Source organism: Apus apus, chromosome 6 (genome assembly GCF_020740795.1).
Source record: "Apus apus isolate bApuApu2 chromosome 6, bApuApu2.pri.cur, whole genome shotgun sequence".
Lineage (NCBI taxonomy): Eukaryota > Metazoa > Chordata > Aves > Apodiformes > Apodidae > Apus > Apus apus.
Window position 1 is genome coordinate 23195221 of NC_067287.1, and position 71699 is coordinate 23266919.

The window sequence follows — 71699 nt, forward strand, 5'->3', positions numbered from 1 at the left end:
ATTCTGCAAACAGAACACTCAAATAAAGCAGCAGCCCTCCTCTGGAGCCAGTGCTTTTTGCTTCACTGTGGACAGTTTTTACAGCAGGGGAGACTGAAGAGCACAGATGCTTTCCTGCATGGACAATGTTTCTCTGCTAAAGAGAAAGCCTGGTGTTCCCAGGTTTCTGTTTTGTCAGAAAACAACGTTCTCCAAACTGCTCTCATGCCATGGGTGTGCCGAGAAAGTTCAACCCCTCTCTCAAAATGTAGGTTTCCTAACAAGGTGAGTTTGATTTAAGATGTTCTTCTAGTTTATACCTGCATCCTCTGCAAATAGAAATCCAGGTGATACTCCATTATTAGTGCAGCAGGGTAGCACAGCCCACAGCCGTGAACAAGCTTGTGTCTGGAGAACACAGAACTCCAGGTCTCTGGGCTTACAGTGCCTGCTCTGCCTGTAGACTCTGAGTCCCAAGCACAATAAAGCAGTCATCTGTAAAGCCTTTGCTCTGTAATAGTTGCTTTACAGCAGATGAGCTGGATGAGCTGGGAGGGAAAGTGGGGCTGACAGAACAATGGTCAGAGCCTATATGCAGGGAAGCAATTCCATGTCCTTATGGGCTTGTGCTGCCTGTCCCAAGGCTGTGTCCTCTCAGGCCCTCTGCAGGAAAGAAAACCAGGTCTGCTCTGAACCAGCAGCTTGGTGTAACAGTGAGGCAGCTGGGGCTGAGCTGTAGAGCACAAGTTTTCAAGGGAAATTGTTGCAGCTTAATCCTTCAAATGCTCTGATTGTGTCTTCCCAAAGTGCCCCTTCTCTTGACATTAGCCCAGCTCTCTGAACTCTGCAAAAGACCCACTGGGAGTTTTCCTTCTCTGGGGATCCCGATTGTCCTTGGATGGTTGGCACCATGTCTGGTTCTTGTGAAATTTGTGGCCACTTCCTGACAGGCAGTATTTTTGGCCAAAAGCTTGTAGAACTCTTTGAGCTGTCGAATGGAAGGCACTGCTTGATGGATGAAGGCATTTCAATGTCATGCTTTTATTTAGGTTGTTTTTTTGTTTTTTTTTTTTACAAGGCATTACCCTAACTTTTCCCAGTTGAGTCCCCATCCACCTAAGACATAGAAGGTTACATATCTAATGCAAGGCAGCATGCTGTAGCCTGGCATCATGCTCCTTGTTTGTCCAGTCCCAAGTCAACAAAACCCAAGCATGCACGGGCAATTTTGCTGTTCTGAACCACACTGACACGTGGTTGATGAGCTGGATTAAACCCATCATTATCCAAATCAGGTGTATATGTAGCTCAGACTGGATGGTCAAGCATCACTTGGGAGCAATTTAAGGAAAGACAATCTCTTTTGGAATCCAGGCTTCACATCCTCCATGCTTGTTTCCATTCCCTGCCATTCCAGGGGATGAAAAGCAAGAGGGAGAGCTGGAGGATTTGGCAGGGCAGTACAACTTGCTGCACTTTGCCAGCTGCAAGTGCTCAGTAAACGATGCTGAATAGCCAAGGGAGAAATGAAAGCCCATTAAGGGGTGAGCCCGGGGATTCACTTTTGAGAGGCTGCAGAGCACTTATCTGATGGAGGGGGAGACCATTAAGGGCCGCGAGGTGCAGCAACCCCCGCCCCCACCGTGTGCGGACAGCCTCAGGGTACCTGCGCAGCCCCGCCGCTCCCTGCTGCTCCCCCGGGCTGCCTGGACTCCCGCGGGAACCTGTGGGGGCCTGGCCGGCAGCGGGACAAGGGGAGGGGACAGAGCTGCCCAGGGATGGGAGCCCGGGTAGCGGGAGAGCGCTGGCTCACCCTCTCTTCAAACTCCCGGCAAGCGGCCCCAAAATGCTCCGGCGAGTCCAGAGGGAGTGGCCGGTCCCGGGGGCGCTCGAGGGGGCTGCCCATCCTCAGCGCCGCGCAGGCCCTGGGCAGCCGGGCGTGGGGAGGGGAGCTTGGGGCTCCCGGGACCCTCGGTGCGCACTCCCCTCGCCGGGCTCCCATTGGCCGCGGGGCGGGACGTGCTGCTCTGCTCCCGGCCCTATATTAGGGCAATATTGCCCCAGCGGGGAGCGGGTCAGGGGCGGGTAGCGGCGCTGGCCCGTGGGTCATGGACCTGGGCTACTTTCCCCTCGCCTTCCCGTCGGGGCTGTGCAGCGGGCCCCCGCTGCTTCCCCATCCCCGGCGGGGGGACGGCGCCTTCTTGGAGCTGGGGACCGCGGCCACCGCCGCCACCCCCACGCCACCTGCCTGCGCGGGGGCGGCGGGGTACACGGCCGTCCTCCCCGCGGCGCCGGGCCCCGGCTACCGGCCGTCCCACGAAGCCGGGCCGCCGGACTTCTCCACGTCCATCTTGCCCGGGAGTGACCGCCCGCCGTCGGAGCCCGGCCGCCCCTGCCCCTGTCCGAGCGGCGGGTTGCGGGGCCTCTCGCCCTGCCCCGGGGCCGCCCCCGCTCCCGGCTCCCTGGACCCCACGGCGGCCCCGGAGGCGCCCCCCACCTTCGAGTGGATGCGAGCGAAGCGGAGCTCGCCCGGGAGAAGTGAGTGGGGCGGCGGGGCGTGGGCGGGGGTTGCTCCCTTCCCAGCTCCTCTCTGCCCCCCTCCTGCCCCGACCCCCGCCCCACTCCCTTCCCCTGCCCCCGCTGAAGCGCAGTGTTTTTCGGCGTTGCAGGCGGCGCGGCATCGTGCGGGGTGGAACTTCCCGCCTACCCCGCACGCACCAGCTTCAGCACCCGGCAGCTCACGGAGCTGGAGAAGGAGTTTCACTTCAGCCGGTACCTGTCGCGGGCCCGCCGGCTCGAGGTGGCCCGCTCGCTGCGCCTCCGCGACGCCCAGGTGAAGGTCTGGTTCCAGAATCGCCGCATGAAGCAGAAGAAGCGGGAGCGGGAGGTGCTGGCCGCCCCCGCCGCCGCACCCACCGGTGCCCCGGGCGGCCCCGCCTGAGGCCCTGCCGCCCCCCACGGAGGGGTCTGCCGGGGGCGTCGGGGCTGGGCGGGAAGCTGCGGCCGGCGGGGCTCCAGAGGCGTCCTCTCACCCGGCATCGCGGCGATGTGTTTTCAACTTTAACTTATTTACAGTGTTATCTATGAGGACCCAGAGAAAGGTGCCGGTCCAAAACGCTGCGTTGGCTGCTCTGCCAGCTCCTCTGGATCCCCGGGGTGCTGGGTGCAAGAAGAGGCTGCCCCGAGCTTCTGAGCCCTTCTGCCTTTTGCATTTAAAAAGAGAGATCCGGAGACTCAGGTACAGTTCATACAGAAGAGGGGGAGAAACTCTAAGAAGGCAGAGAGGGCAGGGAAAACTTCCAGACACAGGAAGGGGCAGGGATGGTCACTGCTACCAGTATGAGTCCAAAATACCCTTTCAGAATAAGTTCCCTTATCTTCTGCCCTTTGCTTCTGAAAATTGCTCCTGCCAAAAAGAAGCTGTTTATGCTTGTATTTATTCCTCATTCATTCCCATACTTTTTCCTGATGTGGCTGATTTAGGCCTAAATCTGTTTAATAACTGTGAGGGAAGGCTTAGGAGGACCACCTCTTCTCATTCAAACTGTGGAGGTGCTGGGATTTTCCTTACAGCTCTGGGCTGCCCAGGACTCATCAGAAGTTGCTCAGTTGGCTCCCAGCACCTCTCACATGACCCTGTGGAAGGACATGACAACACAAAGCCTCTTTCAGCATGTAGGGCCAGACTTTCAGATCATCCATCTCTCCCAGGCTTGATTCTATCTTACAGTTTAAGAAATGCAGCATATTAAATGAGTTTGCAACAAATCTTTCCACATACAAAACCTCAAGAGCTGTTAAAGCGCAGAAGGATGCCTGGGTTTGACCACAGACCTCTACCAGAAAAAGAGGATTCCTGCATTTTTACTTGGGGTACTTGTTCTCAGAGTGACAATGACAAGTGCAAAATTCACCAGTGATCCTCACTTCTCCTGATGTCATCTTTCTGAAAGATAAAATAGTGGACAAGTGGAGAATAGTATCAAACAGGACACAGGAGCTGAGTTTAGACTCTTTTCCTGCCTGTGACTGGGAAAGCATAAAAGCAATGCAGAAAGGAATGGCATCTGGATTTACAGGAAGGTGATTATATTTATTTGTGGGGCGAAATTATTTTTGACAACTCTCTCTTTGCTCTGGATTTCTACCTGGTGTTGGACTATGGGGTGAAGAACACATTGTAGAATGAGAGAAGGTGGATCTCAGGGGACCTGTGAGCTCTTGGTCCTTGTCTGGAAGCCAGCCCCAGACACAAACAGCTGCTGGTCTTCATTGGATGCTTGCTGGGCAGAAGAAACATAGAGAGCAGGTGAAGATGTATGTCTCAGGTGAAAAATTCTGCAATGTAGGGGATACTTATTCTCCGTAATACTTCCCAATCCCCCAGGTGCCCCTTTGGTTGCAGACTTTCTCATGAAGACTTCTGTTTTGCTAAGGGACTTCTGTTTTGCCACTGCCAGTGGCAGCTTCAGCAGAGGTTGATGTGAGCCCTGGCAAACAGTGTGTTCCCCAAATACAGGGCATGTTGGGATGGTGCTGCGGCATCAGGCGCACGGCTGAGGCGGGCAGGAGGCTTCCTTGGCAAGGAGATGGGTGGCCCTGCAGTGAACACCTGAGGGAGGGGACCTCCCAAGTGTCTGGTTACACATCATAACCCAGCTGTATTTGGAAAGTACAATAAAGCCAGAGGCTCGTGGCTGTGCATGCACACAGGGATGTTTTTGTTCTGTACGTGGTGTTAGGGTCCATGTCCCACTGGCAGATTTCCTTCTTGGGTTATCACTGAAAAATTCTCAGGACTGAAGTACTCGCGTGAAACTAATTGCAACCAAAATGTGTGGATTGCAGTTCCTTCTTAAAGTAGTGATGCTGAACAAGTGTTTATCCTGCAGACTGATCATTCATTAAAAAATAGGATATTATATTTCTGCCACCTGTTTTTGAGAAGATGCTACTTAAAGCAGAATAAAGCAAAATCTTGTAAAGTTAATAAAAATTCTCAGGTAAATAAAATTTATTTAGCAAACTTAATATTAAAGGCAAGTCAACTACTAACCAACCCTTTCCAGCTGTTTTTAAGGTGCATTTTAACGAAGTTTCCTGTTAGTACTTGGTTTTTAAACAAGTAATCATAGACATATAGCCAGAACAACCCACCTTTCTAAGAGCGTATGGTTCACATGTGAACTTTAAAAAACAGCTGTGTTTTCAGTTACCTCCAAATTTGTCACATGTCTATGGGGTTGTCAGTTTCTCAGCCTTTTATTTTCCCAATGATTTTGACATTTGTACTAGGCACTTCAGGCCAGGGGAATGTTTTCCACACTGCTGGCATGCTCCTGCGCTACCAACATGGCAGGAAATATTCTCATTGATTTCAGTGGCACTGGATCAGGCCATTAGAGCACACTAAGTCTTTTATAATGAACGTTTTCATGCCATATATTTTCCTGAATAAATAAATAAATGTGCCTGCCTTGTAGCAGTGCACGGTTCTGTATCCATCAAAATGCCACAGCCTGAATATATAGAGATTTACTTGTAAATTAACATGAAACCTTACTGCTCTATTACGGCAGTCTGAATCAATTTGCTGGTATGAACACAACTATATTCTGTCTTAAGAACCAGTACTTAGTATTATGTGTAATTTCTGTTCACATGACAAGGCCAGTTGAATAGGATCTTTCTTCTTCACAAACAGTTTTAGCTGTATGAGGATTCGATATTGTTCCTTTGCAACGTTTTGTCAGCAAGATACCCAGAGGAAGGAGCTAATGCAAGTCACGTGCCAATTCCTGAATAATTAAATAAAAATGCCTGTGATATACATGAGGCAAACAAATGATAGATAAGGTCTAAGATTCACTCATTTAACATTAATCCCAAGAGCTGTGTCTCACACATGTTCAATTTGCAAACAGGGTTTAGATACAGGCAGATAGAGGTAAGAGCACAAGCTGCAGTTCTCACCACAATCAGAACAAAATATTCCAGACTGGCCTCAGTAGGTACTCTCCACCATATAATTTATCACAAATTAAGAAAAGACTATTTCCTGGCCTTCAAACATAATTCTCCTCAAACATCATTAGAAATCACAGAAAGATCATTCTGATTCAGTCATATATTATTTTTTGCCTACTGACTTGCTCAAAGGGCCACCAGCTACAAAGGGATATGAATGATTTTTTATGTATTTTTTTAAAATGTGTTCACATTTTGCCTGAAACAGAACAAAAATACTGATTTGGAAGGCTTCCAAGGAGATAAAAAAGTTGTAAAATTACTGTTTTGAAGCAGTGTATGTGAATGTAGGGATTTCATATCCTTTGGATAGGTAAGTCATAACAGAAAATCACACGTCTTTGAAAACCAGGTTTAGGCAAGAAACCAGGCTTGCTTGGGTATCTGGCTCCCCATGCAGCAATGAATGAGTATGTCACTGCTTGCAAAAAGAGCACAGGGAACACTTTGCTGGGGGTCAAACCAATGACTGGTTTATGGTATGAGCTGCATATGCAGGTCTATTTTGAGCATGAAAGAACACAGCAGTAAGCCAGAAAACAAAAATATGCAACCCAATCACTACATTTTAATCTCCTTTTAAAAGTGTGCCATTTCCTCTATTTATTGGTAAAGCCTGGAACAGTGGTTTACGTATAAAATGGTACAGATTATTAGTAGAGAACAGACTATTACCTCTTTCAAGAAAAAATCTTTGCAGGCAAAATTACAAAATGGAAAGACCTCCTTGTAGTTCCAAGCACTTGTCTCTAACAGCTAATAAATCACACAATTTGTCCTGCACCGCTCTGTTAGCCTAAGTTCCAAGGAAATCCTGAGAACACTTGCAAATCCCTGATGACTAAGGCGAAAGAGGTATGGAAGGAAACCCCAAATAAGACATGGTTGTTACCAGTTTATCATTCAGGTATGTCTGAAGTTTTGGGGAAATGCATTCTTTTCTATTGGTGATATATGGCTACATATAACTGTGTATAAGTAAAACAATCTCAACCATCATTTTTTATTACTTTTCCTAAGTCAGTGAACTAGAGGAACCTTTGGCCAGGGAAAGGCACCCTGTTAAAGAAAGAAGAGTGAACCAAATGACAAATAATTCTGCTTTCTATTGTAACAATATCTGTTAATCACTCCTCCCCAACCATGTCTCTAAAATGCCCCTCAAATAATTCTGTGCAACGTATAGGAAAAGATACTTCCCAGAGCCAGTGTCTTACTGTATTTTAGTTTTATCCAGAAATAATTTGCTGTTCTTGAGCATCAGCCAAGTGAACAAAGTAACCCTCAGCTGTGCAACATGCGAATCTTCCTTGGTTTAAATTTATGCCTTCAGAGAGTACTAAAATCTCAGAGAGAGACAGAATTCTGAGAGCTACTTATAAGCAGGACAAGGCTTCCTTTATACTAAAAAAAATTACATCACTGGCCTGCAAAAGAGCTTTTCATAAACAAATTTGTTTTTCTTGTGTTTTTGTTTTCTCAAAAGGCTGCAGCCCCTGGTAATTAGCAGATTGAAAACCAGCAGTTTAAGTAAACAACACATAAAAAGATAGAGTCAGTTCCTTCTCTACTAGCCTATCAGACTTCCCATCACCTGGGAAATAGATCTTCTTACTACACTTAATCAGAAAGCATAATGTTACAAATAATAAACCACAATAAATTTCAGTTTATTCTGGTAACCAAGGCTTTTTTAACCAGGATGGCATACAATGCCTCATTAAAGTGTTTAAGAGGTCTAACTTAAGCAGCCTGACCTATGGCTCTGGCCTTAGAGCCAGATCCCTACACCTGCCAGCTTGGTGGACATACCTAACCTAGCCATTACTCTTCATCTTAATGGTTGTGCTACACTAAACCTACGTTCCTAACATCCCTTTTTATGTTTCTTTAACAAGTAAGCTAGATTAAAAAAATAAAAAAAATAAAAAATTAAAAAAAGGAGTGGTATCTGAAAATAGATAAAAAATCTCACTAGATTTTTGGATGACTACTCAGATCAGATTTTGCCCAGTTACTGTTCTCATAATGGAAACAGTTTCTAATCCTGGAAATCTCTAGTATCAGTTCCTTATGTTAAGAATAGGTACTAGAATAATTATTTTTAAAGCCCACACATGTATGGATTTATAAATTATGTCATTTATGTGGGGTGACATTTTCTTCAACATCCAAGTGTGTCAAATTCCATGACAATTATGAAAACATTAAAAGCCTGTAAGTAAAAACCATCTATCTTTCCCTTTAGAAATTTAGAATTTTAGAAAGTGTGTTAGGTACCTGACACCAATGGGTTATCAAACCTATTTTCTCATGCTGGAAGGACTAGACCCCAAATCACAGTGAACACAACAGGGTGATAATTTATAACAAATTGAAGATTTTGTAAAATTTTGTAATTGTAGCGAGCACTGTGAGCACTCTGGCTTTCATTTTAATACGGCCAGGAAGACAGTTTAAAAAAAAATGGAACAGGACTGTTGTCACGTCTCACTTAAGAAATGGACCACCTGCTGCTTCTGGTTGCTTTTCAAACATGGTACCAAATAAAACAGATTTTGTAATCTGATTTGGGACTTCACAGGTGTGAATTGTTACAGCAAGAGCCACACAAGAAAAGGACCATCACAGCTCTGGGGCTGATAATAAATGTGAAAGAAAAAAATAACAACATTATATCCTGTCTGCATGTTGTCAGTGTCATCTATGATGCTGCCATGTCACCTGTGATCTAAGGCCTGTAACAGAGCTCACCCAGCCCTGAGGCAGCCAGCTGTGCTTTCAAAGGCGTGCACATAGCAAGAACTGGAAGAGCATGGCTCTGGCCTGTTCTTCTGAAGATTTTTTCCTAAATTTGAAATCCATTGTATTTAATAACAGAGCTATGGCATATCTGGATGCTGTTGGCAGCAGTCACGTCCAGACAGGGACTCTCAGATCCGTGGTTACTGCCAGCCTGCAGTTTGTTTCCTTTAGCCTTCACCAGCCACAGGCTAGCCTGAGCCTGACCAGGGGCTGCATGGCATACCCACTGTCACTAGTTGCTCACATCTGCTGGGTTTGCCATTCTCAGGGCTTGTTTTGCATTGGTCCTATCTGCATCCAACTATGCTGATAGTTCAGACCGACTGGCCATCTGACCCATGAGTCTTCTGTACCAGAGTTGAGATATATTGGAAAGTTCAGGCATTAATTTTACTAAACACATTTAATTCTGAACATCTGATTAAGTAGGCTTCAGCTCCTAACAACATTACTCTTGCAACTTTTGCCAGCCTTCAGGGAATTGACAGGAGGTAATGGATTGGGAATGTCACACTTACACATGGCTGCTGGCTGGACTAGGCTGGAATTTAGCTGGCTTGTGCTCTCTGCACACTCATGGAAACTTAATCTGGTTTATGTGGCTCAAAGTATTTCTTCTCAAGGCATTCCTTTTCCACATCCCAGTGTTCAAAATGCTTCACAGTACGTGTTCTTTGCTGCACTACTTTTTATTTCTGGTTGCTCGGTCTCAAAAAAGACACAGGAGACACCTGATGCTTTTCTCATATCCTTCTGCTGGTGCCAGGAAAAGGATCAATCTGATCTGCCACATCTTCTCACAAATCTCAGGAGGTACCCAGTCTCACCAACTCATACTCACTACTAAAAAGACCATATGTTTTTAATCTATATACATTCAAGTCATTCCAGTCAGCATTTTTTTTTTTTCCTTACCACAGTTGTACACAGGGGACAAACTGTATCAAGTATGAACTTCTACAGCTGTAATGATTCTGTGATTCTGTAATGAAGATACGGCAAAGCTTTTCTTGTTCCTTTCATGGAGTAAGACAATGATTTTAGATGGAGTTGATTCAACTTCTGAAGTTTCTGCTATGTCTTGTCTAGCAAATAAATTCTCAGCATCCCTTAAAAATATAGCAGGGCACTCCTGGTTGGTCAGGCTACATGTTTAAAATGGAAGTGTTGACAAAAAAAAAACAACCTAGAGAAAAGCTCCTTATTTATGACACATGTGGGGAGAAATAATTGAGAAGATAAAAGGTCACTTCCATGTAAGCTTTTTAAAAAAGGATGTTTCCCATCTGGAGGAAAAAAGTCTATAAAAGATCATCCAGCTCTGCAGCATTTAGCTATAAAAACAGAAAATGCAGTACAAACAAGAGATTGCTTCTCTGAAGACTAAGTAATCAGGCAGAACCAGTCATGATTCTTCAGCTGAAGTGAGATGAACAGCAGGAAAAGCCAAAAGCAGAGCCCCATCCTGGCTCAGCAGAGACAGCATTCACATGAGATCGACAAGGTTCGTGTCCCTGCTCCAGCATGTTGGTCTCCTCTCTAGGGCACTCCCCAGGGATGTGGAGGTTGAATAAGATGGCTTGGACTCCATGAATTCTCTACCAGACTTTCTTCAGTGCTGAAATTTTCATGTAGCAAGGAAGTCCTACACATATGACTCATTGGGGGTTTTTGTAGGTGAGTCTTGCTCTCTAGTTCCAAGATCTTTTAAAAGGGTTTTGGTTTTATCCAGTGTGGAATAGCAACACATTTTTAATCTCAAAAATGTTTTGGGACAAGGAAACCATTTCCTGCCCAGCTCTACAATTAATCACAGCACATCCCTCTTACAGTGTGCTACAGATAAATAATTCATTACAGCTGCCTCTTCCTTCCATGCAGGGTAGGCAGTTGTGATCATTTCTACAGGAAGAAGAAGAAAGTTAATTTTTTCTATGCTGGCCTCCAGAGGAGGATTTAAATCCTCTCACAAGGAGCTTTGATGAATTAATAAACCTCCTCAGTATTTACCACACTTGTCCAGAAACCAAGTTCAATCACAGCTCCTTAATTTCCCAGATAACATCTTTAGAGTTTGAGAAGGCTTGCCTAACCAGTGCCTACAGTCAAACTGTGAACAATTATTGTTACTTTCATTAACAAGATAGATCAGGATTTTGCTGCAGTATGAGCTACATAAATATCAGGATGAACCTTTACAGCCGTTGTAACTGCAAGTTGAAGTCATGATTGCTGCTTTGACATTTGTTCTGCTTTTACAATGCAGCCCTGATTCATGCTTTAAAGAAAGATCTGTTGGTGTCTGGTCAACTAAGGATTAAAAAAAAAAAAAAGGCAGCCAAGCATGGGAGCAGTCTGTTAACAAAAGTTGGACCCAAGGCAGCTAAAGGTAAAGTCAGTTTGGCAGGGAGGGTAGAGGATGGCAGTAAAGACCTGTCTGCATGTGCAGGGAAAGCAGGGCAAAGTTACATCAGAACTGGTATCTTCCTTCTGCAAGCTCCTGTTCACAGGCCCCTCTGATCTGAGATTTTGTTTAAAAGCCAAAGCATAAGCTATGTGGAACCTATTGCTCTAAATCTACCACTTGCATGGAGAAACATGCTCCATGTGCAGCTGAGACACTGCCAGGGTCCTGAGGGCATTGCTGGGCTACACCAGCCCCACCTGGGTCCCCCACCACACCCTGCTCATTTGCTCAGGGGATCTATTTAAAGCTCAGCCTAGAGTAATTCCCTCTTGGCTTAGCCGTGGTTCCTGCTTAGTTGGACTCTGAGCCATGAGTTGATATCTTTGCCTCCATGGAGGTGGCTGATGCCCTGGGCTGAGAGCAGTGAAATGGGCTGTGGCTGTAGAGGTTTCGCCCTGCCAACCTGTGGAGCCTCCACGTGACAGTTTAGGTAAAGCTGTGAAGATCAAGGTCTGACTTGAAGAGCTTACCTCTTCCAGAGTATGGTTAAAGCTTCCTCAGCAGCTGCTGTGAGTGACAGGGATATGCAAGAGCCTGGGGGCTGGTAATGCCTCCAGTGAGTAAAACTGAAGTTATGATTTCTGCACAAGTGCTTTGATGCCTGCTCAGTGCAGCTGCAAGGATGACAGATGTACTAAAATAGGCTTGGCACCCCTGGAAATCTGACCCTGCTGAATAAAGGCAAGAAAGGTAAGTGAGAAAGGGAGGGGAAAATGATTCATCTAATGGTTTTCATACACAGTTTGAGATCCCCAGTTTGCTTTCAGAAATGCTATTCCTGTGCCTCTTAAAACTCTAAAAATTGTTTCTGTCCCCACGTGGGTTGTTGGAAATGCATCAGCATTAATTGAGTTGTCAATTAAGTATGTGGTAACTTCCATAAGTGCAAAGTAGTTAGTGTTAATATTCTGACTATTGCATTTTTATAGAAGCATGTTCCTAGAAATAATACCTTATCTTGTTTACACAACTATTAAACTAAATTGTGTACCTGACTGAATAAGAAAATAAGATAAAGCTCTCAGCAATGTGCAGTTAATATTATCATAGTGTGAAAATTTTTATTGTAGGAAACACCTTCATTTCTTACTCAGTCATGGACATTACCACAAGATATGCATGCCAGCTTCCCAGGGAAGTGCAGAGGAGGTGAAAGTTTGGTCTCACTTTTCAGTTAACTTTCTCATATGAAATGATACCTCCTTAGTAAACTCACAAGACTGTGTCTGTGACTGAAAAACTTGCAACTGGGCTCATCGTACTCAGGCAATTTTGGCACCTTTCCTCATACTAAAGACCAGTGGATTGCATGAAATGGCTGATTGGCAAACATTTGCATCAAAAATATACCAAATGCCCTGTGAAATCCATTTGATCACATTAGTTCAATTCCATCTGTTTCTGTTGCTCTGTGTACATTGCCAGACTGTTTAGCATACAGAGAACCTCTGGCAAAAAGTCATGCTAAAAACTCCCTCCTGCTGCTGCCTGGCACTGGATGTGTTGGCAGGGAAGGACTTACCCCAGTCTTCCTTCATTGCAGAGATTCCCAGCAGCCATAATAGCTTTTTAAAGACACTGACAGGCAGCATAATGCAGAGCAGTCCCCAGGATGCCCTAAGTTACACCAGAGGGGCAGCCTGGCCTCAGGCCAGGCAAAAAGCCAGCATTTCAGTACTGGTTTGTTTGTTGTCTCTTGCTGCTGCTTGCCCTATTCTCAAACACCAGCCATAACACACAAGCTGTCTCACTCATCAATGAAATTTCCACATAACTCTTTTTCAGAGAGAACCCTTCATAACTGAATCTATGACTGCCAGCACTCCTGTGTCTTGAGAAGGCCTGACTTGTTAGACTTGCTCCATGGAAATGTAGAGCAGCAGTTTGAGCAGAACTCCCCAGTTGTGTGCTGCGAAAGTGCTCTCAGGTCTGCTGAGCAGCATGCGGCCCCAGCTGGTTGTCCTGGGATGGAGAAAGGTCATGCAGCAATGCAGAAGAACTCTGCAGCATCCTCTACCACCTCACAAGTGTTCTAAAGAGAAGTATTTGCTACCAGTGCTTGACACACAATACCAGTGTATCCATGTTAAATTGGACTTAGCCTACAATGTGCTTCATGAACTTGAACACCTAGCACTTGAACGTGAACATGACACTTAGCAGGACACAAATTTAGAGAAACATTTAAATACCTCTGCTTTCTAGTGATTTGTTCAATCTTATGTCCTGTTGTACACTTGGCCAGCTGGACTGTAATTTGAATGACCAGCAATAATGGGATGTTTGAAAGTAAACAGCTTACACAATACAGGAGGCCAGAAGTTTTTCACTGCAATTAATACTTTATCTGATAAAGGCAGCCCAAGTGGAGATGTGGTGTATGAAAAACTTCACTCCATCTTTTGGGCATGCCCACCTTAAGATGAGACCCTTATTAAGGGCTAATGGTTGTGCTAGATCTGTTTCAGTTGACTTTCTGAAATGCAAAGTCCAAGAGACAGCCCCATTCTGCCTTTTCATTTCCATCGAAATCCTATCTGAAAGTGCATCCTCCTCTCTGCACTGAAATCAGAGGGACTAGCTAGCACCTTGGGTTCTGCAGCTATGGCTTTAAAAATCTGTGAAAGGTGGGGAGCTTTCCATGGTGTGGTGCAAGAACTACCAGAAAGAAGTTTGAATGGTGTGGCCAGCTGAAGAAATGACTCTCCTGCAGGAAGCCAGGCTTGCAAGAGCTATGTCTTTCTTCAAAGAGCTGGGGGAGGAGGGAGGTGTATTGAATAAAGGTGAAGGTGGTGATGGAGTTGTTTTCATTGAATGTTTCACAGATTCATAGAACATCCTCCAGTCTGATTAAGATAATTTTATGCCTACCTTGACAATCATTTGTGTTTTAAAGGTAAAAAAAAAAAAAAAAAGGTTAAACAGGTACACTGTTCTGACCTAATCCAGGGGATCAATATGTTCTGAACCTTTATAGCCAGAACTAACATTATTGTTCATCTTTATATTGGAAGAAATCTGACTTGCAATTAGTGGGACACTTTCAGGCAGTTTTTGGCCTTTTCTTCTGCTTTCAGGCTCTAAACTGTATTTAGCCATTTCTGTTGCCTTCAGAGAACTAACGGGATTTAAACCCTCACATGTACTGGAGCTCCACATAGGTAAGAGGTGGAAGGACTGGAGATACCTTGAGTCTCACCTTTCTTGACAGAACCTAGAGCATGTTACAGCACTTCCAATAGCTCTTTTTACACTGAATTTAAAACTAAAACGAACCACACCCCCCCCCCTCCTCAAAACTTCAAAAACCACCTGTTGGGACTCTCTCATCAAAGCCTCAACTTGCATCTTTCAGCTCCCTAAGATCTTGCCCCTACGTGTCATGTGGAACATGTCAGGCTGACTTTCCATCAACGGCAGAAATTCCCCACGTCTGGGGACTCAGCCACAGCATTTTTAAAGGGTTTTCCAGTGTTTCTCGACAGCTCCAGCGCAGCTTTGCCCCCGACTCCCCTGTGGGCCCACAGCCCAGGCTGCGCACGCAGCCCAGCAGCAGCTGCCCTTGTCCTTCGCTACGACCAAGTCAGTTTTCCTGCTGGGATGAGGCTGAGGCGCCTGCAGCGCGGCCGCGCCCGCCCTGTTGACGCTGCTGCGGGGTCTGACAAGCCGCACCGCGGCCCGAGCAGGGCTCGCCGGTGAGGCCGAGCCCGACAGCCGCCCCAGGAGCCCGTCCCGACACTCCGCTACCAGCAACAGCCCCATGCCCCGCCAGACCGGCCCGGCCCGCCGCCCCCGGAGGCCGCCCCGGCACGCGCACGGCGGCCGCGCAGGCCCGGCGGGCCCCGCCCCGGGCGGCGGGGGCGGGACGGGCCCCGGATGCAGTTGCTGCGCCACAGGCGCCCGGGTCCTGCGCGTGCCCTCGGCCTGTCGCCGGCCGCTCGCGGCGACATGTCGCTGGTGGCGGAGGCCTTCGTGACTCAGCTGGCCGGTGAGGGGCGGGTGCGGGCAGGGGACGGCCCAGGGAGCCGCGGGCGGGCGGGACGCGGCGGGACGGGCCCGGCCCGGCCCGGCCCGGCCCCACTGGGTGTCAGGCGCTGCCCCCCCGGGTCGCGGCCTGAGGGTGGCGGCGGAGCAGGAGCTGCCCTGCTGGAGTGCGGAGCCAGCCCTGCCGCCTCGGGCCCCTGGGTGACCCCTCGGGACGGGACTGGGGCGCTGGGGGACCCAGCCGGGCAGACGCGCCTCGGGGAGGGGTGTGGAAGGCCGCGGCGGGCCGGGGGCCTGTGCGGAGCGCGGCCCTTCGCCTCGCGCCGCCCGCCTGGGGAGGGCGGGTCACCCTGTGCAGCTCCCGCTGCTCAGCGGGCAGGGTCACCAGGCCCCCTCCTTTGCTGTGCTAGGGACCATCTTTCTTTTGATTTAGTCACACCTCTATTTTTGCAACTACTTGTTTTTCTTCAGTGGTCCAAAAACTTTCATCGTATTTATGATTTCGGCAGCTAGAGTGGAGTCCCACTCTGTGGGAGAGCTCAGAGCAGTGCCGTCCTCTCCCTGCTCCCTGCCGGTGTGTGCTGTGTTCCTTGTGTTGCTCTTGTGAAGCTGAGAAATGTCACAGAACTTTTGCCACTTTTCAGGGCTCTTCTGATCTGCTGCACCTTGGGCCATGTAAACTGCACATCAGCCTTGTCAGAAAAATATGTATCACTGTGGGGTTATTTAGCAAATAAAAGGATGTTACTTTGCTTTCATGGAAAAAGAAAACATACATCTTGAATAATTCCTGGATAGGAAGTTCAAATACATTTAGTATGTTGCACACTGAAAATCACTACATTGTCTAGTTTCTCCTTAGTTGTTACTCGCTGTTCCCAGCTTCCTACTGCTACATAAGATCACAAGCAATAACTACTGCTAGGAAACAGCATTTTAGTGGCTGCTGACCTGTTGAGGAGGAAGCCAGGAGCTGCGTGTGTCTTCTGCTGCTCGCTAGAGGCTTCATTTTAAGTCTGGGTTGGGTTCTTTGCTATGAATGAACAGTTTCCAGAGCAGGCTTGCCCCTGACTGGTGTGTGAAGTGAAACTGGTGGATCTTGAATCTTTGTGTGTAGAGGTACCCATACACAAGCTTGGAAGCTGCGCTGGGCTCCTGGGTTGGCATTCGTGAATTCATTGATATTTGCACAAGCCATGCTTACATTCCAAGGGCCAGAGCACTAGATCCTTAGGATGCAGAGAATACGGTCACTGTCAGTGTTGCCTCATGCCATTTACTAGCCTTTATGATCTCTTTAGTATTTTTTATTTATATTGTGAAACATAAGGATAATGATATGTGAGTAGGTGTTGATTCTTCTGGGTTCCTCTGCTCTGTGGCCTTTATGAATTTTCTAGAGTGACAGCTTGCTGATACTTACTTTTTCTGAAATTACAAATACAAACTCAAAACTATACTGTATGTAGGCATCTCATTGCTTCCTTATTGAAAGTGCTGTTTTGTTGTTTTTTTTTTTTTCACAACAACTACCTGCAAAACAAACAAATTGGTGTCGAATACAGCAATGACAGATCCAAATGAAGTAGAGTGTAGGCAAAATGTGTATTTGAGAAACTAGAAGCAAGAATATAGAGTTATGCAAAAACTGGCACTTTCCCCCCTTGCTGAAACATTTTTCCTGCGTTCCTGCAGAGATTCTTGCCTCCCCTTTGAGGTAGTTGCATGCTGCTTATTCTAGTCTCGGACTTGTGTCTTAGCAACTGAACTATTAAGATGGTGCTTTGAGGACATCAGAGCTGCTCAAGTACTTCTAGACCCTCCTAGAATTTAATAAGCTTAGAACAGGAGCACCTCATCTTTTACTTACCTGTCAGTCATAGGTTAAGTGATGCTTATTTTCATTTTGGTACATAAAGTAATATTTAGACATCTAATAGAAAAATACTGTTAATGCTCTGCTATTTTGCAGAGCGGAAATGGTGCTTCTTTTGTACTTCTGCTGGTTACGCAGCTACTTACTGTGACTCAGGGTACAGTACAAATACTTATTGCAGACCTGTCCACTGAAGCATTCTTTAAAACAAAATTATGATATTGCCTTTGCTTTCCCAAAAGTTAATCAGTGTCAAAAGCAGTTACCTGCCTTGAAAATAAAGAATACCTTTGCCTGTGGGTCATGGTCTTCTGACTTACCTGTATTATGTACCAGTCCCAGACCAAAACAAAATAACGCCAAAATCACTCAATTTGTTTGTATGGAAGATTTTTCTAGGGGGGAAAAAAAAAAAGAAAATGAAAAAAAAAATTATCTAAGATCTTGGCCAATACCCACTACACTTCAAGGTTTCCTGAGACATTGCACAGACACAGAGAATGTTTCATTCTGGTACCAAGAAGATATAAATGTCATGCAAATGTAAGAATATTTTTGAGTAAGAGATGCAGTGTATCTGCAAGGAAAAAATACCACTTGACAATAACCCTTGTTGTAAAAGCATCTTATCCCCATATCTGCAGTTGTGAATACTGCTGTTCTCTTATGTGTGACTGGAAATGTGAGAGGGCTCGGTGCTGGGACCACTTCTGTGGTCTTTATCAGTGACCTCGATGAGGAGGTAAAGTGTACCCTCAGTAAGTTTGCAGACAGCACCAAGTTGGGAGGGAATGTGAATCTGAGGGTAGGGAAGCTCTACAGAGGGACTTAGACAGACTGAATTGATGAGCTGAGGTCAACTGTATGCGCTTCAACAAGGCCAAGTGCCAGGTCCTGCACTTGGGCCACAACAACTCCATGCAATGCTGCAGGCCTGGGGAAGAGTGGCTGGAAAGCTGCCCGATGGAAAGGGACCTCAGAGTGCTGATCAAGAAGTGGCTGAATGTGAGCCAGCAGTGTGCTCAGGTGGCCAAGAAAGACAAGGGCATCCTGGCCTGTAATAGAAATAGTGTTGGAAGCAGGTCTGGGGAAGTGATCCTCCCCCAGTACTCAGCATTGGTGAGGCCTCACCTCGAGTACTGTGTCCAGTTTTGGGCACCTCAATAAAAGAAGGACATTGAGGTGCTGGAGCAGGTGCAGAGAAGAGGAACCAGGCTGGTGAAAGGCCTAGAGGACAAGTCTTATGAGGAGTGGCTAAGGGAACTGGGGCTATTTAGTCTAAAGAAAAGGAAGTTGAGGGGAGACCTTATCAGGGGAGACCTGAAAGGACATTGTAGAGAGGCAGGTGCTGGTCTCTTCTCGCAAATAGTGATAGGACAAGAGGAAGTGGCCTAAAGCTACACCAGGGCAGGTTTAGGCTGGACATTAGTTAATTTTTTTTCTCTGAAAGGGTTGTCTGGCATTGGAACAGGCTGCCCAGGAGGTTGGTTGAGTCACCATCCCTGGATATGTTTGAAAGTCATATAGATGTAGTGTTTGGGGATACGGGTTAGGGGTTAACATGATAGAGTAGGGTTAAAGGTTGGACTTTATGATCTTGAAAGTCCTTTCCAACTTAAATGATTCTATGATTGAGTATTTTTTCCGTGTCCATAAATACAAAGTTCGATTGGCTGATCATCCAGGGTCCTGTTCATGAAGACAGTTATTTTGTCATGGCAGTTACAACAAACTGCCTCTGCTCTAACATGTAACAGCTATAAAGCATGAGTCTTAGCATGCTGTTGATTAAAGACAATCATCCCAGTATAGTTTGTTTTTTAGAAATATTTTAAAAGCTAAAGGGAGTTTTTTAGTGGAGAAGAGGATCATGACTTTCTTTTACATACTGACTTGTGTATGTGTCTGGTAGAAATCTTGACCTTTCTTGCACCTTATGCATTAACTTCTGACATACCTGTCCACTGTCTTGGCACAAACTGACACACAGAAGATACCATCTGAACATAAGAAAAACTTGTTTTACTGTGAGGGTGGTTTTAACACTGGAGCAGCTTGCTCAGGGCAGTGGTAGGGTCTCCATCCTTGGGGATGCTCAGCGTCCAACTGGAGATTGCCCTGAGCAACCTCCTGTAACTGACCCTGGACCTCCAGAAGTGCCTTCCAACCTCAGACATTCTGTGACCATTAGTTGCTCATCTTACTTGCACTGCTGCAGTAATTCAGCACCCTCTCTGTGCAACATGCTTTCATAGCCTGCTGCTGTAATACATTATTGATTAAATACAAAACAATGACTAAATCACTTATGTGGAGTAAGACACTTACTTTAGTACTGTTCAACTGTTCATTTTTTCAGAAATATAAAGTGCTCAGTGCTGTGTCTCAGGGAATAATAAGGATATTTCTGTAGCTTCATGAATTGCAAGCATGTTATGTTATAAATAATCTATTTCTGAACTGTAGAAAATATTAATTGGATAATATGGTAGAGAATTTGTTTAGAGGAGCCTAGCATCAATCACATAATAACAGGATAGGAAATGAGTGTTTATACTGTAAGAAGAATTAGAGTGCCAGCTTTCAAGTGGTCCAGAACAATACTCTTTCTAATAGTTTTGAGTATCTGACTGCTCAAATAATCTATAAAAGATCATTGAAAAGATGTTTAATTGATCACTAAATTACTCAATATGCTTTACTTTTTTTTTCACTGAAAACATTAGTTTTAGATCAGTGATCAAAAAGAGGAACTGATATCCTTGTTTGTCCTTTGATCTTTGGAAAATGACTTCTGTTTATTGCCACTGAATTATGTCTAGTTTTAATACCGAGGGAAATGAATGCAGTTTGAAAAACAGATGCCCTTCTGCCTTTAGATATTTAACATTCTTACTGAGTCTGCCTCTAATGTGACATGCCAGAGCAAAAATAAATCTCCTATGTGCATGTTTTATATATTGATACAAGTTGCACTTTGGCTGAGTACAAATAGATAGGGAATGAAACCAACCACCTAAATAGTACCTGTACATAAAGACAGAACATTTAAGCAGAACATGCATTTTGCGCATAAAAATGTGCATAGGTAAATGTTAATATTTCCTGCATGTGTAAGGTGAAAAAAATAGTTATTCCTGCTTAATAATAGATTGTCTGCAGCACAGATCGTTTAATCCTGCTGCAGAGGTGCTTGTAGTCAAAAAGAGGTAATTTGAAAATACCATTGTCAGGCTGTATGATTTTATCTTACAGTGTTCTTTTACATTACTTTTTTTTGTTTGTTTGTTTTTTTGCAATCAAACTACAATGAACCTTTTAACTCTTATGCAGTTTCAATAAACAAGTCTCTTACGCTGCTCTTGCCAATTTGTGCTTAGACACATATGTTTTATGACTTGATTTGAATCAATCCTTTAAGTGAATTGCCTATTTAATCTTTTTTTAGATCAGGGAAAAATTACTTTCTTTCACAATTACTACAGTACAGTATGTATTTCATTTTGGAGATATTGTTATTTCTTGTTTTTAAGAAGCAATATAATTACAGTTTATAATAGAGTATGCTTCTATATTTGTTTCTAGCTCCATTGGGACTAAGCAGTCTTTCTCTAATCAGCATTTTATTACATGTTTTCTGCTAAAGTAGTATCTTTTTTTCTCATGCCAGAAATAAAATTGCTGTAGAAATAATGGTAACAAAATTAGTAAACAAAAAGTGGCATGTATTTCGATATTGCCCAGTTTGATTTGCAAGTGAGCTTTCATCAGTTGTAGAGTGATTTGGGTATGAATGCTGCTCAGGAGCCTAACAGTTCAACTCCCAAGAGGTCACAAAATCACAGAATGGTTTGGGTTGGAAGGGACCTTAAGATCATCTAGTGCCAAACCCCCTGGATGGGCAGGGACACCTCCCACTAGGTCAGGTTGCTCAAAGCCCTGTCCAACCAGCCCTTGAACACTTCCAGGGATGAGGCATCCACAGCCTCCCTGGGTAGCCTGTGCCTGTCTCACTGCTCTCATACTAAAACATTTGTTTCTAATATCTGATGTAGATCTGCCCTCTTCCAGTTTAAAGCCGATACCCCATGTCCTATTGCTCCATGCCCTTCACAGAAGGTCACAGAAGAATGACTTTGGAGAGGAACTAGATTTTTATTTCTCACTTGTTTGTTTTTTTTCTCTGGTCCCCTGGATTCTCTGTTCTCTGATTGTCCCCAGGCACTAACCTGGTCTCTTCCTGTAGGTTTGGACCGTATGAGCTGCTTCCTTTTCAAAACAAGAATGAATGAGAGAACTTGGTTGCTTTCCTCCTTTGCTCTAGTTTAACAGCTGTGCTGCTGGCTGTTTTCAGCCGTCTCTTTTGAAAGTGACGGAGAATCTGGAGGTACATGCAAGCCATGGGGAGGACAGCAAGAAAGTCCCCACCAGGTTCTGAAGTTTTTATTAGTATTATTTTAAAATTCTGGCCTTTAGTTACTAAGAAGGCAATATAGATGTCATGTGTATGTGGATGTTTTAATACAAACTGGAAGAAGTTACATGGAGCAATAAAACCTATGAAATGCATAGGGAGGATCTGGTACATCGAAGGAAAAAATTACGGTGCTGCAAAGAATACAGGAAAACATACCAGTCTCATTTGAATGAAAAAAACCAACAACTAGAAAGACTGGAGTGTGAATTGGATATTATGTACTGAGTTGGCGAGTAAAAATGTTGAGAGATGGGATTTTTTAGCAGTTTTGCCTTCTAGCTGTTGTATAATGCAATTGAAGCCAATGTAATTCTTGCCTCCCTAGCAAGAACTTTCAAAGTCCAACTGCATATGTATTATTTTGTTTTTGCATTTGAAAGCTATATTGGAGAAACTCTGGCATGGAGTATGTTCACTTGGAAAAGAAACGGGGAAAACTGATATGATTAAGGCAACAGGATAAAAGTTTTCAGATTTTGAATGAGTGGGTCTGCAGTGTTTCCAAGAGGCAAGGACAAGTCCAAGAGGTGCTATTGCAATTACTGTTCTATGTTTTGGGCTGACTTAAAGACTGTGAACCCTAAAGCAGCGTCTTCCCCCTTGCTAGTGGTAGTCCTTAGCTGGCTGACTGCACCAGTGCTACCTGTTTGCATGTCTACCCTGCAGAGATCTCCTGTCTAGAAATCTCAGCTATTGTTTCTTTGCAAGACTCTGGTACAGAGAACCTCTGTTGTCATCACTTTGTGCCTCCTAGTGCTGCTGCATTGAGGGCTGTGTGTGAGATAGGAAAGCCAGAATGAAGAGGAGTCTTAATGAAGGGCCTGAGGGGCTGGGGCTGAATGGGCAGGAATTGTGTGTGTGGGGAGCAGGTTTTGGGAGGTCCTGTCTGGCAGGACAGATGTGTAGGATCTCTGTTGTGGATCAGAGCAGGTGGATGAGAAAACAGGGAGCTCCTTGGGCACTCAGCAGCAGTGGTGTTCAGACTGCCTGACAAACATCCTTAGGGGAGAAGGAGTTCAAACTGCCACAGAGAAGAGGAGATACCAATCTAAGACAGCTTTCAAAGGACTAATTTAAAGTATAGAAATGTAGATAACATGGCTAAGAAACTTCTTAGTCCAGTAAGCCACTTAAGGTATTAATGACTATTGTACCTCCACTGTCCTACTCTTCACACCTCCTTGTGATTGAAGTTTTACTTCTTGAGTGGGCCAAATAGGGGCAAGGGATTTGAGTAGCACAAAGGGAAGAGATTGTTTTAGAGATCTATAAAAAGTTATATTTAAGAATTACAGAGCTTTGAGATGAAGCATTTATGCTGAATATCAGAAATAAGTAAAATAGCCCCAGCTAATCAGGACTTAATAAATAAATCTTTTGAGATAACTTAGCTGGCACACTTTCTGATTTTTCTGAAGAAATCCAGATGTTGATTTAGGAACAACTTTATTTATTTTATTTTGTTGAGATTTTTTGGCCTCCTTACCTGACAGAAATGTGGTTCTGCAAACACAGAGATGCTGAGTGATCTCCTCCTGTGGCCTCCCCTAGGAGTGAGTGCACTGAGCACCCTGGAGGATTGAGCTGGAGAATGAGTGTGTATGCTCTGTAAATTCAACTTAAAGATGGTAACAGAATTGGATTAATGCTTAAATACATGCAATTAATAGCTTGTTTGGAGGGTAAACCAGCAGATTGTGTCATGCTAAATGACTTCTGCAGTAATGTCATATGCAGACTCTTTGTGGTGCAGCCACAGGAAACTCAAGTTTGACAATTGCTGCTGAGATTAAGTCTTTATGTTGACAGTCAGTGTGATCAATAAATACTGAATACATGATTTATCTGAGTTGTAATATCTCTACGAAGGAGGCATGGGATGAATTTAAGCAAATGATGTAATTACTTGATACATGATTTAATACATACTGCTTAACTTGTGTGAGATATGCTTTTCATTTGGCAAGGCACTATAAAACACTTTTTGGTCTCTTGTCAGCAGAGGCAGGGAGTTGCTGATGCTTTCATTTTTTCTTGGCCTTTGTTAGTTTACAGGATCAGGCCAATTACATGAAATTGATCTGTACTGAATGTGGGTGGGTTGAAGTGGTGAGTCTTAAGGCAGCTAATTCACAACTTTCTCGTACTTCCTTTATTGATCACCCTTAATGTACAAGATGTGTATTTTTAACTGCTTTGGTTCCAAAGTGGCTGCAACTTTACTGTATTAATCAAAATATACCCCTCCATTATTTCCTGTAGTAAGGATATAGAAACACATAAATTCCTGGCATTTTATTTTTAAACAATGTGTTGCTGCTTGAAAATAGGACTAATTTGTATTATGAAAAGAGAACAAAGTCGTAATCTGCTTCTTTTTGATGCATCTCAACATCAAGAGGCTAATAATCCCCTTTCCTTCTGGAGTCTGTGGGATAGCTTTCTGTGTGGTTTTCTTTGGGGTACTACATTTAGAACATGATGAGCAGCAGGTCCCCCAGTAGCACCAATCTTCAGAAACCAAAAAAGATTGCTGTTTTCCTGCTTCATGTTATGATATTTGGTGCATAATGTTTGTAGACTTGCAAGTAATGTTGTTGGATGTGGGATGTTGCCCAGATGTAAGACTATATTTCTTTTTAGTGGTTACTCTTGTGAGAAAACAGTTTTGAGGTATCATTATAATTTAATCAAATTTGTACCTAGGGAGAGGCTTAAGGAAACTGTGGAAATAATGTGTAAGTTAATATCTCCAGCTGTAATATTGCAATACAGTGATTCAAATTAATGTCAACTTCTTTTTGTTTTTAATAAAAGATATCTTGCCTCTTGGCTATCTTAACAGGCCTTTAATGCCATGTGAACCAAACTGGTGAATACAGATGTTTTAGCTTTCCTCCTTTTTATGCAAGTTTAATATTAAAGTGTTTAAGAGGAATATAACAGAAAGGAAGCTGTTCCATGCAAATGCGGTGACTTTAGGGAAGGAATAGTCTTTATTTCTATATGATCCCTTAACTACTTCTTAAGATTTCAGGAAATTGCTCTGTCTGAGAACATCACATGTTCCCGGGCCAGGTCCTAGCCTCACCTACACACCAGCACACTGAACTGAAGGGAAGAGATTGTTAGTTGACTGAGCACTTCATTTACAGAAGCAGAAAGAGGATATCAAAGGATAAATTGCTAGCATTTCAGTTCCATTGCTGAGAATTCAGAAAATTTTAGTTTGTAGGAGATCAGGGGCAGAGATTTTTCTCAATTTATTTCTCACTGTATAGTTTCAGTACTTCCACAGGATAGTAACATGTGGTGTTAATTCTTTAACCTTGAATCATACTAGGCATAGGCTAGTTCTGTAACAAAATAATTTCTGTCTGCGTTGCCTTCCAAAAATGTTCTTGCCCAACTGAAATTCTGATATTGTAAAGAACTGGGAATAACCTAATTTCAAGTTGAGCATTTTCTTACAAAAACTTTTAACCTTTGGATAAATTAATTTCCTGGGCAGGAGGTGACATCTTGATGCCTGGATCCAGAGGTCTCTGGCATTTGTCTGTGGCTGATATTCAAGAATGCTGCAGCTTGCTAGCAAGTGTCCTAAATGAGACTCTAAGGGCAAGTCACACTGCATACGCTGCTGCTTGAAACTGCCTATTCATACTAGACCACTGAAACAGCTAAGCTGTTGTTTAACATATCCCTCAATTTACCATGCAAAGTATTTAATGTCTTTTCATTTTCACAGTCAGTGGTGTTTTTTTGTTGTTGTTGTTGTTTTTTAAGTAACAGAATTAAAGGCATAACTGTAAACCATTTATTTCATTACATCTCTTTCATCATTGTTAATCTGTTTGGGGAAGGTAGATGAAAATGTCTGTTTCCCCCATCCATCCAGCCCAAACATACGATAAATAGTTTCCCAGTAATTCAGAGTGTAGGAGTTGAAACTGACTTTTGTACACTCATAAAGAGACTCTGAACAGCCAGGACAAAGAATTGGTGGGGCTGAAGCACTGCAGAGTGTCTTAGGAATGTAGTGCTTGCTCTTGCACAGACTTCACCAGCGGAATGTTATTGCAGCCTTTCATTTTTTGAATTAAAATTCATCTCTGTGCAAGTATTGTATGTCCTGTTTTTAGAACATTAGTTGGAGCTCAGACGTACATAGGCCTCAGGTGATGTTGCTGATCCTCTGTGCTCTTATGTATCTCTTGTTACAGCATATGTGCATTCTTCTCTCTTACTGTTCCAGAAGTATTTGGGTGGATAAAGTCTTATTATTGAAATAACAGTCTCAAACATCTGGAAATGTTGAAATCAAAATGCTGTTTGAATATCTGTCTCTGACCTTAGTGTTGCTTAAGTGAAACATTTCACCACAAAATCAAAAAAATGCACCATAATATGATACATTTCTAGTGGCCGAGAATTTGATGTGACTGTCATGACTCATTCTGTGTTTTGGAAGTTTTTTTGTAAGAGCAGAAATGATGTATTTTCTAAGTTACTCTCTGACATAACAGGTGAGGAGTCTAGGAATCTGTTTTAATAGATGGCTACAAACCTGAGTAATTAAAACTCCACTGGGAACATGAAACATACCAGTTCTCAGAATTTTCTTCTAGAAGTCTAATTTGACACCAAAGAACCATGCTAACACTTTGAAATCTGTATTTTCTGTGCTAAACTATTAATAAGTAAAACACTTTGACTAACAAATATATTTAGCTTAGTGAAATTTTCATGCATTTTTAGTCATGCACAAAACCAAATAAGATTTTATACAGGTGATCTACTTGCTGTTTGACTTTTCCCATTGTTGTGATGCTGCATCTGTTGAATTCTCAGTTCTTAGCATTTCTAACAGGGTTTATAGAATAATCCTTTTAGTGTCCATCTCCCTTTACATCTCACTTCCCAGAAACTTCTGAACTCAAAGTTAATTTCAGACAAATTTAACAGGGAGGACTGATCCCATAGATAGTTTCCTACAACTGATATTAAAACAAGCAGTGCTTTAGAGTAGAGAAAGACAACAGTGTGAGGTTTGCTGGTCTTGAACAAACTGCAGAGAATCCACATGAAAGACTAAATACATTAATTTGTTAAGCATGGGAAAAGTTTCAGCAGGGTGGGAAAGTGACTTCTGCTAAAGGCTGCAAGCCTGAGAGAGAGACCCATTGAAAACCACACAATAGTAATTCCTCTGATTATGGAGGCATAAGGAAGAACCAAATAGTTCCTTATTCTTAAGATATGTAGGGAAGCTGTTCCTGTAAGGCATACTTCCAGGCAGTTATTTCATCCTGTGAGCCACTAATGATAAAAATGTCTGTTGCATAGGATCTAACACATAAATGTGATTCTGAAAGCTTCTGAATCTGAATTGACATCACATTTGTTAATGTTCTCTTTATATACCTAGCGCCACAGTAGTCATGGTTAGCAGGGACATTAACATCTACAGACTAGAAGATTATAGTTGCCGAAGGATAAACTGGATTTGACTTCATTAGTGCACAAATGATAAGTTTGTGAGGAGTTATTATAGCATTAATCAACTTGATGGATTGGAAATATGACAGGACTGAAGCAGCATGTAATATTAGTGCCTATTATTCTACAAATTATGTCTTCACCTACATTTATAAGGCAAGAGTCATTGCTGTACATTAAAGATATTACAGACTTTCTCCTCTGTTGGGGGCATGTGACATCCCTTCAGTGATTACTCCTCTTCTCTTCCCCCAGTGGGATTCTGGTCCTCCTTAGCCACGTATTTTTACCTTACAACTAATCAAAGGTGGCTTGGGAGCTGATACATGAATTTAGCTTGCACCTTATGAACCTGGACATTTTATGTGGCAGTGTGTATTTAAAGTTCTTGCACCATGAGAAAAAAACATTTCATACTCTAAACTTGGAAGAAAGAGAGCAAGTAGAAATTGGAAGATATGGAGTAGATAGGGAGTGGGTACTTAATTTTTTGATTTCCAGAGGATTGCACAGACTTGGTGTGTGCAACTCCAGTATTATCCAGCATGATCTGCTGTTCTGAATGCGTGCTGCAAAATATTTTTTCTAGGATATAAGTAATATGTGAATGTTAATGTGTAGTTGATTGGTTTAACATCCAGTCTGTACAGTTATAGTAAAATCAATTATTTTTTATCTGGTCTGTGTACAAAAACTGAAAGTCTCAGTTGAAGTCTTGTTAGGGAGTGTCCACCTTGTCCAAACACTCTTAGAATTGTGACCTCCCTCTGGAAGCGATCAGGTGCCAAGTGCAGGGGGTATTATCCATTCATTTTCTTAGAACTGCTGAAATTTGGAGTTTAAGGTGTACTAATAACGAAGGCTGAAATGTTCATGTGGTGGTTTTGTCCTTGGTTCATTTACTTGTCAAAAGGCATATGTCAGTATGCAGGTAAACTGTACAGGAGTGAATACCAAGATTTTGAACTACCCTTGTCCTTTCCTTCCCTCAAGTTGTGTGTGTACTTCTGTGTACTAAGGCTGTGGGATGAAGACTTCATATGACTAATAAAATGAGGGTCAGCACATATGGTTCCTTAAAATCTGTGTGTGATGGATAGAATGTGGAAGGCAAATTTAAGCCAATAAGGGCAAACAAGTTACAAAACTACTAGTGTTTTAGTTTACAGCATGGATATGGCATGCCTTAGCAGCAGTGTAGTTTGGGCTCTGTGTGCCAAGAGGCTGTTTTATATGTATATGTGTATATGTATCTCCACAGCTGCGTATAGCTGTGTATCAAGATAAGACTGGAATTAGTGTTTGAATTTCTTGACATATACCTACCTCTTTTGTTGGAAAATGAAGAGTTCACTTTACTTTTGTGGGCTGAAGTATTTTAGCCACGTGCTTGCTTAAAAACAAGCAACTTTTGGTTTGGGCCCAAATCCAAAAAATAGGTATAAATCTGACATTTCAGTCTGAAGAGGGTCAGGCAAAAATTGTCAGTAGAAATGGGACCGTGCAATTCAAAATTCTCTGTACTATTCTGGGCATGTAAAAAGGATGTTTTCATTGGTTGGCTGGAGTATTTATGAGGTCATTGTACCTTCCTGACTTTGTTACTTCTGTAACTATCTCAGAGTCTACCACTGATAATTTTGTTAAAGTACAGTAATAACATTCTTAATTTCCTCATTCCATTTGCTCTTGGAAGACTTTGGTGGACCTGAAGAAATGTATATTAGATACATTATTTTAAATAGGTAAAGCTGTAGTTCTGCAGACACTGTCTTAGTCTCTTTTCATTTAAAAATGAAGTAGGTGTACTTCCACCTCAAGAATTTTTACTCCAGGGCAAAACTTTAATGGAGGGGTGTAAAACCAATAACTGCTACAATAAAACATAAAACATTTTTTGGTGACACTTAAATGTGATTAGTTGTTTTCTCATGCCCATACTAGTATAGCACACTAGTATAGCTTTGATAGGCTCTGTGCTGTAATGTTAGAGGTACTGACCTTTGCAAAACTGTGCAGTGTTACAAGCTTTACAGTTCTATGTGGCTTCCATAAAAGTTAATACTTCATGGGTATAAAAAACAAATAATAGTTAGAAAATTGTGCATTTTTTTCTTTGAGTTCTGAGGGTAAAGTCACAAAGAATGACCTTTCTGGAGCCAGTGGCATATTTATGTTTGAACCATATGCAGTTATTAGTAGACATTATTGCTTTGAAAAAAAAAAAAAATTATGTGATTACAGCATTAATTTTGTTTACAAATAGCTAGTTTGGGTAGAACAAAAGGTTTGAATTGGTATTTAAAAATAGATCTTATCAGACATTTAATAATCAGACATTAACAAGGAATGTAATGGAGACAAAACAATGTGATGACCTGTTATCTCATTTTACCTTTAGCAGCAAATCAGTACTGATTATTGTTTTTGCCTTTCCCTAAGTTCAAGTGCTGTATGATTGATTAAGTGCAATGGGTCTCAACTGTAAATGTGGTAGTCTTTTAGTTCCTTGCTTTTAAAAAATTTTTATTTAACAGCTCTTCAACTGTTATGCACAACTAATGATGCATTTTTTAAACGCATGTTGACATCCCCATTTTACAGTTGACCGGTACATCATTTAAGGCAATAGGTTGTCCCAGTCATCCTGGTGGGTGGGTTTCTGAGATGCCCAAGCACCTGGCTTTGTGGGTGTTATATAGGACCAGTGAGGACACAACTGTAAAAGGCAGAAAGCGTTTCCATTTCTCCAAAGCCTTCTTCACACTTGATTTGAAGGTTTGTGCCTCTCTCCAATGTGTCTTGTTCTGTTGTTTCCAGAATTCTTTGGTTAGTACCTTAATAAATAGTTGCCCGAATTGTCATTAGGGTGGAGAGAAAATAGCTGCTTTAGCTGCTTGAGGGTTACAAGGCCATTCTGTAACGTAGCTTGAATTTTAGCTTTTGGTAAAACACTGAATTTCAGAATTCAGTTTTCTGATCTGTGTTGGGCATCTGTGAGCAGGACAGAAATATGGGAGAAAAGGAGTGATAGTGGGACATTTTTAGGGCAGGTTAAATCTTGCATCATCATCTTTGGCAGTTTGAGTTCCTGCTATAGGTGACGTGTGTGTTCAGTTAGCATCTGCAATCACATTGTTGTTTGGCTTGCTTAATTAAGTCATCTTCTTTCCACAGCCGCAGAGCCTTGGCCTGAAAATGCTGCATTGTATCAGCAACTGAAAGGTGGGTACACTGGTTTTATCAATTAATGATGACTTTATTTTTAGAAAACACATTAAATATGCACTAAGATAATTAACTGTGAGGAAGCACAGAAACTGTTAGAAGAGTCTTTTGTGTTTGGTCAGAGGTTTTAGCTACGTTTGCATCTGCCAATATAAACCAGCTATTCATGGCCTATGAGGTCCTTGGTTTATTATTGACTCATTATATTGGCTGCTGTAGGCAGTATAAAATGATGTGGTTGCAGGCACAGTTGGCAGATTACTGCACCAATAGCTGAGACAGCAGATTTTTGAAGTCTTGTGGTAAAGTGGGCTCTCAGTAAAAAGGAACTGTTAAAATGTATAGGCTAGGATGGTTCAGGCTCCCTTTAGCAGCTCTTCATATATCATCAGATCACATTATGGCCCCCATTTGGGGCTCAGCAGCCTGCTACAGTTGTCAGAAGACTGCAAAGTAATGAAGACTAATAGGTAGCAGCCCTAGTCTTCTAAGCATGGAATTTTTATTGCAGTGAACTTGTCATCTTTCTTTTGTGTGACAGACCTAGACACAGTGTGCCATATTAACTGCAAGCCGCTTTTATAGGTTTCTGAATGCTGTTACTTTTTAGCCAGAGGAGTTATGAAGATGCGGTTTTATTTAACTTTGATTAGAAGAAGAGTAATTGGCATAAAACTCAAGCATTTGGTTTGTACTTGTGACCTTTTTTATTGTACATTGTTGGTAATGTATGATAAATGCAGTTGCATTTGCAGGAAAATTATTCCTGTTTTTGTTTTTTTTTTTTTTCTCTTTTTCATATTCATATCACAGGTTTTCTAGTCCAGCTGCATCATAATGACATGTATGCTCCTTTATACGTAAGAAATGCAGCCCAGAATGATTTACAGTTACAGGTCAGTAGCTAAATGGGCACTATTTTTTTGTAATTTTGGTTTTTCCTTTTTCTTTCAACAGAGGAACAAATTTTGCTTTCTGATAATGCATCTTCCCTTGCTGTTCAGGTAAAATGTCATATTTTCTAAACTAAAGATAATAATTCATTTTTATTTTTTTAATTATTATGTAGCTAAAGTAATAGTATTTAGCTAAATTAATAATATAAGATTTTTTCTGTCAAAATAAATTACTTATTTCCTGCATCTGATGTGCTTTACGTTGCCATTGAAGTCCAAAGCCAAAAAGGACATGAGGATTTTGAGTCATCGTGCTGCTGTTCGTAGTCATATTTGTATTGGTCTGTGTTTGTACAGTATCTGCTTGTCTGCCTACTCTGGGAGCTGTGCATGGTTCCCATCTTCTGTTACTTGGTATGCGGGTTCGTCTTGTAACATGTCGCACGATGCTTGCTGGTTATTTAATTCTCCAAGTTAATACTGCCCAAGACTTGAGGCATATTTGCATCCTGCTGTGGGCATCAAATCTCTGTATGTCTTTGATAGGTTTTCTCAATTTCATTGTGTATACTGAGTTGAAATCCAGCATGGTTTTTAGAAAAAGTCCAGGTAATTGACAAACTTGCATCTCTAGCTGACTCCAAGGCACATCTGTGGCTGTGAATTTCTTTGTAACCTCCATTAACCCATAAGGTTCAGTAAGCCCAAATCTTGAGGGGATGTTTTCCCCATTAGTAGAGAGGGCCTGGCTGTCAGAAGTAGTATTGAGCAAGGATGTCTTAAGTTCCTGCTGTTCAAAGCAACTTTGCTGCTGCTTTGTGTAATAGGGAGTTGCACTTTTCTCCTGCTTTTTGCGTTTTGTGTGTGGTCTGTCTAGCTCAGAGCAGCTAGAGCAAGTGGTCTTTGAGAGCTATTCAAAAAGATCACATCTCTTTTAGCCAAAGTGGGACACTTGGAGACTGCAAGTGACATGACCTGTGAAAGGTTAGGATCATTTGATTGTGATAACTACTTCCAAGATCTCTAACTTCTTTCCTTCCAGTCTGGCAGCCTAGGAAATACCTCCAACAGTAAATACTGTCACAGCAAGAAGGTACCTTTATCCTGATGAAAAGACGAGTAATTTCTGATACACCAAATAAATAGGGCAATGTTTATTTTTTTGGGCAGTGTGTCTTATGTCTCACCTCCCAGTAATGCAAATAAGTGTTTTTGTTGCTCACTTGATGTCATCGTTTCTCTTTAGTCCCACAACTGTATCTTTTGTGGTTCTTAAAAATTTTCTTACCATCTAACAATGCCTATAGGTGTGGCTTGTATTTAAAACACAAAGAAGCAGCAATATAACCCTAAAATTTCCTTTTCTGATGCATCATTTTGCTTTGCTATTTCCAGTCCATTGTTATCCTACACGTGTCACTTAGATGATAAATTAACTATAATATATTAAAAATGCTTGGATTTCTTCAATATTCTCTAGTGGGACAGCTGATAGTAGCCATGACTATAAATATGGCTCTGTTAGATATCTGATCTTAAACTTTATAGAACAATTTTATATTGGGGAATCGTATCTATTTTGAAGAATCTGTTGTAACATGGTTGTGACTGCAAAAGAATAGCTATCCTTGGTGTCTTTGATTCATTTTGAAATGATACTAGGATCTGTAGTTACATATTACTACCTTAGTGATCAGCAAGTTTTAAATATACCAGTGTGTTTTGCATAAGGAAATTGCTGAGATCCTGTGTTTTAGAATCTACTTTTTGTTCTGATGAGAACCTGTCTTATGTTTTTACTGGGTATCTTTTTGCATTTTTTTGTTTTGTTCTTTGTTTTGGTTTTAAGAAGTTACTTATTCGTTATTTTTGTTTTGTTTTGGTTTTGGCTGGGGGTTATTCTCCTGTGTAAGAAATGGGAATGGGAGGTAGGAAGAGAAATAGGAGATGGTACCAGGGACTTCCCCCCCCCATTGCAGTTCTTTTTTCTCCTGTTACTGATTTTGGGCACATGAATGTAATCAGAATAGATATATAGCTTGTTCCTGGCTTGTTGAACCTCCATGTGGTGAAAAAGCATCAGCATTTTGAGTCCCTCTGTTCAAAAGACCATGTGGAGTCAGCCACCATCAAATCTTTAAGGAACATGGTTCACAAGGTTATTATAAATGTGCTGCAACTGGTCTTTCAGATCTTTCTCAAGATCTCTTCATAGTTCTGCTCTGGGATAGCTCTTAGAGGACATCTATGCAGATAGCTACATATAAAGTAAAGAATAAAATCCAATTCCATAGCAAGTCATTAGAGTAAAATTTGTCTGGTTTAAAACTGATAACCATGCAATACAGAGGGCATTTCATGTACCTCTTGTCAACAGAGCAGATCAAGCAGACAGCAGAGCAAGTTACTCTTAAGTGTAACAGACTATGGCAGGGACTTTGTTCAACTTAATGAGTAGTGAGGGCTGCAGATTGAACATAGAAAGTTGGTTGAGTCTTGCTGTTTTAGTAATCATTGGACTTGCAACTTCTTATTGTGCAGTGAGATCTACAGCTACATGTTAGATTAGACAGGGGAGGACAGAGACTTCTGGGAGGTGCTAAGTACCTGTAATGGTGCTTTCAATAGTTAAAAACCAACCAAACCAACCGCCCCCCAGAAATTCCCTCTCATCTTGTGGAACTTCTCTGCTGATTCTGGTAGGGTTTTGTTGATGTTTGTTTTTTAATTCCTCTTCTGCTCATTGTTCTTCTTGGAAACAGTAAATTAACAACTTCTTTGTCTTTTACTGGGTTCAGATTCCTTTTATTTGCTGAAACTGCAACTTAACTTCAGATGACCTAGTGCATTATCTCTGGTACACCGTGGTGTTTACACTCCTTGTTGGTTACCTTGAAGTAGGTAACCATGCAGTCCTGGTGAAAGTGAAGCCCATTTGATCTTAGGCTGCAAAATCTTGATTTGACTGAGGTTTTATTTTCTCTGAAAGAAATTAAAATAAAGGGAAAATATTGATCAGTAATGGTCATTCTGCTACAGCAAGGAGAACATTGTATGTAGAATGAAGACTGTATTCTTCTTGTAAGATGTTCAGCCCTGTTCCCATTAAAGTTAATGAAAACATATACCTCATAGGTGACATGAATCATGATTAAAACCATTCTCCATTATACAGGATTCCTGCTTATCAGTCTTACCATATTAAAAAAAAGCCACCAAAACCCAGAAACAAATATACAACTGTATTTTAATAACAAAACAGCTCCACAACTTCAAGGATGGAAAAATTTAGTTTTAAATAGATAAAAACTGAATTACCACAGGAGAGTGTATTTCAGTCTGAAGCAGAGAGCCTGCTGACATCCAGTAAAGCCTTTTTGTTTAGTGCCTGGGTGGAAGTGGTGTTGCTGAGAAGAAGGGAGGGGGTTAATGCAGCGGTGCTGTGCCAGGCCTCTTGCCTCAGATGGCAGCAGGAGCATCTCTGTGCACTGTTCCAACTTGTCAGGAGGAGGAATGCAGATGTTGAGAGTGCCTCTGTTATTACAGGTTCTTCTGAAATCTTTATGCAGCTGGTCTCAGAGTCTTGCTTAAAAGGCTGTCTAAAATGTTCAGGATTGTGGAAATTCTCCTAGCTATCCTGAGGTTATAGAGCCTGCAGCTCATTATGTTAAGATATGAATTAATTGTTTGTGCAATTGATGTCCTTGTAAATGGTCTTAATATATTCCAGGAAAGTGCATTTAGAATTGCCTGTTCTTAGTCCTGAATGACAGAAGGATGTTTGGGCAATTTAAAATTGTGTTACACAGACCAACTGCTTATTTACTTCAACAAGTAATCAAATAAATGTGTAAATCACGTGTGATTAATTGCCCTTGACAGATTTGTGATTTTTTTGTGTGTCTGTGTGTATGAATTGTGGTTTGTTTTTTCTCCAGACAAAACATTAGCAGAAAATTGAACTTGTTGCTGGGGCTTGAACAAAGGCTTAGTACTGAAATGAAAATCTGACAATTTCTTTTTTTAAAAAGAGAAGAAAAGCTGGAATTCTTCATGATGAGAAATGCAGTATCAACATAATCAATCTAGCAGCATTGTCTTGTGGCTGAAAACATGCTTAAATCCCGGGCCATACAGGTGCTGTTTGTGAGTGAAACATCTTTCATATAGTTCTAAGATGAAATTACCCCTGAATGAATAGCATCTTCATTTATCTTCAAAAGCACTGTGCTACCAGTGAATGTACTCTTTCTGCGTTCTACAACAAGAATTACATTACACCATTAGAGCAGTGTTCTGCTGCAGTGTAAAATAGATTGGTTTGGAGAATGGACGTGGCTTTGCTATAAATTACATTCACAGGTACAAAGGAATTTGTTATTTTGTTTAAAATAGTCACAAATATAATTAAGCTCTTAATTTATGTTAAACTACAAATGTGGCCATTACCATAACTGGATTAGGAATTTAATCTGTCATTCAAAGAATGATACTGAACAGTTTTCATTTATAACCTTAGACACACTATTTCAGTTACAGGGTCTACAGCTGTTTGATATGAAAACTGAATTATTCTGTAGATTTTTTCATGGTTTTTAATTTTAAAATGTGTTCCTGCAGTAAAGTAGAGAATAACTCTTTAGTTGTCATCACATATTGTCCTTTGTATGCTCATGAAATAATGTAAAAATGAAAACAGAAAACGCCTTTCACCCTTGCTTCACAACAGTATTGTGTGAGGGCTCTTAGAAATGCTGCTGAATAAGAGATGGCTTGGAAAGGCTCGTTTTTTATTAAAAACTAATCATGAATATATCTTCTTTGAATGCAGCCTGGAGTGTGCCATCTGAAAAAAGTGTTCCTCATGTGGGGATTTAAGTTGTGAACTATGTGAGTCTTGGCATAAGTAATTTCATTCTTGCCTCTGATCTCAGAAGCTGCAATCTGGATATGATTTACATCAAGTTGTAACTCATTTTTAATGAGTATATGTGTTTGCTCATATGTATTATTCTGAGGAGGGACTGGAGGGGACGAGGAGAGTGTTGTGATGGATCTCTGACAGGCTCATTCACTGCCTGATGTATGTTAAGTTTCCAACTGACGGTGTCCAAACAGCCCTTCCTTAGCTGGGGAGAGTGAAGAGGAAGGGAGAGCAAGAGCAAAAATGGCATCTAAAACAATTAACTGTAGAAAATAATCCCAAACTGCCCCCTTCCGTCTCTCATCCCTTCCCATTGTATTTAATGCACAGTTATTTTCCATCCTTGTCATCATAGGAAGACACAATGGCATCACTTCTTGCATTGTTTCGAGGGCGGCAACAGCAGCGGAGATGAGAACACCAGTTGTGTGAGAAGAGGAGGAAGGGGAGGGTGGGGTGAGTTGCTTCATGGCTGGCTGTGGTTTCTGGGCTCTGGGCTTTTGAACTGTGCCAGAGCAGCACAAAGGTGATTGCTCCGGTCATATTTTTTTTTAGATAATTGAAATCCAACATACTACCTACATTCTGAATTTGAAATTGGGCAGGCTATAAGAAAACAAAACAAGCCTTAAGCTGATTGTGTCCTTTCAGCAATGCTGCTGTTGTGAATGTCCTCCGTAATTTGGGCAGGAGGTGTCACCCCCCATGACTAAAATGAACGACAGGCATAAGATGGTTGATTGATTTTGTAACAAGTGTCACCTCAGAGCTTCCTATCAGCCCTTTTTGCCACATCTGCCGATAACTTTGTTCTCTCACTGAAACATGAACTGGCTGGTTCTGTGCTGACTTTGAAAACAGAGTGGCTCATGCTACTACTCTTTGAGAGGAGAAGGCAGTGCCAAGCAGACCATAGTCCTATGTGGATCAGCTTCTCCATGCTTTTTCTTCAATGTGTTGTCCTCACTCCCACACTCTTCCCTAGTCTGTAACAGTAATTATTGGGAGGGCAGGAAAGGACAGACAGAATTAATCTGGTGGCATCTTTTTTCCTGCATCTCCTCTGTTTCTCTTTATGGACTTGGCAGCAACTTTTCACCTCTCTGTCTACTGCAGGATCTCCCATCAAACGCAAGGAGCATAGAGGCAGTAGCAACTTTGTAGACTTGGTGCTTTCAGTCTGGAAGAAGAGAGTTAGCATTGCTGAAAACATATTGTTCATATTTCTCCTTTCCCCTGCCTGGTGCCAGAGGAGTAGGTGATGCTACCGGTAGAGAGGCTGGAAAAGTGTGACAGGGGAGACTGTTAGCCTGGAGGGAAGAGACGCAGAGAGCATGCATGGTAAAGAAGCTGACAGACCCTATTAAGCTAAATCTTGACTTTTTAATACTTTTATCTGTTTCTCATATTAACATCATCAAAAGAAAGAACACCTTTGTCCAGAAATAACTGAGAAAAGTGTTCATAGCAGACATTATATTGAACGTAAGTTACTAAACTGGACAGTTTTCTTGGTGTCTGCTTCAGTTATTGACCAATGCTGATACTGCACAAGAAATCGGGCCCGTTTTTAGAATTACAGAAATGCAGATAATCATTGGAACATATGGGTAAAGGAGGCACTCCTGCTGATGGCAGAGGAATAAACTGAGTTCTTCTCAATCTGAGATTTCATTATCCTTGTGTTATGCTGCATTAACTAGTATGAGCCATGAAATTACTCATTCGTTTTAAAAGCCTGAGTGTTTTTGTTTGATGTCTTTCAGTTGTAGTGAATTCTGTATATTTATGCTTGAGTGAAGCTTCCTTTATTTGTGTAAAGTCTATAGGGCAGTCATCTCTTCGTCTTCTGTAACATGGGCAAGGGGCAAGGGGAAATACTAATGTTAATCCCTCCTCTTTATGAATTGATCCAAATAGTTAACTCTTTGGATAGGTGTTAAGCATAAAAAAACCTTTTGTCCTTTCCAGCAGGAATTCAGTTCTTCTTTTTCCTGCCTAGAGTTTGTTTGGAAGAGTTCAAAGTATCAATAAACATTTATAGTGAACATCTTTACACTGGAAACCTTCAGATGAAGTAGCATGTACCAGTTTTACTACTGACATGACAGCTAATTTCACACCCTCACCCGCCTCTCAATCTGAACAACTGCAACTGCAGCTTGAGAAACGTAGGCACTGGAGGAGATCCAGGCTGTGGCCTACAGTAGTCACCCTGTTCATTCTGTGTTAGTACATTTTTTTTCCAGAGGAGAAAAGAGCAGGAAATCTAATGCTATTCTTTGGAATTACAAGCATTTACAAGGTATGACAGGCTGTGCTCAGTTCAGTGTCTTGTTTCTAGTTTAGCTGTTACTGTCTTGCTTACCATTTTTAGGTGAATTTTCACAAGGGCTTGATTAACTAGCTTACGTGTCACTTGGAATTCAGTTAGCCCCTTTCTGTCCCTTTTTAAATTGATCAGCCAAATTTATGCTGTTAACAATAATCTCTGATGTAATAGTATAAGCCTGGGCCCTTGATCTTTCAGATTGCTCAGCTTTTGATGCTGTGTCTTTGAAGGGGTGCTGATATCTTCATAAATCTCAGCAGAACTCCACTGGATTGGTTTCAGCCTTGAATCTCTCACCCTTCACTCCAAAAGCACTCAGAGGAACTGAGCTCACTCCCATTTGCTGATGGTTTCTCTCAAAAGGGTTTACTTGCCAGCTCAAATGATATATGTGAGGTACCCAAAGGAAAATGAGATGCTCTGAACTGGAATGATCAGTGTTCACTGCATCTTGTATCAGAGCTGGAAGCTGTGGTGGTCTGATACCATCTGCACACCAAATGTGCTGGTTCTTGACATTCTACATGAGTGGTCAAAACAGGAACAAATCCTCCCTGGATCACTGGGCTAAAGTGTTAAATGAGATAAAGACTCACAAAAATTGCTGGTTTGTCCTATAATCTCTCTGTAGGATTTCTTTGATCTGTGCCAAATATTTTGGTAATAGTTCACGCCACTTACTGTCTAACATCAGTTATTGTCTAAAATCTTACTTACCTAGTTGAATGCACCAGAAAAAAATACTTGAGGTTTTCTGGCAGTGAGTATTTATAAAAATGTGTTGGTCATGATCCTTGTCCGTCTCTTTTTCTAAAAGAATCCATAATTTCCATAAATATGAAATGCATTCACTGTGCTTGAAAAGACAAAACCACCTGTGTTGTTAATACTAGTAATTTCCAAAGTCTGTCAGTTACATCAGTGATAGAATGGATACAAATTACAAGTCAACATATCAGTCTTTTAATTTCTGGGGCTTCTATGTGTTTAAAGATGTAAAGATTAAAATTTTTGTAAAATATATGTTTAGGCTTGTTGTATGGCATTAAGTGATTTTGTCTTCAACTCTTCGACTATTCTGTTTTCTCTTGGGTTTGTGTTTCATTACTATTTCACCACTCAACTTAATCTGTATTTAGGATCGAATTTAAGAGAAGTGGAGTAGGTGTTGGCACATGGATGCTGAAGGGGGTTGCTGGAACAGGCCTTGTAAGGCTGCTGGAGAGGCAGCTCCAGTGGTCATTGTTTCTGAACCTCACAGGAGGACTGCTGGGGTGAATACAGAACTGGATGATTTTGCCCAGTTTTAATCTTGAATCACTCTTCAGTTTTTCAAGCTCAGTCCTGGTCTCCCATCTATGAAATGTTCATCAGAACTGGAGATGACTATTCCAGGGAAGTTTTCTCAGGTTTTCAGTTTGGTGTTTACTTTAGGATCTTTTTGAAAATTAAAAAAAAAAAAGAAAAAATATAGCCTCACTGTGATGGTAGGCTGACTTATTTCTAAGCTTACCAGAATCTGCACTTTATTATACAGAGTAGCAAACTCTTTTATTTAGTTGTTACTTGTTTCCACATTAAAGCTCAATTCTAGTTCAACCTCCTCTCTCCTTTTTTCTGTATGAGGTGCGAAAAAGGCACATGGAGCCAGTGTTTGCATTTCCAAGATGCCAAATGGCAACGTAATCTTGATCCCCTTTGCACTCAGCCAAAGACTGAGGTAGAATTTCCCTGCCAAATGTAATGAAGGTTGATATTCCTTGGTTTGTGGATATTTATTGAGGAGGAGAGAGAAAGGTCAGTTTCAGATTTTTGATGGAAACTTGGCTGAACTCTTTACACTGAGAAGACTTTATTTATAGTTTAGCCTTTATGCTGTTTTTCACAGTCACAAACTGGTTTTGGTAGAAGCACAGTACCATGTAGGAGCCAATGTATGATAGGAAGTACAGGAGGCAATAAGTTGTCAAAGCAACTCATGTAACCTAAGTGTCCTGTCTTGTTTTTGACACACTGATTTGAAAAAGTAAAAATAGTTCTCTGGTTCACCTCCTTTTGCTTAATGTGTCTCTGCACTTACAAGCTTCTCAGTTACTCATGTGTTGCTCTAACTTCAGTGTAGTTCATACTTTTTTCTTCTGAACTTGCAGTGTGAATAGTACATGGCAGTTACAAAATTCACCTCCATCTTAATGCAGAATTGCAGTTAATTTTGTTCCTTATGGTGAAATAAATTCATTTGGTAAGCCTAGACCAAATGAAACTTCACATATTTTTGAGATGAAATTCAACAGCTAAGGATTAAGTAGTGTGGTAGAAGTTCACTCCATTCTTCTCACTAAAAGATGGAATTCTTTGGAGCTGTTGTTTGATGCCATCAGTTCCACTGCAGCTCAGCACTATTGAGATGATGTTGTTAGCTACTGGTAGAGCTTTCAGAATGAGGAAGTCTGTGTACCAGTTGAGTTAGAGTGTATGTTTTTGGTGAGTTAGATTGTGTCCAGCAATGGCATAGGAACATGTATTTAATCTAAACCAAAGTCTCTGCATTCTTATCTCTGAATTAATTCCAAATAAATTGTATATGAAGCCACAGTTTGGGCAGAAGACACGATGCATAGTACAGTAGCTGGAGCAGCCTGGACATTGCTAGGTCCTGCAGACCCAGTTGGCAAAAAAAGAGATCTGGGACTGAGACAGACCAATGCTTTACATTCCTTTTCAGTAAAGTCCTTTGTGTATTCTTACTGTTTAGCATGGAAGTTGGCATCCTAAGATAGCAAGAGCCTCAGATTTTTGTGGACCCCGATGGGCGAGGAGGTGGGGTGGTGTCTAATGTTGCCAGTACATCATATTTTATTCTGCACCCTTAAGCAGTAACCAGAGGTTCTAGCTGGGATGAAGCACTCTCGAGACCAGTTTATTGCTCAACAGTGCAGCCATAATCAATGTCTTCTGTAGCAGCTTGTGACCATAGTTTCTTGCTTAAAATTGGGATTTGGATTTGAGTAATCTAAACCTGCAAGAGCCAAATGTCGTAATGGACTGTGAAGTTCTTGGATTTGGTTGGAAAAGGATCAAAGCTTTTGGCTTTGTTTCCCTGAACTGAGTTAGGGTTTGGGAATAAAGGACTGGAAGAGCACAGGAGATAGGGAGAGGGGCTGTTTGGGTTTGGTTGGTTTTTTTTGTTTGTTTGCTTGGTGGATACTATGGAAGCCACAAAGTTAGGAACAGGGCTGGTACCAGTGTTAGTTCATGCCTTATGGTCTCAGTGCAGAGGTGAGCAATCTCAAAGTTAAGGTTTAGGTTACTTTGATGCCTGTGATTATGGTCTGAGCATCTAAAGCTGTGAGAGTGCAGTTTACTGCCAGATCCTGCAATCTGAAGAGCTAGGAGGAGGCTCATGTAGAAAGTGCTGTGTTACAGCAGCATTTTTCTTCATGGTGGTAGGCTTTCTTCTTGGTGTAGGCTTTTTTCACCTCAAACCACTGAGGATGAATAGGTACAGTTTTGGAATCTGGAATTGTGACCTCTATAATTGCAAAGACAAAATTAATTATAGGACTTAGCTGAGTTGTGAGAGACTTTAGAGATTAAGAGGTTCCTTATTTGCCATGTTCTGTCCAAACTGCAATTATCTTTCATTATATTTTGGTATTTCAACAGAAACACACTTGAGATTTTGTAGTGGTGGCAGGTGCTGACAAAATCAGAATCCTACTGAGAATGTTTTGAATCTAAGGTTACAAATAGAAAGAATCAGTAAAGTGATCACTCATTGTATCCGTGATTCATAAAAGTTAAAGGTAATAAAGACTTCCTCCCAAAGCAGACTAGTGCTCTGACAGGATTGTAGAGCAAAACTTCTGGCAGCTGTTGTAAATACAGTGTGGGAAGGTGCTATGTTTGTTTGCCATGTTACAAAACATAAACTTGGCTAGGCAGCTTTTGCCAGAAAAAATAAGTACTGTGATTTTCAGGAGGAGGAAAGTGTCACTTATTTTTGTACAGGCACAGCACTAGTGGTGTCTGCCAGATACTGCTTCTTTGCATGTCTTGAAAAAACAGTAAAAATAGATGAAACTTCATTAGAAAGGTGCCGGTCAATGACTGGATGACTGTTGTCTGGGGAAGTTAAAAACCCCTTGTTTTCCTTTTACTTACCCTTCTTTCTTCCTAAAAGCAGTATGCAAGGAGCTGTACTTTGTAAGCATATGCTGTGAGCTAACTAAACCAGAGTCAAACCACATTTGTTTGTCACTGGTGTATTAATGCTTTTTAAATGCAACTCTTTATTTCCAGGCCTTTCTGCAAATGTGCAATCTGCCAATCCGGGTGGTTTGCAGGGCAAATGCGGAGTACATGTCCCCATCTGGTAAGTGTGGCCTTCATTTAGATTACTATGTTATACCTCCATTTTGATACCATGGCAACTACGCCTTGTCTTGCTGATAACAGTCGGCCAGTGCTGCCGTGTGTGGGAAGCCTTCCCCCTCCTCTCCAGTGCAGTTTCTCTTCTGCAAACAATTAAAACAGCCAAATGCAAACTAACATTGGCACAATGTGTAATGGTGCCTGTGAATGCAGTACCTATATTAAGCATTCAGACCGTTCAAATGCCTGCTGGAAACTTTCTCTCAAATGCCTGAGAGTTGTTATGGCCTGAAGCAAAAAGACATACGTTTCCAAAAATGGCTTTATTCTGTATTCAGGGAATATTGTGGTGAATGCTGCTATATTTTCCCACTGCTGGGCTGAGACAACACCACAGAGAAAGGCTATCTTTTGTTGCCCTGTCTGGGAGTTGATTGCCAGGATGTTGATACAGGACAAGACTGAAGGGTGCGTTGTCACTCATAAGGCAATTTAAGTTTTTCTTTTCATTCATGAGGCTGGAAAAAAATATCTAATAAATTAAGTAGTAGAAGGCTATAGAGCCTGCCTTGTGCTGGGGATGACTGGTTGCCTAAAAACATTCAGAGACTGGCTGCAAAAGGTTGCCTAAAAATTGGAGAGGTTTGCTGAATGCTGGGTGTGAGCGTCTGGCAGTCCTGGCACTCTGTCCCAGATTTTTGTTGTGTGAGGAGGTACTTCCTCCCTCATTACCTGGCTCTGGCTGATCACGACCACATGGAAGTGCCTGTCAGGATATGTCTGTCAGCCCACTGTATGGGTTCTGCTGCTGCTACTGATATTTTGGTCAAAGCAGTGGAATTATGCTATTTTTAATAAAACAGTTGCTTGGCAGCAGTGAAAAAACAGCAAAATGCAGAGGTAAGTGAAATGCTGAATCCACGCACAAGGAGCCTCTTGCATGTGCAGGGGTGAGATTGGTGACAGTTGTATGCTCTTGCTTCTCTGCCACTCGCACCCCCTGTCCACGCTTGGTGGCACTTGATGTTGTAATTTGGATCTGAACACTTCCTTCTGCTGAAAACAAGAAGCACAAGAGGGAACAATATACTGCTTCAGTTTTAAATGTAGGTAGAAATACACGTATTCTTTTTACCCTTAGTCCTGGAGTCTGTGCAATTTTTATTCACTTGCCCCATTTCCTTTCTTTATATTGATTCTTCAATGATAATTCAAATGTTTTCATTTGTTCCCTTGTCCCTCCCCATGACCCTGTCTCACAGCAGCAGCAAAGATCTGCATCTCATTGTTTTTTGGGGAGGGGGGATGGTTATTTATCTCCTATTTGTTGTAATAATGAAACCCATTCTGAGGGAGTCCAAAGTGATACCAAAGGATTGTCTTGGTGTGTGAAGTAGAATGTGACTGAAACCACCCAATTCTGCAGCACAGGGAGGTCTGTGTTTCCTTCCACAACATGTAATGTGTGGGTGCAGATGAAGCCTTTGTTGGTGTGATGCACTTCATTTATTACCCGTAGGGTAATCAAGCCAGTGAGAAGAAAATCTCATGATAAAACCCATGACTGAATCTGCTGTTAATATGAACAGTGTTTGAACTAGGCCAAACAGTAGGTTTCTTGTGTTTCAGTGAAAAGAGCAAATGTATTGCTAATAACATATTGGAGTCAGGCAGGTACTGATCTTGCTCTTTGGGCTCTGTATTGAGAGCAGAGTTTGCCCACAGTGAGAGGCAGGAAAGTAAAAGGATGCAGTACCCACTGAGGATGTTTTAGTAATAGAAAACATCCAGCACTTACCTCCATGTTACGGATTATTTCAATCATGTAAATAATCCTAAAAGATTTAGTCTTAAATATAAGGTTTGTCAGTTGCACTTGGATGAAGATTTTGCAGGACAGTCAGGCTGGTTAGGGTGGATTGGAGTAGGAGACCTGAGCTTCACACATTGAGCACTGGAAAAAGAGGCATAAAGTAACTGCCATTCCTCAGAGCTCTCTGTGTGTAACGGGGCTTGTGTCACTGCCTGCCCTAAAGCTTTGGCTCACTTCTGTGTGGAAGAACAGTCGCCTTATAGAGAAGGTGTTGTGTGCAGACTTCTAGTTCCACCAGTAACACAGTAATTTCCTAGTCTCCTTTTGAGCACTGGCTGTTTTTGGCCATGCTCCATGCTGGACACTCAGGGCTCAGCTTCATAGACTTAATGTTGGGCCTTAATAATGTTAAACTTTAACCCCGGTTTGCTTCCATGATGATGAAGCAGCTCTTTCCCCCTACCAGCCCTCCAAAACGTGGTGCTCTGGGTCTCATACTGAGAACCTCACCCCAGGACCACGGGTGCTTGAAAATGCCAGCTTACAAGTAGAGGGTGAAGACTGAGGCAGCACCAAGAGCTGTTGGAAATTTGAAGGATGAGAGGTGGGAGAGTCAAGACTCTGCCTTACCCAGAGTGCATCTGCCCTTCCCCTGCTTGCTTTCCTGGGCACAGTGCCACATCTCCCATCATCCTTTCAGCAGCCCTTTCCCAGCCAGTGGATTAGAAGGGAGGGTGGGAACTCCTTGTGTTGTAAAACTAGCCAAGGGCTCTGTCTGCTTTCCTGGGATTTCTCAGCTGTACTTCAGAGAAACACTGAATTAAGTCTTTCCAGCAAAGCAAAGTCCATTATTAAAATACAAGTCAATAGATCTCACTCCATAACTGAAATACACAACCGTAGCATGTAGGTTCAGAAGGTTCAGAAGCAGAGGTTCAGAAGGAGGAAGATCAGGAGGAAGGTGTTTGTTATTACAAGCATTCACTGTGTAAGCTATGTATGTTAAGCTTTACCTGTGCTCATTTGAAAAAAACGCAACACACTGATGGTCAGATGTGCCTGCAATATTTAATTGCTTTGAAAATTGTAAATGGTGTTAATAGGTATAAAAAGCTCTTACTAAAATATATTTCTCATTTTACAGGCAAAGTACCCTTTATTCACGTGGGAAATCAGGTAGTATCTGAACTTGGGCCCATAGTCCAGTTTGTAAAAGCCAAGGTAACAGTTGTTTTTTTTTTCATCAGTTAGTGAATAGCATGTTAATCCTGCTTAGCACTGTGCTGATTTGGTGTGCTCTTCTGGAATGTTACTTAATTTGTTAAAGCAGTAGAAATCAAATGCCATTTTAAAAGAAAGAAATCCTGGAATAGGAGTTTGTTGAGGTGGAAATGTTTTTCTTTGTCATTTATTCAAATGCTGGAATTAAACTCTATGCAGGATACCTGCATTCCAGTGCCAGTTGCTGAGACTGTTTTTCTACATGCCTTGCCTCGGAGTCTGAGAGCTCTTAAACCCTGAACTGGCTGATTTAAATCCTGAAGTGTTAGATACGAACCAGATTTGCTTTGGCTCCCCTCTACAACCCTCCCCCATATTCTTAAAAAATACAGTCTTTTCACTGAGCAGTTGATAAAGCTGTATCACAGATGTAAATTTCTGTTTACTTATGGCCACAGAGATACACTAACCAGGAGGTTTTGTGCTCAAACTGTGTTCAGCTGTAACTGATAATAGGCAACATTTCTTGATCATTAGTAATGTTATGATGATTTCTTTTTAATTCTAAAGGACATTGTATGTAAAAATTGCATATGTAATTTGTTATTGAACTATGTAAGAGAACAGGATCTGAGCCTGTGTGTCTTTTTTTTTCTTTCTTTTTTTTTTTTTTTTTTCCCATTAGGGCCATTCTCTCAGTGATGGGCTGGATGAAGTCCAAAAAGCTGAGATGAAAGCTTACATGGAATTAGTCAATAATATGCTCTTGACAGCAGAGGTACAGCAAACCACAGTAACTCCTCACACTTATATAAGTGACTATAGGCAAGAAAGCTTTAGGATTTTTCCCTATGTTGGAAATACTGCTTGTTCTTAGATTATGTTGTCAACTTTTGAGGTGAAAGGAGGCAGGAATAAATTCTCTGTACCCCATGGATTGCTTGCTGAAGTGTTCCTGTAGGCACAAGTCACATATATGATTTCCCTGACCCAAACGAAGTGTGTCATGTAGCTGTAGAAGTAACTGAGTGGAAATGCCAGTGGTTCCTGGGATCCTGCCCCCCCACAGCTGGCCAGGCACCCCGCTCCACCTTGCAGGGCGTGTGCTCACTTGCTGTGTGGGAGGCTGGGATCCCCTGCAGGTCCTGTCCGTGGCCAGTTCACATGGTGCCATCCCAGCGTGAGAAGAGTGCTGGAAAGGCTGGCAAACTGTGGGGGGGATGAGCTGAGGGCCAGGAACCTGTGTGCTGAGCTGGGTGCAGTGTGGGCAACTGGAAAGGGCCTTTGGGCTCACTTGCCTTCTGGGGCTGGTGAAGTAAGGACCAGCAGCTGGGCTTTTGCCTCCCAGTTTTAATTTCTTTTCTACATTCAGAGGTCTCACAGAAGGGGTGAAATGGAAATTTAATCTAGTATAGAAAAGAAAATTCTACTAGTGAGAAATTCTTGTCTCTGTATTCTCCTTTATTAGGAAGTTTTAGTGAGTGCTCTTTCTGTTCCTAGCTCTATCTCCAGTGGTGTGATGATGAAACAGTACAGGAGGTGAGTGGTTCTGCAGCATTTATCTTAATTAAAATTTAATGAGAAAACACTTTTGCTCACAACTGCAAGTCCCTACTCATAAATGAAACATGGAGGTTTATACCAGTAATGATACATTCTTTTCACTTTAATTTTGCTTGTATATGCATTTTAGGGAAGTTTCTTCAGTACTGGAGGTACCTGAGTGCAGAATAGATACGGATTTTGAATGTGTTTCTGAAGTAACAGTTTTAAATGCTTATGCTGAAAACTATAAATTCTGCACAAATAATTACAGCACATCACACAACTCCCTCTCTCTTTCGCAGCCTCCTTTCTTATACAAATATTTGAATATTAGCTATTTCCTGCTTGGAGGAGTCTGTATTTTCTTAGGTGGTAACTCAGCACCTTTCTGTGTCTAACCAAGATCACCTACCCGAGGTACGGCTCCCCGTACCCGTGGCCGCTGAACCGCATCCTGCCCTATCAGAAGCAGTGGGAGGTGAGGCGCAGGATGAAGGCCCTTGGGTGGGCGGGCAAGACGTTGCCGCAGGTCAGAGCCAACAGTCAAGCTTATTTCTTTACCCCGTTTTCTCTTTTCTCTTTTTTTAAAGGCATTGGATAGTAACACTTTCTTGAAACAGATGTATTAAAAATGTCATTCTGTACTGAAAACATTATCTGGAGTCAGGTATTTGTCTTCAGCAGCAATGAATCTTAAATGACGTGCACCCGATGGGGCAGGAGGAGGGCTGCTGTACCGTGAGTGTACATCTCTGGTGATGTTGGTTTAGGCCATAGTCCTGAAAATAGGTTGTGAGTTATGGCCCCCCTTCCTGTGTGGCGTTAATAGGCACGCCTGGCAGGGCTTCCCTTGTCAGAGGTCTGGGGGGAAAAAAGAGCTAAGCATTTTTGAGGTATAAATTAGTACCTTTCATTAAACTAAGTTATAAATGTTATGGGAAGCACTTAATCAGAATAGCCTTACATCAAATGTGAGATTAAATAACACTTAGCTACCTGCCTACTGTGCAGGTTTGGCTGACTTCAGCAGCTTTTACTGTCCCAGCAGTGTATGTTCTTTGTCCCCACTGTCATTTGAAACAGAACAAGTAGGTTATTTTTTGCAATGTTGGTGTTTCCTGACAATACGGATCTTTTATCTCTTGTGTGTTTTGGTAGGTGCTTGAAGATGTAGATCAGTGCTGTCAGGCTCTCTCCCAGAGATTAGGAACGCAACCATATTTCTTCAATAAGCAGTAAGTTATTCTTTACTGAAATACTATATCCTGGAGAATATAGATATATATTCACATGTATATATGTGTGTGTGGAAAACTCCTGTTTTATTTTAGTGCTATATTAGTTGCAGAAATACAAATGCATGACTGGAATATAAACATGAAGTTTCAGAAATAAGTAATTAAAGGCTTTAAAAGGGAAGTTTCTGGTGTTTTTTTATATTTATGATTTAGTTTTTCTCCTGCCTGTCTTCTCAACAAGAGTCTAGCAAAACTTAGGTAGGCTATAGCTATGCACCTTTACGCAGTGAGTTTCTTACTAAAATGATACATTTAAAGAAGCTATACTTGTATTTCTTGGCCAACATTCTCTACTAGGTACAGGGGAGTGAATGTACAACATGCTGTCCTGACCAGGACAGCTTGTCTTGCTCTTTAACACCAGGAGCAGTTCCTAGTGAAGTGAATTAACTTGAGGGTGCCTTTGAGTTGTAAGAACTGGGGGAGAAGCTGGCCTTGCATTGACAAAGGATCAGTTGCAAAGTGGAAACAAAGATTCATGCTCCCAGGGGAGAAAAAAGGAACAACCTGGCCTTCATGGGATCTCCTCTGCTTTCACCATTTTGTTCCAGTCACAAAATGCTTTTTTCTTTTTTTTTTGTTTTCCCTCTCCAGTAATTTAATATTTTTAAAATGTTGTAGATTTAAGTAACATCACATTAGCTCCCTCTTGTTCCTGTGTGTAAACCAGACTAGAAATGCTCAGCTCTGGGGTTAACTATATTTGGACAGGGAGATGTCTTCAAAACGCAGCACATGGTCTTGGTTCCTTTTCTGCGTGTGTCTTTGCCCCTTAATCTTTTCCAATCTGAGACTAGGTGGGTAGTGTAAATTGAATGGATATAGAAATATGCATTGTAGGAGGCAAATTTGAATTGCATCTTCTCAAATCATACTCAAACGCAGTATCTCCTAAACTTTCTTTTTGTATTTGTCAAGAACTGTAGCTTGGGGATTGTTTTTGTTGTTGTTTGTTAACCAGGCTTTAACCTTTACACTTTTTAGCTGTCTGAAATACTACTAAGAAAGCACATGTTCTTAATTTTTCATTCTGTGAATTCTGGGAGCCTGTAGGAGGAAAATAAGAAGAGCAGCCCGTTGCTGACAGGTTGTAAGTTTTGTTATACAAGGGTTCATATTTCCTCTGGAGTTTGCTTAGTGATGCACAAATAGAAAAGCAAAATATTTATCAATTAGAAAACCCTTGAATATTACTAAAGAAGGGCTCATAACTTATTAATACATTTGAAAAAAAAATATTTGCACATGGGCAACTTAAATACAAAATTCCAAGATGGCAAACCAGAAGGGTTGTACCTAAAATAAGGTGGGACTGAAAACATTAAATAGTCCACTGTTTCACAAAATAACTGTTTTCTTCTTTTTAGTCCCTTTTCAAAAAAGAGATGTTTCCAGCTGCTGCCACTCTGGAGCTTCTTATTATTGGTTGAATAGTTCCTGACTGTTGAAAAGCACAAAAAGGAAATAGGAGTTTTGTGCTTTTTTTCCCTCCTCCTACTTTTTTTGGGGTTTTGGGGTTTTTTTGGATGTGTGAAATAATAGCTGGGCTATTTTTATATCTATCTGCAGAGGAAAAAGAAACCTCCCCCAGAAGACTTTGTAACCATTTGTCCTTGTTACAGAACTAAAATGCGGAGCATGGTTTGTTATTGGATCAGTAAGCCTGTCCCTTCTAAGAAGTGTAATTTCCACATTTCTAAGGCATCAAAAGCAAAGATGCCATACTGAGAAACTGCAGTGTGCTTTTTTGCTGTGTACAGTTTTCATGCATTTGATAGGTTCAGTGTTCCCTGATTTCTTCCCCACTCTTAGCTTGTGTGGCTGTCTAAAAGTGACTCAGAACAGCAAGGGTTGTTCTTGATCAGTACTTAACTTCTAAAATACCTGTTATTTTTTTCTGTTTTCACAGTCCAACTGAATTAGATGCTCTGGTATTTGGACATCTGTTCACAATCCTTACTACTCAACTAATCACTGATGAACTCTCTGAAAAAGTGAAGAGCTACAGTAACCTCACAGCCTTCTGTCGGCGGATAGAGCAGCAGTACTTTGAGGGCCATGATAGATACAGCCCGGCGACTGCAGCAGCCCTGGCTGCCAAGAGGCCCTTGCTGAGATAAGTGTGGTGTTTGATGCCTGGGCTGCAGCATGTGCCAGTCTTGGGTTTTGTTGTTCACTGGATTGATGTTGGGAATGGAAACGTGTGAGCTTTTTGAAGCTGCCAAATCACTCTGGAGCAAGAAAAACACTCTAGGTGCAGTGTTTGTGTTGTAGAATACACCATGCCTGTTTTAGCTGAAACAACTGCATGGGCACTTCCATTTTAATAGCCTCTATGCCACTTACTCTGAAGCACCCTTGGAAGAATATTGTATGTGTATTAAAAAAATAAAATACTTTAAGTTTCTCTCTGATCTAAGTGCCTTTCTTACTAAGTTTTCTATCTTTGTAATTAATTTCTGTGTAGTTAATGAGTGGAATCCTGTTGGCAGGACACCTGGAAGACAATATTATGGTGAACTAGGTAGAATTCTTAAGCTGGGAATGAAAGGATGTGTTAGAGATCTTAAGTTTGCCTTCCTCAACCAAAATTAATTCAGGAACTGGGTGACAAAACACCTTGGAGCTCTGCAGCACGTAAGTGATGTGATTTTATTCAGTCAGTTCTTATTTTTGCTGAAGTAGCTCCTGGCTGTCATTACTTCTTTGTACATGTGCCCTGCTTCTGCTTTTATTTCTTGTTCACCTTTGGGTTTTGGATTTACATTTTTTTTCTTCCTATGATTTCCCAGTTTTAATCCTCAGCTTGTCTTGCTCTTTAAGAAATGAAGTTGCTAGGTAAGCATCTTTCTCACTGTTTCCACTTCCAGTATGTTAACATTGCATCTGAACTGTGATGTACTTGCTGGGGTGGTTCTCATAGGAAGAGCAGTTGGTGTGGGCTTGTGGCTGGCATGCCTGGGTCCTTCTGCTTCTGATGTATCCTGTGGTACATGCTGGCACAATAATGCAGCAGTAAACAAATCTTGTGATGCTCCAAAAACCCTGTCAATGTGGAACTTTTCAAGGGAAAGCTCCTGTGTATAGGCAAGGACTCAATCTGACTAGTACTGCTTTGAACACGACACGGCACCGCTGTGTTCTGCCGTGGTAATCCAGCACTTGGAATGCTGAACAGAGAGTTACTGCCTATTTGTGTGGTAACACAGAGCAAGCTTTGTAACTTCAGAGGATAAAAGGAACCCCACTGAGGTAACCATATGCATTAACTTACTTAGAATGTGTCTAGAAAATATACTCAAATGCTGTGGAAGCAGTTTGGCAAAAGATATTGATCTTTTAAAAAGTTTGTGTAAACCCACCTGCGCTACTCAGACTGCACTGGAGGAAATGGAGACAGGCAAATGCACAGAATTTTCAGTGTGGAAGGGAGAGGACAAGCAGTAACTGAGCTCTGGAAGATAAACTGATAGTTCCTGAAAGTTTAACCATCCCTCATTCCTTGTGTGTGACTTTGATAACTTAATCAGTAAATAAAAATTTAGGTGAGAAAAAGCATTCTTTACTTCCTTGACTGAAGAGCTTTCTACACAGCATGTTTGCCACAGGGCTGGATTGTAGTTCAGGCTGTATCTCATTCTAGGTGACACCTAAACTTAAAACTACAAGGAAAATGTTGGTTTTGCTACTAGCGTTGCAATAGCTATTAAAATCCTAGACAAAGGACATACGTTGTGCTTTGTAAGTACAAGAAACCATTATGCTTTTTTAAAATGACATTGCCAGCATGACTAGTGCTACAGAGCAGAGTGAGCTGAGCACTGGGAACCAAAGATTGTAAACCATACTTTGACTCTGGGAAGCCACAACCCTGTGGAGGACCCTGATACTGATTGCTCCTGAAATGCTCTGCACAGTTCCAACAAGAAGAATGAAAAGTAGAAACAAGGCCAGCAATAAAACCAGTTAAAGGTGGAAAAAACCCAAACCCAACCTGAACCCAATAACCTTTCTAGGAAGGAAGTTGAGCAGTTCAACCAACCTGCCTTACCCAAGGCCAAGGAGAGAGGGCTTTCTGTTAGTCTGAGTGACCCTCTAGTAGACAAGGCTGTGCATGTGCAGCCTGTGAGAGTTCTACTCTTTGGTTGTGTGTTTCTCTAGGCCTCCTGTGACTGACACACAACTGGTGCAGCAGAGGCAGGAATTGGGCCAGGAAGGCCTGTGATCTGTCACATACAGCAGGACACGGTGGATGATGATTTTCTTTCCTAGCTTTCAAGCTCAAAAATCCCAGGTTCCCAGAGGCTATTTTGGGTGAAGAAAGCAAACAGCTGCAACTTACTAAGTTTTCAAAAAATAAGACAAAAATTAGATTTCTAACAGAAAGAATGTCAGGAGCAGCTACACCACAGTTTAACATCTATCCTCTGAGTATGCCCCACCAGGAACTGTGAGAGTCACTCAACTAAAACAGTACACAGAGCCATAAAAGCTCTCATAACTACAGGTGAACAGACATTACTGAGGCTGAACAATATATAAATTGCCCACGGTGGTTTGCTTCTTGTAGCTTTTGTGTTCCATGAATTAATAGCTTCATATAGAGATTCTCAAGTTGAGCTAAATGATAGCTGGAAAGTAGCAGATGCTCTCCCTGCCTGATGGAGATAAAATAATTGGGAAAGTCCTGGTGAAAACAGGACTGCTCCTCCACTTCTGAGATGCTGCTTTGGGGTTGTGGAAGGGACTAATCTTATCAAGCACAGTCCCTGCTCAGCACACTTACCTGCTCTTGTCCTTGCTGCATTCTGATGTCTGCTCCTGTTAGAAACACATGGTGCCAATTCCTGATGCTGTAAGGGTTTCATCTGCTTGACCAACCCAGCATTGTCTGCACAGCTAAACTGGACCCAGGTACCCTGCACCAATGCTTGTTCAGCACAGAAAATGGAGCAACCATCCCTGCTCCACTACAGGCAGTGGTAAACCAGCTTGTGAGCAGGATTTCAGCCACAGGCTAATTTATAGTATTGGATCATTGTTTCCAGCTGACAGCCCTTCCTGATTCCCAGGTTCACCTGTGCCTCTCTGAAGAAAGCCTTCCTTGATTGCAAAGTCTTTGATGCTGTGTTTTATGACGTTGTGATGAGATTTCAAGGTAGACATGTGAAGGAGCTTTGGTGGTGGCAGCTTTTGCTAGATTCTGCCACTTTTCATATATCAGTTAGTAAAAATTCTAGTATTGAGTGGTGTTAATTAGACATTAATCTGTTGTTTTCTTTGCCTTTTATCTTGTTTGCCCACTCACTCCCCAAGGAAAGAAAAATAACCTGGCAATCTCCTGCTTCTCAAGTGTACTTAAAACTCAGTGTTGTGGGGGAAAAAAAAAAAGAAAAAAGAGCCTAGCACAGTCCTGCACATGGAGAATGCTGCTGAGATGCACTTAATGATGCCTCTTAGGATCAGCTGTGCTGTTAGAAAATGTTTCATTTCCTGTGGCTTTCTTTCTTTACAAAGCAGAGTGCAGCTCCAGTGACTCTCACCACAATTAGCACCCACTTGTTCTGTAGGTTTGAAGTTTTTTGCATTAGTCAGGATGAGAAATTCATGGTATTAATCATGACTGAAGTTGTTATTTATCACCTGCTGGGTGAGAAATAATAATTTTGGCACTACTGGGGCAGCAGGCCAGAAGTACCAAATTAAGTAAAACATCTAAACACTAGCAAGGATCATTTCTCTGATTAATGAATTGTTACAAAGAAAAAGTGCTACTTGTTATCTGATCTTAGGATAAAAGTAAGAGTTGTGAGTAAAAAGCATTAGTGAAGTCAGGCTATACCCTGATGCAGCTTGAAACTTTCCTGGCTGGTCTCTCTTCTGTCATGCACTAACTCCACATGCACTCATCTGTGTTGAAGGGTTGCAGTACTTGGCCCACAACCCCAACACCAACTTGGTAAAAAAGTAGGATTTGGCAGGGAGCTCAAGGTCCCTGTGTAATCGCCTCAAAAGAAACATTGAAATGACTTTAACCTTCTCAGGCTTGTCTAGACTGGAAGGTTTTGCCATAGGAACAGTTACCAGCCTGGCAAAACACCATTGTGTGAAGGCAATAATAGGGGTGCAGGAAACAAAATCAGCACCATCAGTAGAACTAAGTTTACACCCAGGTGACTCTATCCATACTGGGGCCATTAGTCACCTACAGGATTAAAAGAGGCCACAAATTCCAGCTGCCTGATTAGAAGTGTTGCACATGCAAATACAAAATGGGTTAGCCTACCCCGAAGTGTTTACATTGAGATGAGGTCTGTGTGTACTGTTACAGCCCTAAGCCTCCAAGTTACGATCACACGTCCTCTCCCTGCAAGACCATTGTGAGGAGCTGACCATGTAGCAATGCCCACGGAAATGCTGTTTTCTGGCTTCATAAATGAGATGTAAAAACAGACACTTAGCCTTGAATATAGTGGAAATACTCAGCCCAGGAGAGAAGCACCACCACTGAAAGCACACAGAAACTTTGAGTGCAATTATGGGTGCTTGTTGAGGCTTACAAGAGAAAACAAAAACAGAGTTTTAGAGACCCTTTTTGTCTCAAACTAATTCATTTTCTGGAAAGCAGGCACAGACTTTTTCCAAAGAGAGCATCAACCATTCCCATCTATCCCTGCAGACTTCAGATGTGGTACTAGTTGAGGTGAAGAGCTTCCCACTGTTGACACAGACAGACTGCCCCTGCTGACAGCTGTGGCAGCCAATGTAGCTCCTGCCTACCTGAGGCTCACTTGAAACAGTGAGCTGACATAAGAGGTCAACATGAACGCATGTCTCCTATTTGGCTTAATGTTGACAGTAACCCAGTCTGTCAATAAAGACATTTTTGTAAGGCAGCTTTATGTCCCATAAATGATCTCTCATCTAGGTTTTTTATTTTATAACCTAGAAGTTTATGCAGCATTTAAGAAGAAAATTACGGCTCTTACGGATGTAGGGCATGATAGACATCTTCCTTAAGCACTGCTCAAATCATCAGTCCTCCAGGGTTTGTGACTTCAGTTCAGTGACAAAGACTGGAAACAAGAATGAAAAGGATGATCATTCACAGAAAATAAAAGCAGCAGCAAAGGGCTTGTTGCAAACAGAAGACCATCTTCATAGGCTGAGCAGGCAGCCATCAGAGAGTATCTGAATGTTTTTGCAGGTGCTGTGGGCAGGAACCAATGCAGCTTAGCCATGACAAATTCAGTGGAGTTGGAAAGAAGACCAGCTGTCACCCAGCTGGTCTGGTCAAACTATAGCATGACCCAGTCCCCAGAGCATCTTCAAGTTTGTCTTCTCTCAGTATGAATTTACACTTTCTACCACTTCTTCCTGCCAAAGCATTGTCCACCTCCCTAGCCATACATGTCAGGTTGTCTCTGTCATCCTCTCAGGGCTGGTGACATTTCTTGCTCTACTTTTAGCTGCAGAGTACAATTTTGGCCAGATTTTTCTTGACTCTGAAGCTGTTACTGGTCACACCACTCTCTCACTGCTGACATCAACAGTTTTGTCACTGATGCACAGGATTAGTGCCTGAGATTATCTTGTGAAGATTATTCTTATCTGTCAGATGTTATCACTTAGACTGTTAAGAGCTGTCCACTTTCCTTGTAAAGCCAATAAAACTTCCCTTTAGGTCCACTACTGTTTCTAGCTTGATTCCCTTAAATTCCTCTTTCAAATTCCTTTGCAGCTCATTCCCTCAGAAGTGCACAGCATCTTGATCTACAATGCCTCCTAGCCAAGAACTGACTATCTCCAAGATCTCCTTTGCAGCTTTAAGTCTGTGTTATGGCACGTTTAAGGAAACAGTTGATGAAGATCCATATAGTTTGGGGGCATTATGGGAAGGGTATGGTTTTATCTACTTAAATAAACACCTCTCCACTGTATTCTGTTGTAGGTCATAATGGTTTGTAAAAGGCAGGTAGGTTTCTCTGTGTGTGTGTGTCACACGCTGACCTGACCGTGATGTGTATATTATAGGCAAGCTTGAGTGCAGAAGTCTTGCTGTTATGCTAAAGCACACTTGTAGCAAAGCCTAAAAACACTGCTGTGGAAAACGCTGCCCATTATCTGATGGAAAAGCTTTTGACACACACAAGACAGCTCCTGCAGACCTGTTTCTATGGAGCCACTTTCATTTGGTTCAGTGCATCTTCCTGGGGCCCGTCCTGCTGCCCCTTTTGCCTCACATCCTTTTGTGATCCCCCTGCCTTTGCTGTTGCTTCAGGGTCTTCCTGCACTGAGAAAAGGAAGGGGCTCAGCCTTAGGAAAGGTTTTAATGCCTGTGGACTGTATCCTCTCTCTGTTTTGAAAGAGATTCCTTGTGCCAGTAAAATCACCTTAGCACCACTCAAGAAAGCAGCATGCTTTCTAGGATTTAAGTAGAGAGAAGCATCCTAGAAGCCTGCTGCCTTCTGCTCCATGTATCTCTAGTGAGCCCAAATGCTACTGCCACAGAAAACACATTGTGTTTCCACAAACTATGATGCCTAAGATCTGCTCTTCCAACTCGCTAATCACAAACAACTCCAAAAACAAGGTAATTGGTGTGGTTTTCTGACAAAATTCAACATTGGAAAAATAGAAAGATAAAAACTCATTTGCAGTTCTCTCAAATATATGTGGCATTTTTGTATTATAATAATAAAAATCATCAATGTAGTAATAAACTGTAATTTACTGAGTAGGCTGAGAAAAACTTGGAAGGGTAAGGAGCAGATTCCTCACTCCTGAGGGGGTTAAAAGTGCAAAATGCTTAAATAAGGCTTCCAAAAGAAGAGAAACTGGTAGCAATGGGAGAATGGAGTTCCCTTTCATTCCTTCAATCAGCTCACTGAGTTTCTCAGTATATTGTCTTCCTTACCACAGTGAATTGGAGCCATCTCTTGCACTGAAGCCAAGATAAGTTGTTTGATGCATCCCATTTGAGATGTCACCCTTCTGAAATCAAGTGAGTGATTCCTAGCCAAAGATTATGAAATACTTGGAAAACATAGCCAAGTGGATGAGTCAGACAGAAAAACCTGACAGAAGTGTAAGTCAAACCACAGCAGTTGCAAGTAATTTGTCCCAAATGTAAGCAGAGCAAAATCTAGAGAAGGAGGCTGGATTCCCAGCTCCATACTCCAAACACTGCATGGCATTCTTTGCTTCCTTTTTAATCACAACAGCCCTCTGAAAATCACCCTTCAAACCTAAACAAAGAACCCAGCAGCTGAGATGATGCAACTTAACAAATAGAAATTACTAAGATTGCCCTGTCCTCTGCTTATTTCCAAAAGAATAAAGCCCAGGTCATTTATAAAGCCTTCTCCCCCCCTTCCTTTCTCCTTTACAGCCCCTTGGGAGTTGCCCAGGAGACAGAAGCACTTTCCTCTTCTTCCCCATCTTTAAAATGCATTCATTCCAGTTTTCAAATTGCTATTTTGTAGTGCTAAATCTCTACCCACACTAATTTCTCCAGGTCAGAATCTGACCCTGTTTTGAACAAAATCTGGAGTCAAATATTCACACCACAATGCTTTTGCCTTGCTGCATGTCAGATGCCATCTCCCTGCAAATGTTTCACACACCTTGGAATGCAGCTTGTGGAACTGATGAGGTGAAGAGCACTGCAGAGCAGCTCTGTGCTGGTAATCACAGGACTGAAGAAACACATACATCATCTGCCACATAGGTTGGCATTTCAAGTAAAAAACCTTCACAATGTGTAAGATGTTGGACAAATGATGGCCATATGCATGTTTGTCTCTGCACAGATGTCTCTGCATTCTCAGCTAGGAAAAAGCTGAGGCAGGCTTTTTTTGCCAGCAGTTTAATATTGGTGACACAGTTTATGTCCTCTGCAAAAACAATAATGGAGGATAAGTTGACATAAATTATTTGCAAATCGCTTGACATATGCAGGGCATTGTCCTTGCAATAATCACCATCAGTCTGTCAGTTTAAGATATGAACCATGCCATTGCCATTTTATATCATTGTGTTAAGCTTTCACATGTTGTAATTTTACAGATTTGTTCTTTAGAGACCACTGCAACACAAATCAAATCGTATTATGTTTAGTTATATGCTGTGTGGAGCACCTCCCTGCAATTAGGGGTGGGGGGAGATGAGCAAACAAACAGTCCTAGATAAGAGGCAGCTCCACAAAAGTTAGGATATTTCCTAGGTACCATTACTCAACTTTCATTGTCATTATTCAAAGAAAGAGGAATTATTTAAATTCATGCTAACATCAGTTGCTGGTTGCATGAACACACTGAGCCCTGGAAAGCACCACACTGACAGATCAATTTAAAACACCCTTGTCTGTTTTGTTTCTCCATAACAGTCAGGGACAACATTCGATTCTTATAAATAATGTGACTTTTTCTAAAGTAAATATACTGATTTCAACTCACAAAAGATCCCTTAAAGACCTGGTAGGTGCCTGTAGTATTAACTCTGCTTTTCATAGACGTGCAGAATGGTTCTGGAATAGCAATGAACTCAGCATTGTCTCTTTTATTCCAGAAAATTAATTCCTTCGGTATAGTTAAAAAAGACCTGAAGTCAACGGCTTATATTTTACTGGTGGTGTGTTTTGTTGGGTTTTTTTGTGTTTTGTTTGTTTGTTTTGTGAACTGTAGGTTACTGTCAGAGTCATTCACAAGTGTATTCTAAGTGTATTCAGTGCCAGATACTTCATATTAAGCGTTTGAGAAACGTAATGGTATGTAAGTGTGTCTTAATTGGTAAAGGAGTCAGAAGGAAATACTATAATACACATTCTGGAGTACCACATTTCAGAGACTTTTTACCATATTTTGAACAGAGAAATTATTTGTTTTCCCCTGGGAAAGTTCCCCACATTCAGTTGTCAGAACAGAATCTTTCTGCTTCCAGTGAGCTCTTAAACTAGAAAGATTTATTGCACTTACACCCTTGAAAGAACATATCTTTTTCTTTGAAGGCAGCCATTATCACCATCCCATTTTATATCTTTTCTGATAAGTGCAGGCAGTAAAGCAGATAAACTCCTTGCATACCAATTAAAGACACATGCACACAAAGACACTATACTATCAGAGATGCTCAGAGTAATATGCTTCCTAGCACAGTAGATATATCTAAGGAGTTTGACTTTTATTATTCTCAGCTTTACATCTCTGACATTTCTAAAAACATGGAGGAAATTAATAAATTCTCACCCAAGCCTCCATTGTCTAATCTTGCCCCAGCACTCATGAATTATGGAAAATGACAGATCATCTGATGACGCACAAAGGACTATTTTAGAACTACCCTTTTTAACAAAACCTGGGCCATGAAAGCCTCACCTCTTGAGTTTTGTGCAGTCACCTGACAAAATACTGGTCTCATGTTAATTGAAACCTTAAATAACTGCCTTGTTTCCTCACATCCAAGATGTTGTGATAATTTTTATGCACAAACTGTATGAAAGTGAGAGCCCTGAATCTCAGGAAGCCTATTCTTTCTTCTCAGACAGGATGCTGAAGTGCAGACTTAACTCATGGCAACCTGCCTCAGATTTTTCCATTTTGAGATCTCCACAGGCTAAATGAGGGCACAGTAACATTTTCAGGTTTTAAGCACGACCTCCTCCACATACCTATGCAATTGCTGCTTCTTCTGGTGCCTTTTCGGAGGCAGAGAAAATGCCTTTGCTCATCCTGAAGGGCAAGACCAGGAGGGTTTGTATGAGAAGGCCCTCCCAGGTGAGAACCTTGCAACCACCAGGCTGCAAGGACCAAGACCCACGTTAGCAGGTGCAAGCCCCGGGGTTGCTGTCTGACCCAGGCAGTAAGAGGCCAAACTCTCTCTGAAGCCGTTGGCTGGGACACCTCCCACACCTTCTCCATCTCAGTTAGCATGCACATTCAGTGGGGAAGGAGCCACTCTGTTGTGTTTCTTCCCAAAGAAACAGGAGGTCCCGAAACATGACCAGAGGCAGCTGATGAGCAGCTCTGCCCTGGTCAGACAGCAGCCCAGAGAAGGGCTGCAGGATCCCCTGCTGCAGCCAGCACTGCTGCAAGCTCTGGGCTGCTCCCAACCACCACACAGCCAAGGAGCCCTACACACTCAGCTCCTTCTTCCTTCTGCACTCCAATTTAAAGTTAATTACCATATTTACTCACAACATTTTTGCTGGGTGGAAAATCAGCTGCCTGCAGTATTATTTGTGAACTTATTTTTACCTGTCCAAGAATCTGACCTAGGGTTTTCCCTGAAGTATAGTGTCTGAGCACATCAGTGACTTCCTGTGCACAGTGGCTGAGACACCAGTTTTCTGTCAGAGTTCCCTTTAGATAAGAAACTAAAGAAAGCAATACATCTCATTCAAAACATCTGAAAGAGCTGAAGATACAGAGAGCACTAATCAGTAATTAATACAAATAAAAGAAACAATCTTTCATGTAGGTGGTAATAATAACACTCCAGAGTTTGTTCTAATCCATCTTTTTGTCAAATGAAGCACTAGGGAATTTGTCTACAACAATCAGAGTATTTTCAGAGTCTCTACTTTGATTTTCAATATGGGGTTTAGTCCTGTGTTAACACAGGACTCAGTATAAATAATCAAAGGAAACCATTTTTAAAACTGGTAGGCTTTAACATTCAGAGGAATCCTGCAATGCTTTTATACCCAGTTTACAAGTCAATTTTTCAAATTAAGAAGCCCCCTTTTCACTTTATATAGGAATTGTAAAAAAGCAACAATATCCCATTGCACAAATCCTGATAGCTTCTTTTCTTACATATTAAACCACTGAGAGCAGCTGGAATAAGGGAGTTCTACCCTTCCTCTCCAGAGAATCAGCATCTTCCAGAACATCAGACAATCCTGAAACCCTTTAAATAGCCCTGTACTCTTAAATTTAGTGACAATTACACAAGTGACTTCCTGACTGCAAACATGATTCATTACTCTGCAGCAGAAGTAATATCTCTAATAGACTATGCATTGAGTTGACCCAAAATAGCTGCTGAAGAAAAGTTGTTCCTGAACTACTCCATGGATAGATTTTTTAAATGATTATAACCATATATAAGAAGAACAGATTATCCTGTAACGTAATTATTTAGCACTGCCCCTAAATCTTTATGTATACTAAATTTCAAATGTGGACAGCAATAAGCAATGTTTAATAAGCAGGTTTTAGGAACAATTTGTCTGGAACTTGCTGGGAGGTTATAAGCCCTATGTTAAATTACACAATTTGCATTCCATGTTTAGACACCCTTTAGCTCCACTATTGCCATCACTCTTTCAGTTAAAAAAAAAAAAAAAGAGGAAGAAGAAGAAAAAAAAAAAAAGAGTGTATTTTTTTCTTCTAAGTAAAAGGAGTAGAAATGGAGTATTTCCAAACCTACTAGACCTAAGGATGCGGCTCCAGCTCACTCCCCACTCATGAAAAACAGACAGCTTAACCTCACTGAGGACAGCACTACTCCAGGGCCTGCAATCCCATCTTTAACAGGATGGTGCTGCCCTGCTGTTGATTTGATGCCTACACATCAGTACTGAGCATCAGGATTCCACTGCAAACACAGATTAGGAAACCTGGTGTGGGGATCGGAAACTATCTCTACAGATTACCATGAGTCCACCCCCATGCTGCAGAGCCCTACACCATGGAGACAGCCTTATTTTGCTTGTGCACTATCACCGTCCTCCTAGGAAGGGGTTGCTCACAGGCCCGAACATCTTCAGGTTATCCCCAGCATTCAAAGCAGACCTCAGCACTGCCATTTGCCTCTGGCTGACACAGGGCTCCTCAGCACAGCCCCTCCCTAAATTCATGGCTGCAGAGCAAGGCAGGCGGGTGGGCTGCAGCTGCCTGGCTTCTGCAGGTGCCCCTGCCAAGAGGATCTTTGACACTGCCAGATCCCTGCCCTTGTTCCCAGGGCAGGCAGAAAGTAAAGACCAGGAAAGAAATGGAGTCTCAACCCTTCTTTCTCACTGATGACAACTGCAGTTTATCTGTAAATTTCAGTGAGGCCAAAATGTCATTTGTATTGTTCAGGATTTTTGCAGGCAAGACACCAAGGTACACTCAAGGGGAAACCCAACCTTCTCAGCTTTCAAAACAAGCCACAGAAATATTCCAGTGCTTTCACATAGATGATACTAAGCACATGTGCAGTAACCTTCTTTCAGCTCCTTTTTTGATTTCTTTTCATAGTGGTTGGTTGGTGTAACCTGCCTGACAACAGCTGCTGCCAAAGAGGAAGGCTGGGAGGCCTGAGCTGTGCTCAATATCAAATTAACCAGGTGGGTGCTCTCAGCTCAGTGTTAAAATTTTTATTATTTTCTCAGCTTCCTGTCCAAGTGTTGTGCCTGCTCCCTTTATTAGGGCAGTGGCAATTTAAACTAAACCTCACACCACACAAAGGCTGATGCTACTGCTGAAAAACCTCACTGATTAGGTCTCAAAGTAATCCCAGCGTTCCAGCTCACTGTGCATCTCTCTGTTCTATCTTGTAAAATGGCATTCTACAATGCTGGTATGTCATCTAAAAAACATAATAAGTAATAATTAAACATTAAATCAGATTAATACCAGGCTTGTTTACCCTTGACAATAATACTATTAATTCTCGAGAGATGAAAGACAATCATGAGAAAACAAAACACAAAGTCCATAAAATGCAGAGGAAATACTTCCAATATTAATTTCGTAATATGGAATATTCATTTTGTAGTATGGTGGTGACATAAAATATGCAGCAGCAACAAACAGAGGAAAGTTGATGGACTGCCAAATCTGTTTCTCCTTAAAATGCAGATTGCTCTGGAGCAGTTAAGCTTGGTGCTGAGATGAGACTGCCTACACAGACATTTTCAAAGGGCTCTTGCAAGGCTGACATGCAACTTCCAGCTCTGACATGAGAACAGAATTAAAGCCTGGGAATCACATGAAAACCCAGCCAGGCTGTGTGGGACAGCCTCAGAGAAGAGGGTTACAAGAGCTCTATTTGTGGTCTTGTGGGGTGTTCCTGTGTTCACTGTCATCAAACCAAAGGTGCTCAGTTTATAGCCAGCAATCTGTTGGTGCCAGGCAGCGACAGCCGGGTGATACATGGCTGCTGGCAAAATGAGCTGGTCCGTGGGTTATCACAGCTCTAATTAAAGGCAGGCACAGGCTACTGAGTCGGGGTCCTTTTCATTGGAGCTATGAGGACAGAAATCTCCATGAGTGCTGCAAAGGAGGACAGATTCATTTGACTGATTGCATGATGTCTGAATTAATGGTCAGGAAAAGAGCTATTATGTGCCCTTGCTGGTAGGCTGCTTCAGAGAGCTTTTGCTGCGCTACCTGCTTGAGGGTGGAAGCAAAAGCAACGCACTCCTCAACACACAACCAGCCAGGCAGGAACCTGGCTGATGTGGTGAGCATTTCCTGGATCAATTTTACAAGGCTGAGTGTCTGATACATAATGAATGTTCAATAAGCTCAAACACAAATACAGCAGGCTGTTAGTCAAACCAATGCTGCTTTAACTTTTAAAACATTATTATTTTTTTTTTTTGTTATATTGACAACATGGGTGGCAAAGACAAAGCAAAGCAGAGCACGGTATAAAACCACAGCACCAAGCAACTTCGGCTCCTGGTCCTCCTTGTGTCTCCTGGTTTCTGGGGTTGGGAAAAACTCTCTAATTAAATCCTTGTAGCTAAGCTGGAGCTGCTGGCAGGAAAGGGATGGGGCATAATTGGTATCAAATAGCAATGGTACAGCATGTGTTTGACAGGTGGTAAAACCTGATTCAATCCTTTGCTGCTAGGGGGCTCTTTTCTGAGGGGACCTTAATTCTTAAGAAAACACTGTCTTGATATTCTTGGTGCATGTAAGAAATCTGGCTTCTCTCAGGATTTCAGTAACCTTACAAAACCGGAGCAAGTTCCAGAACTAAAATTAAATTCACAAGCTGTAGCAGGCTCACAGGCTGGAACAAACTTGCAAGCAAGAACATGCTTCCAACATCACATTTGAATGTTAACGCTTAAATTTCTAAGGTCTTCAGGATTCCAACTTCTAGCTAACATGAAACTAACTCCAAACTAGACTCTGCTCTGTGTGGCTCACACCATCTCTTGCCAGGCAATGCTGGATCAAGCTGCAGTAATACTTCAGTCTAACTCTCTAATACAAGTGAGACTCATCAGTCTCATCCCACTCTAAGTGCAGGTTTGCTTCTGCTGCAAACTATTCTGCTTTTGGAAGGCACCCACTAGTGAGTTAATGCCTCAGGAGAGACAAAGCTAAGGCAACGAAAGTGACAAAAGCCAGACAGGTGCCTGGTTTCTGATTTCCTACTTCTCTTTGGGAGAGAGTAGACAGTTTGAATATAAATAAATTACAAACCTCCATTAAGCCAACCAGCAGTGACCTCCTTGGGCCTTTGGCTCTAGCTGAGCACATTGCTCCATAGCAACACTCGCACTCGCTCCTGGAGGCAGTGCAGCACTGGAGCAGGTCATCTGGGGAGGTTGTCAAATCTTCATCCTTGGAGGTCTTGATACATGACTATACAAAGCCATGGCTGGCTTGACTTGGAAATCAAAAGAATCCTGATCTGAGCAGGAGGCTGGACTAGAGACCCCAGTGGTCACGTCCTACCAGCAGCTCTGGGGCTGTGACTCTCTGTTGGTCCTTCTTAGTTTCAGTTGTCTAGAAACTTAGAAGGCAAATTTGCTCATGCATCTCTCCAGAAATTCTCCCTAGGGTATACATGCTCTTCCACATTTCCCCAGGAAGAAACATGGCTCCTTAGCCAACAAAAGAAACCCCTCACTGAGATCTTGTTTCCAGGAGTACAGACAATAGCCTTTGTAAGTGGATATGTGAGAGCCGATACAGACAAGTACACCGAGGAACTAAATCATATCATATTTCTGTGTGATCAAGATAACCTATATTAAACTGTTATCAGTCATTTAAATATTTAAACTAGTAGATCATACAAAGAAAAAGGAAAGATAAAATTTAATCATGTGGCTCAGTTCTATTGAATATATCTGTGAAGTGGTATTTCTGGTTATTTGTGAGTGGAAAAGGGTTCACTTAATAAATTGTTTCTCATTTATAGTCATTACTGGTTTAGGACTGATTTGTATGGCCAAAAACATTAGATAATCTATCCTGACCATGTAACATGCAGAGAATCTCCACTGCCAAACATTTTCTCAAGCTCATAGGATACTTCTTGCTGTTGTGGATCACTGCAATTGCAGAAATTGCAGTACCTGTGTATATAACTTGAAAGTAATTGCTTTGTTTATATTTAAGGGAATGCAAGTAAACTTGGCTGAGGTACTCCTTGGATAACTATTAATGTTTGGCAAAACATTCAAAGTAAATTTAAAAAAATCATGTTTAACTTCCCTTTAAGTTAAAAATTAAAAATTAAGCACAGACTACAGTGCTCTGCTAGTTGAAGATGACACATACACACAATTTTGATTACTATTTATACAGGATTAAACCATAAATGATACTATATCATATTCCTCAGTTCTGAGAATAAAAAATAAAAATTCCTAAATCATTGTAACTAATACATTTCTTTACCAAAAGACAGGCTTTTCTAAATAATTCATAGCTTGTATAAAATGCAGCTGCACCACAGGGTCTGGTCTCTGTGCCTGCTGTGTAGGAGATGCTCACTTGTGCCCTGGAGAAGATATTTTTTGCCATCAGCTACTAGTGGAGTGGCGACTGCAGAGGTTACATTACCAAACACTACTGAATATCTAAACTGCAAATTGAATTTCTTTAGTGGTTTACTGTGAAGGGTTTTTTTTCACCCTGCTTTTGTTGGAGGCTTTGCTGAGTATGGTAGATGTTTTCTACAAGAATAGGAACAGAGAGAGCAGCAGAATATCCTGACAGCCTTGCAGTGACACTGCACAGAACTCTTTCAACATTAGTTTATTTTTTTAAACAGGAACAAATCCACCTATTTTTCTCTCAATTTGTTATCAGAAGTGGTTAAACATTTGTATTCAATTAAGAAAATAATTCTGAACCACAGCACATCTCAGCTGTTCTGATTAAGATTTTAGAGGACACTAAACAATTCAAACCATCATTTCCTAATTACAAATGTGAGGTGATTTTAACCATGACACCTGTACAATAAAAGAAGAAATAAGATGGTGTATCTTTCTGTGTATTAGAAACAGTATCAAAATGCCCTAATTCACTGCACGCATTTCTGAAATGTCCCTTTTTATGAGTTTCCTAAGAGAACCCAGAATAATTTACCAATTTAGGAAATATTTAATAAGAAATTTCCTCCATTTTCTATAGTGTCTTTCATGAGACTTACCAAGCACTCCTGAGAGACTTATCCATTAACCAAAGTTATTAAAAGCAGCTTAAGGACAGTATGTGTGTACATGCATGTTTGTACACAGACCCATGAGAAGTCCATACTGCTGTAACAGACTGGAATAGCAAGAAGAAAACAGATTGGACAACAATACTTCAGAAGAAAGAGGTAAACAGAGAGAAATTACATAAATGTAATGTGCTACAAAAGGCATTTTCACTTATTCACTTAGTGCTGATTCATTCTCATTAAACGTAAAATCAGCTTTGGCATTACTACTCAACACCAGTGTGGTACTACAGCTAAATGCTACTTCACCTGTAATCTGTTATTATAAAATGAACTTTTATATTAGAATATTCAAATACTTATCCTGGAATAATTATATATTGATTTGACTCTTCCATGAACACAAGTGCCTTCCTAGCAAGCAGGACACCATGTTACAATGAAGATATATTTTAAACTATTTATTTTTAGCATTTATTTTAGTGGCTTTTACAAAAAAAATAACCCAAACATATTTGAACTGTCAGCATTAGAACATGGGTTTTATTTTCTCCATGCCAATTTAACAGTCTTTAATTTTTTTTTTATATGTCATGGCTCCAGGGCTCTTCACAGCAGGGCTCTGCAGAGGCAGAAACAAATAATAATTTGCACTCAGCATATGCAGAGGTCCTGTTTCTATTAACTCTGACTTAAGAGCAAAATCCAACTCCAGAGCTGCATTTTTGTAATCTTCCTCTTTCAGCTGTAGCTCCAAGACCATCTGAGACTCACTGCAATCACTGTATACTCTCTGATTTAGACTGTTAATTTTATTAATGATAAAAAGCCAGTGCTGACCCTCCTTTCATTCCCAGACACCCTTAATACATGCTCCCCTGGCTACAAACAAATCTGTGCATACTTTAAAGCAATCTGGGGCTGATTTATTCAGTGCACCTGCATGAGGCTTGAGGGAACATACTGCACCGCCCATCACCTTCCAGGCGCACACATTCCCTCTCAGACTTCTTGGTCATGACCCTGTCTTCTTACCCTTCAGCCCTGCATTGCATATCTGAAATGTTTCACAGAGAAACATGTTCAAAGGGGGTTGATTCAGCAGTGGGAATGTGGGTCCAGGACACATGTGCTGGGTCTGCTGCTATTTGCACTGGCTGTCCCCTAGGTGCATTTTCCTGGCCCAGGGACTTGCAGAGAGGGGGTGAAAGTGACTTATGGCTCTCACGGCATATCACAAGATAGATATTGTGATACATATTCAGAGAGGAGGTGTAAAAGTGGCAGCTCTGGGGAGAAGCAGGAATATGGCAGTCATTATGGTTCCCTGCTCTTTCCATGATGCTTCTAAAAAAGTGGAAGTGCCCTGGAAATCTTATAGGTCCAACAGTTGGGTCTTGGTGCAGTCTTTCTGTCCTTCACTAGGACTTCTGTCTGTCTGGATGAGTCAGAGGGGAAGTTCCCTTGAGTTACACAGCAGGCCAGATAAAAATAAGAGAGCAATGGTGTCCCTGTACAGATAGCACTTCAGCTAATGTACACATGTACATGGGCAGTGCTCCAGGAAAGGAAACTAACAGATCTGTCGAGCTTTCTTTGGACAACCTGTTTGAGGATTAATCATAACCATGTTTGCTTCATGAGGTTGTATGCACTTCAGGCACTATTCTCTTCTCCAGCCCTTTAAACAAGGAAACGCTTGTTTCCTAGGATTCAGGGGTCAAGCTTGGTCCCCTTTTGACACTTCAAATCCTTTCAGTTTGCCTGATGCTGCTAAGTTAAATGGTGGCACGAGGTAATTTATTTGGGATGAGGGTTAAAATGCTAATGAGAACACCACATTTCTCTGAGGCTCAGCAGAACCGAGAGCAGCATTCTCAGCTGAGAGAAAGGAGAAAAGAAATCCTCAACACAGAATGGATCCAAGAACCATATGGAGCAGTTTTAATCCACAGTTGCATAACTTTTTCTCAGGTTTCAGTGAAGTAAATCTGAAAGGCAGTTTAGATCCTAATTTATGTGAAGGTAGTCTATGCATTCAGGATTACTACAAAAGTAGGCAAACTGGAGCCCTTCTCCAGCGACGTGCTGAGAGTCTTCAGCTCCATTTGGAGTTAAGAGGACCAGTATGTTTAGCACCTTGAAGGACAGGGCTTCTAAATGTTCCTACCGCTGATAGCACATTTGCTAGGAGGATTGATTTGACAAGGGTAGCGATGTATGGCCATTAAATTGTTTGCAGATTTGACCTATCTGTCCATAATAAGAAATAATACCTGAAGTGCCATAACTCTGTCAAACATTTCAAAGGAATACTTGTTTAAAGATCGAATGCATTATGTAATCTCATAATGTCAGATTAGGACTTAAAACTACAGAACATGACACAGAGCAGCATTGCAAGACATACTGTGTTAGAAATTTTATAAACAATTTTTTCTGGACCTTTCACATGTTATCAGTTTGAGTAGTGACTGTGATGCATTTCCAATTTCTTCTGGCAGCTGGAGACAAAGTGACGTGGCAAAAACTGGCTGGAAATATCATCCAGGGGCTTTTGAAAAAGAATTTTTCCATAGCAAATGAGTACAGACCTGCAGATTTTGTCCTGGTGTGAGGGAACATATGGGAAGAATGGGAAAAGAGAAAAGAGAGCAGAATGATCAAAATCAAGGAAAGTAACAGAGCCTAGTCCTGTGTGTCATTAAATGGAACCACACTTCTCAGGTAACAGCCTCAAACTAATAACAAAGTAAATGTAAAAATACATTACCTACAGCAAGCAAAAGGGCTGAGTGTTACCCAATGCTTATGCCTATGATTTCATAAGCATGATTTTTCTCCATATGGATTTATTACATGGTATTTGCCTGAGTATGAGACTACCTAGGCAAGATAAAGATCTGTTGCCTTGGAAGGATCTATCTGATTTCTTTTAAGTATAAACCACTTTGGAATTTGGGGAAATAGCAAAGCAAAATAAATTCCCACAAACTGAATCTAAAATCAAGACAGGCATTAAAAAAAAACATAGCTGAGAGGAAAAAAGGAAATAAACCAGCAATGAAATAAACAGTAATAATTTTTTATGAGACTCATAATGAAGTAAAATTATTTTACCTTTAAGTGACAACTAATGGAAAAATAGGAAGCAGCTAGAGAAGTAGCACTGAGCATGCTAGGCTGGTGAATTTCAGCTGCAGTTGTCTTTTCTGTGATTTTTCCTTTGATGTTTAATCTTCTTCCTTTTTATCACCTTATTCAATTCAAAGTATGTGTAAGTGTATATATGTTTATAAAAGTATATGTAATTATTATAGGCAGCATTGTTGTGAATTGAACTTCAAGCAAGCAGAAGCACATGGCAGGCCCCTTCAGCAGTGTCTGCCTTGGCCAGTGCAGAACAACAAAGCCTATGAATCAGTGCTGTGATTGCAAAAGTCATGATCTTTGCTCCCGTGTCCCACCTCCACCAACCTGCACCACTGGCAACAGAAGAGGGGTTAAAATGAAGATATACCAAGTTGGGCACCAGCTCCCACTCAGCTCCTGTTTCCCCCCTGCAAAGCAGTGTGTATTGGAGAGACTTTGGCCCTGCAAAAGATCTCAGGAATTGCGAGATCAGGCCTGTCAAAGCAGTGCTAATGCTTTCTGGGATGTGCTGCCTATTCTTGGAGGAGCCTGGAGAGCACTAGGGAAATGCCACCCCAGGCACTGCCTCTCCGGCCTTGCTATGATGCTGTGCTTTGGGGAAAGGGTGACAGAAGAAGGATGCCAAGCTGTGGCTCCGATGGGGACCAGCTGAGCAGACTCCAGGTTTTTGTCTTGCTTGCCTTGGCACAGCGAGTGCCAAACTGGTGCTGCACCCTAGGAGCCAGAGTTTTAGGGAGAAACTTGCAAGTGCTGCTCCACTTGGCACAGCAGATTTTGAATGAATCACCTCCCTCTGTGAGCCACGTGGGCATGCACAGCATGTGTACACATCACACACAGCGAGTGAAAGAGCACTGAGGTCTTTGTGCTTCTCTACTCTCAGCACAAGTTTTGCCCCGTGGCTGCCCTTGCCCCATCAGGCTGTTGAGCCAGCACTCTTGCTCTTTGCACAGTTAGCATCTCGCAGGCTGAACTTTGCTTCTGCCACAGGACAAACTGCAGACAGCTTCTCCTAAGACTGTAAGCAGGACCTGCACTTCTGTCAAGGGACAGATGATCCCTTCCACCTTTCCCCATCCGTGTCTCTCTGTACAGGAACAGGGCAGAGCAAGGCTGTCAGGAAGCTGGGACCGAACTATGTTGAGCAGCATTAACCTTGGTAGCAACCCTGCAGGATGTGCCACTCACCAGAAACGATTCCCCATGGATGGCTGCTCTCTGAAACCTGTCAGTTAGCCAGCACCTCTGCATTAGTGGGTGCTAAATGGGTCAGTATTACTTTGCAGTAGATGTAATAATGCTTTGTTCCCTCCTTTTTCCTGCTAATAAGTAGCTGCTTCCCTACATCTCTTCTGGTCAGCCCTGCCTGTCAAATGACATGTCTGTCAAAATATAC

The 71699-nt window shown here is 41.7% G+C and overlaps 2 protein-coding genes across 3 annotated transcripts; both read left to right on the forward strand.

Annotated features, from left to right (window-relative positions):
* The first annotated feature begins 2087 nt into the window (after positions 1-2087).
* HOXD1 (homeobox D1) lies at positions 2088-2920 on the forward strand. Its single transcript, XM_051623284.1, has 2 exons — positions 2088-2517; positions 2649-2920. The coding sequence occupies exons 1-2, from the start codon at positions 2088-2090 to the stop codon at positions 2918-2920; spliced, it is 702 nt and encodes a 233-aa protein (XP_051479244.1).
* A 12218-nt stretch (positions 2921-15138) lies between these two features.
* MTX2 (metaxin 2) lies at positions 15139-51159 on the forward strand. 2 transcript variants are annotated; one of them, XM_051623293.1, is made up of 10 exons: positions 15139-15266; positions 30292-30339; positions 31300-31346; positions 42797-42869; positions 45826-45902; positions 46588-46680; positions 47403-47441; positions 47851-47976; positions 48606-48682; positions 50655-51159. In XM_051623293.1, exons 1-10 carry the CDS (start codon positions 15155-15157, stop codon positions 50863-50865), a joined length of 903 nt encoding a protein of 300 aa, XP_051479253.1. In that variant the 5' UTR covers positions 15139-15154; the 3' UTR covers positions 50866-51159. The 2 variants fall into 2 exon arrangements, with proteins under 2 accessions (XP_051479253.1, XP_051479254.1); XM_051623294.1 differs by lacking the exon at positions 46588-46680.
* Positions 51160-71699: the final 20540 nt, after the last annotated feature.

Excerpts from the sequence above, each read along its gene's own strand:
- HOXD1 (XM_051623284.1), top strand. The coding sequence starts at position 2,088 with ATGGACCTGGGCTACTTTCCCCTCGCCTTCCCGTCGGGGCTGTGCAGC. Across the intron at positions 2,518-2,648 it reads GCGGAGCTCGCCCGGGAGAA|GCGGCGCGGCATCGTGCGGG; the intron begins GTGAGTGGGGCG and ends TCGGCGTTGCAG.
- MTX2 (XM_051623293.1), top strand. The coding sequence starts at position 15,155 with ATGCAGTTGCTGCGCCACAGGCGCCCGGGTCCTGCGCGTGCCCTCGGC. Across the intron at positions 31,347-42,796 it reads CATCTTCCCTTGCTGTTCAG|GCCTTTCTGCAAATGTGCAA; the intron begins GTAAAATGTCAT and ends CTTTATTTCCAG. Across the intron at positions 45,903-46,587 it reads TCCAGTTTGTAAAAGCCAAG|GGCCATTCTCTCAGTGATGG; the intron begins GTAACAGTTGTT and ends TTTTCCCATTAG.